This window comes from Neltuma alba, unplaced genomic scaffold (genome assembly GCF_004799145.2).
Source record: "Neltuma alba isolate B1F8T4 unplaced genomic scaffold, ASM479914v2 tig00012674_pilon, whole genome shotgun sequence".
NCBI classification, from domain to species: Eukaryota; Viridiplantae; Streptophyta; class Magnoliopsida; order Fabales; family Fabaceae; genus Neltuma; species Neltuma alba.
The window spans coordinates 118,020-188,693 of NW_021637106.1; the positions used below are offsets into that span (position 1 = coordinate 118,020).

General features: G+C 32.8%; 1 protein-coding gene and 1 pseudogene across 1 annotated transcript; both read left to right on the plus strand.

Annotated features, from left to right (window-relative positions):
• The first annotated feature begins 8,252 nt into the window (after window positions 1-8,252).
• LOC114729760 (adenosylhomocysteinase-like) lies at window positions 8,253-11,537 on the plus strand (annotated as a pseudogene).
• A 23,441-nt stretch (window positions 11,538-34,978) lies between these two features.
• On the plus strand, window positions 34,979-37,712 carry LOC114729767 (adenosylhomocysteinase). Its single transcript, XM_028916804.1, has 2 exons — window positions 34,979-35,745; window positions 36,356-37,712. The coding sequence occupies exons 1-2, from the start codon at window positions 35,035-35,037 to the stop codon at window positions 37,223-37,225; spliced, it is 1,581 nt and encodes a 526-aa protein (XP_028772637.1). The 5' UTR covers window positions 34,979-35,034; the 3' UTR covers window positions 37,226-37,712.
• The last annotated feature ends 32,962 nt before the right edge of the window (window positions 37,713-70,674 follow it).

Consider the following 70,674-nt stretch of genomic DNA (forward strand, 5'->3'; position numbering starts at 1 on the left):
TAGGGAATTTATTTCCAAAAGTTTTACCAATTAAGGGCCTATTCGGGGGAAATTCGAAATAACTAGTTAGAGGTGGAAAAAAATCCTAAAAATTTCCCATCATATTCTTATATTAAAAGAGGATTTTTTATAAAGAAAAATGTAATTTTGAAGGTCTAAAAAAATTATGAAAAGTTACAAGTGAGTAATAATCAATAAACTATATTTTTGTTTGGAATTAATATTTATGAGTGGGTCTCACTTTTTCTTCCTTTTTGGGTTAGAATTGGGCTTCATTTTGGGCCAAGAAAAGTCCAAAATTTTATGCAAAATGGTGGCCCAATAATTAAATGGATTTAAGCCCAATTAAGTCAAAATATCACTAGAATATTCTGGAGACTGGACACATGGCATAATCTGAAAATTGGAGGGCCTGATGGCAGCCACATGGCCATTTTCGCTAGCCAAATTTTGGCCATTCATGAGGGGAAGAGATCATATTTTTTGTCTATAAATACCCCCTCAATGTGAAATAATTCGGCAAAATAGAGAACCATAAGGGAGGTGTTATCACTCAATTCTTGACCTTGGAAGAGAGTCTCCAACCATGCAAGTTAAGGAGAAAACACCAAGCTTTGATCAAGGGTTGATTCAAGTATTGTGCAAAGGAACAAGAAGGAAACAAGGGAATCAAAGAGACCAAGAATCTTGGACTAAAAAGAGGGATTGGATCAAGCAAGGAGAAAGGAAAGGGATTCAATTTGGAGGATGATTGAGCTTGTTGTTATTGAAATTATGTTTGCAAATTATTATGAGTTATTATGTATTATTGTAAACAATGTTGGAATATTGTATCAAAGATTAAGAATGTTTTATATGTGAGTAATTGAGTAAGGGCTCATGCTTAAGCATGTATTATGCGATTGGAAAGGTTATGGTAAAAGAAAAGGGAAGAAGAAGGTAAGAATTGCAAAAAAAGGATAAAAGTTGACTTTTCAAGATTCAAGTTTCACCCACGTGATTTTAAGCAATTGGACGAATCTTGATTTGAAATTTGGCATACTTATAGATCTCATTTTTTGCTTAAAAACAAGTGGTAGTTTATTAAATTAGGAGTTTTGTACATAAAGTTATGTCCTCCTAGAGTTGGGCATAAATCCTGTGAAAATTGAGAAATGACCAAATGAACAGTACTACTTGGAATGAACTCTGGGATTGATTCATGAATTCTAGATACCAATGATATTTTCCTTTAAAGAGCATGTCAAGAGCTTTCCATGGGACTTGGAACCATCCCATTTCAATTTTCCTAGAATTAGTTATGATTTTTCAAAATTAGACTTGTGATCTGGAAAATGTTGAGTGAATAGTACCCGACAGCTTTCTGTGATCCCAAGTTGTGATCTGAGAATCCCAAGCCACGACCTGGTAGCAAAGGTTGCCTCTGTGATCTCAAGTCGTGACCTGGAGGTACCAAGTCATGACCTGAACTAAAATTTGGAAAAGTTTTAGTTTTTGGCCTTAAGTAAAGCTTCCACTTACCTAATTTGCTTTCGAACGCATACTCTAAGAGGTAAAGGTAAGGTGTTACATTATGCTTGCTCAAGCTCAATACAAAAGTGCTCAGCCTTGCCCAACAAAAAATGGCCTAAAGCAATACTGGGTATTTTTGGGTAGGGACACTTATTGGTTAGGGCTGGGCATCAGACACATTGTGCCGCCCTGCCCATTTGGCTTTACCTAAAAAAATATAAATAATTTTATTTGAAAAAAATATCATATGCATATATATTATCCCCTGAGGTTCAAAATATAAGATAAACTTTGTTAGAAAGGCTTCTTCTTTTTTTTTATGAAATAACATTCTCTTTTACTTAAACATTAAATGTGTTTTTTCTAATTTTGCCCCCATACATTATATTTCCTCTTTGATTCATTTATTGCATCTTTCACTTATTTTCTTTATTAGTTATGGCATATTTGAAAAAAAATACATTCGTTACATATTTATTGTTTTAAACTAATTTTAATTAATTTTTTGATATATGTAAATGAAGAAAGTTTATCTTATCTTTTAAACCAAAGGGAGTATTATGCTATTATAGTTGTTTAGTTGCCTTTTTTAAAACAAATTATGGATAATTGGATGTTATTTATTTCTTGTTTGAGAATGGATGTTATGTTAGGACCCACTGTGTTGTGTTTGAACATGTAAGTAATGTGAAATTATATGAACTACTAATATTTATATTTATTTTTTTGAAAATTACAATTTGTGGAGTTATGAAATATATTTAATATTTAAATTATTATTTATCAATTATTTATTTGAGTCTTTTTTTTCTATATGATATTATGAATATACATCTTTACTTGGGCAAGGAAGCCCACCCTAGTCAGCCCGCCTTTGCCTAACCCAAAATAACTCAAGCTTTTCATAGGCATGGGCAGGCAGCAGGCTATGAAATGCAGCCCATCTATTTTTCAAGTTGGACATCAGGCAAGGGCCATGCTCTAACTAGCCCTGCCCCTATGCAACCCTACGTAGATCATAGGTTTTATCCTATATCAAGTTTGACTATATAAATAAATTATTTTTCCTTTTATTTTTATCATTTTGTAAATAAAAAGTTTTTCTTTCATTATTTTTATTTCTTGGGTAATTATCATATAATTCAAGGCTATATAAATTTTGAGTAGTTGACTTAAGATTACCATTCTCAGCATGCAGATATCCCTAAGTGTAACATCCTAGATTGTTAATCATAATGTTTAGAGACTATTAAACTTGAATTTGAGTAAATAAGTTGGTTAATCTTTTGGTCTTGAGTTTAATTAAGGCATAAAAATATAAAGGATGATGAGTGAGAGCAATATCTCCATACCTTTTTTAGTATTCTTGGAAATTGGACATTTTCAAGGGTCAAATAATCTTGCTTTTAATTAATTCTTTTTGTATTAGAAACTAGACATCTCAAGCTTTCCAGAGAAGCCTAGTTTGTAATTTTGTTGGAGATTCATAGAGTTGATTATGAATTTTTGGATTCAAACCTTTTTATCTGTGTTTTTCTCTAGACATTTGCTAGACATTTGCTATAGCGAACAACACAGAGTGTTTGTTGTTGTTTACTAAACGTTTACTAGATGTTCGCTATAGCGAACAACACAAAGTGTTCACTATGTTGTTTGCTAGATATTTTCTAGATGTTCACTATAGCAAACGTGTCAAAATCTGGTTTTATAAATTAGTTTCAAAGACAATTTTCAATAGGTTGTGGGAGGAGAACTCATGAGCCTTTGCTAGGATTTGGTGTTTTTGGCCTAGGAGAATATATTCAAACTTTCAAAAATCAAAGTAAGTATTTATAACCTTATTTTTACCATTTCCTCTTAGATTTCTCAAATTTAATATAGTTGGAATCTAAGGTTTATGATGATTTTTGAATGGGCTAAGGTTTCCACTAAATCTTTTGGGTTTAAATGACTTATATGGATTAGATTAAGAGTTTAATCAGTTTAGAATTGTTGGATTTGAAGTTATATGAAGTTTTGAGCTTGAGTTTGATTTTTGAGTTAGGTTTTGTTATGATAATGTCATGATTTGAATTGGGGTTTATTAGTTAGATTATGCTATTACGAGTTTAAATTGATGTTTAATCTGTTTAAATTGCTGATAGATATTGAAATTCTCAAATGGGTACTTTGAGACTTGGAACCTAAGTGTAAAATTGGGGATTTTGTTCAAATTGAGTAATTTGTTGTGAATGAATGATTTAGATGAGTCAATTAAGTTATTAGGACCCTAAGTTTAGTGTTGGAATGGTTGTATTGTGATAGTGACAAGAGTTGTGTTCTAGAAGAATTTTGAGTCTTTATGTTTGTTGTGAACCACTCTATTAATATATGATTCCTTGAGATTATTGTAGATTGAGTATAAATAGTTGGTTTGAGCACAAGACTTGGTTTGATTGTGGTATTATATGCCTTTGGTGAAAGGTAATTACTTTCCACTTGTTATACATACTTTTATGATGTTGTGAGTAATTTTGAAATACATTAAATTTCTCAAAATGCCATTGAGCTATTATGTGAGCCATGAGATATATTATTGTTAAAATTGTCTTGAGATACTTTATGTTATTAAAATATAGCTATGAAACTATGATTTCATAAACTTGTCTTGTGGGACATGATTTTATTGAAAAATGATTTTGAGAATTAATGTTGGTAAATGAAATTAGAAATCTTGATTCCTAGCAAATACGAAAAGTTATTACCTTAATGGTAAATAATTATTGTATAAATCTTATAAGTATAAATATAAGAAGGGATGGTGAAAATGGACTGATGGGAGACATATACACAGGAAATAAGGGGGTGAATTTATAATATGATAGAGGTAATAAGGTGGTAGGACTCTAGATGTACAATGGTTAGTCCTCTAACCCTTTCATGTATTCTAGGGCATATGACACCCATAGTGGACTAGAGAGGGAACTATGGTCTAGTCTTGTGCTCTGTGAATTTTGGCTAGTTCATATCACTTGATCGGTGAGCTTGTTGTGTTGAACTATTAGTCATATGGGTGAGTACTAGCTCATAGGTTCAGTTTAAAGGAAATAAGGTGGAATCGAGATTAGAATATTGTGCTTTGATATATGTGCATCATGTGACAACTGTGAACGTCATTATTTTTGCAATTGTCCTACTTCACACCTTCTAAGCACTTACTTGTATGCCTGATGAGTAGAATTGTTAGTTATTGAGACTTTTGTCTTACCCTATAGTTTAACATTTTCAAGTGACAGCTTTAGGGCTAGTCCAGGCACTAGAAGTTTAGCTATCAAATTAATCTTATATAGCCTCCTTTGTATTATGTGATGGGTATTTGTATATTACAATATAGGGTTCATTTTGCATACTCTGATTTATTTGAGACCATTTGTATTAACTATATACTTTTTGTAAATTATTACTGGATTACATGCTGGTAGTGTTTGTAAATTGCAAATCCACAATGTCTTTCAAAAATATTGAAGTACTATTGGTTTGAAAAGTTATAAAAAAGATTATTCAGAAAATGTTTTATTATGGACTTGTAGTTGAATGTGACATGCTGGACTTCGTAATGCCTAAGGCCCAATTATTATGAAACATTGTTACTCTTGGTTTGCATGCGACTATTGTAATAAAACTCTAATATCCATGATAGCTTTTAAAGATTTTATTTTGATTTTTTTCAATCATAGATAAGTATTGAAAGATAAGCTTATATCTTTTGACCATGATAAGCATTTTCAAGAATTAGTTTAACTCTTTTCTATCATGGCTAACTTTTCTTGTGATTCAAGCTTCTTTTATAACCATGGTAACATTTTCAAATGTTATAGTAAGTTCTTTTCTCCCATGGTTAATGTCATTAAATTTTGATTTAAAAAGATTAGTAACCGATTTAGAAAAACTATTGTTACACTAAGCATGGGAGACTTAATTTTGTATTTGTATAAGAGACTTGCAGATGTCCCAAAAAATGGAATATGCATATGTCCCTAAGCTATTAGTTAGGGCAAGAAACGTGAAGAATCTTGTTTAAATAAACTAAGCATAAGAGACTTAATTTTGCATTTGCAAGCTACATTTTATAAGGTTGAGTATGACCAAGTAAAGGGCTTTGATCACAAAGAAAACTGAAACCTTCAGCTTGGTTTCCTTTGGTGACCAAGACGCACTCCCACTCATTCGTAATCAATCATGCGGAATATAACTTATCAAATCAGAATCAAGTCCATTTTGTAATTGTTTTTAAACAAGATTATATATATTCTTCCCTTTTGTTGCCTCGAACTATAGCATAGGAACATTTTCTATGTTCCATTTCGATGCTAATTAATGATCAAAATGCCTATTGAGCAATAGCACCCCACCCAAGAGTGGCTTTGACTTCAACAATCTTTGCAAAATGAATTGGCCTTCAACCCAAAGCAAATAGTGGGCTAATTTAAATCTATGAAATCCAATACTCAAAAATCATTTAATCCCTTTAGAGGTAACGAAATAAATCAATCAAACAAAATAAATAAATAAATAAATCTTGGAAAGACAAATGTCGTAAAAACAACTAGTTAGTATAACAAAAAATAATTAATTGCAAAAATATAGCCGGTCCAAAAAGTGCACCTGTTTTTATTAATTTCCAATATTTACAGCAGTGGGAACAACGACCGATCTCAAAAGTATTATTTTCCACACTGATTACAATTTTAACACCAACAATTTCTATATCAGTCAGTATTTTGGTGTCAAAAGCCCATTTTAACTAGTCTAAAATACATTTTTGTTTTAGTAGTACTAATTAGCTTAACAACGAATTGCCAATAGAATTAATTATGAAATTTTGTCTGTTACTATTATCGGTTGAATTAAAGTCACTAAATTAGGAGGGGAAAAGAAAGAAAAAAAATTGGAAGGAAAGAAACGTTGAAGAGAGAATAAGGTACAGGAAAAACCCTACTTTCTTCCCAACTTATCTCTCCACGTATGGAGAGAAAATAACGAGAAAACTTATTTTCAATTCATGTCCTTCATCTTTAATTTTTATATTTTAGTTTATTATCCACTTTTTATCTTTTAACTTAAAAATAACATTTTTTCTAAATTATTTGATTTTAAAATATAGTAACCTGAAAATATATCTTTATTAAATAATTTGATTTTAAATTATTTGATGATGATAATGTTAGGACAATTTTTCTATATATTATGGTGTTTAATTTGAATTTTAAATATAATATCTTTTTAAATAGAAAGGTATTGTAGTTATTTAAATATTTGCTCATTTCTATTTCTTTCTGTTTTCTCTCATTTATCTAAATAAAAAATAATAATAATATTTTCTCTCTAATTTTTTTTGGTCTCTATTTTTTTATTTATATTTCTTTCCTCTTAACTTTTATACCAATCCGAAAAAAACGGAGCATTTGCCTCACCTCACCCAACGGAAGAAAACTTAATGGCCAAGCATCCCCGGGACGGTAGGGAATCCCACTTGCCTTTATATAAAATTAGCTCAAGTCGGTCAACGGGCGGGGGGCTCATAAATACACATCAATAAATCCGAATTACAATTGCCGTTGGATTCATGCCTATTTAAATCACTTCATCTTGTTAATAATAGTACCTTTTATTTAATGCAATAAATGCCAAAACCATTCTACGCCGATATTCCATTACGTGGATAATCGGACGGCCATGCGCTACCGTTTATAATAAAAGACATTCGAAGTTTTGATTGAAGGAGAAATTGCCAGTACCTTCTAGAGGAAACTATGGGATTGAACAAGAAAACAAATTTTAAATTGAACAGTGGGTCCAAGAGCCTCCATGAAATAATTCCTCTACTTTGATGTACAAAACAGTTTTTTGGCGAAAAAAGATTTATAAACATTTTTTAGATGGTTGCATATTTTATCATATGAGATATTTTCAATCAGTAATGATATTGCTTTATAAAAATATAATTCATTAATTAAGATAAAGTCAATTGGAGATTAACATTAAATGAAGGGTATTTTTGAAAGTTTACAAAGAGTAGGATTTTAATTATTTAATGATATTCATTAATTTTTGTAATTTACCCAAATTATACCCTTCTGAACGTATTATAATTTTTCACATGAATGAATAATATTAATTTTCATGTATTATTTTTACATTGTTATTTGTTTTCTCAAGTGTATATATTAAAAAAAATTCAGTTTACAAAGAGTAGGATTTTAATTCTTTAATGATATTCATTAATTTTGTAATTTACTCAAATTATACCCTTCTAAACGTATTTATAATTTTTCACATGAATGAATAATATTGCCCTTCATTTATTATTGTTTATGTTGTTATTTTTTTTTCAAGTATTTATATTAAAAAAATAAAAATAAAATTATTAAACTTTAAAACAGAACCAACAAGGTTTAAGAATTTTTTTAATTTTCATAAAACATGTTTTTTCTTACCAGCATAAAACATCTTAAAAATGACTGGTGTATCTTATAAATTGAAATAGAGGTAATATTAGTGGGCTGAACGGTAACGGTCAGCTTTCTTTTATTTTCAAAAGAAAAAAAATGAATTTATTTATTTTTAGGTTGCACATAAAGTTGTCCAAAACTTGCCTTGCAGATTCCACAACACGGCCGTGCGTCACTGTTACTGGAGGAAGATTCTAGAGAAATGCCCGCCACACTTTCAATCTCCCTATAAATAACCCTTCCTGCTTGTTTTCTTGTCCCCTCAGGCTCTGCCAGCTCTATCCTTCTGACTCTCTTCACCGCGGAAATTCTTCTTCTCTCGTAGAAGCAGCAGCCGCAGCTTCCATGGCGTTCATCGGCAAGGTCAATGGCCTCTCTCATGCCGACATCGTCCGCCTCAGAGAAGAGCTTGCCGGGGTCGAGATGGCCGGTCTCGAAACTTGCCTTAAAGAGTTCGTCTCTTTACAGCCTCTCAACGGCGCCAGAATCACCGTTTCCTGCCACATGTCTGGTGAAACCGGCGGCCTCACCAAACTCCTACAAGCTCTCGGAGCCGAAGTTCGCTGGTTTTCCTGCGACATCTTGTCTACTCAGGATCACGCTGCCGCCGCCAACGCATCCGACACTTGGAGGGGAAGAAGGTTCATGAGGAGTATTGGGGGTTTATGGCGCGTGCACTTAACTGGGGTCTTTCTGGTGGTCCCGATCTAATTGTTGACTTCGGTGGGGACCTTACCTTCTTGATCCATGAAGGTGTGAAAGCTGAAGAGATATTTGCGAAGAGTGATCAGCTGCCAGACCCGTCTTCTGCTGATAATGTTCAGTTGCGGGCTGCCCTTGGTATCATCAGTGATGGCTTGAAAACTGACCCCCGTAGGTACCACAAGATGAGGGAGACCCTCGTTGGTGTCTCTGAAGACACCGCTGCTGGGGTGGAGAGGCTTTACCAGATGCAAGCTGATGGAACTCTCTCGTTCCCTGCCATCAATGTCAGCAGCTCTGACACCAAGAGGAAGGTAACTATCACCTACAACATATGGTTTAGTTTTAGAGCTCTGAGATTTGAAATTCTGTTAAATTTAGAGCAGCTACAAAGTTGACTTTTGCATGAGTCAATTATTTAGATCTAATGAGTCTGAACCTTCGTGGACCTGGGACTAAAATTCTTTTACTTGCCGGCAGAAGCCATTTTTTCTGGCAAATGCCGGTCGTTGTTCTTCAATTTTATTTTATTTTAATCATTTTCGCAATTGTTATCCCTTTCGTTTGTTACCCTAATTGTTTTGTTGAATTTTCAAAAGTAGGCGCGGTCTCATAATCTCTTATTTTTATGTTTCAAACCATTTTATTTAAAAGTTTAGCACAAACTTTAGCCTCTCTCCAAGTTGTTTTTATGTTGGTCTTAGTTTTTTATTATTTATAATGGTATTTATAATCAAATAAAAATTTAGATCATTTTATAGGGTTTAAAATTTGAAATTTGAGAAACTAAAAGTAAAATAAATTATATTAATCCTTATTTAAATATTTAAATTTGTACCTTTTTTAATAAAATGAGGTCAATATTAAATTTGTTTTGATGAGCTTTTCTTATTATGCAAAAAATAAAATCTTGAAATTCCAATAATGTGGTTACGTTGTTGGACATTAGATGATCTACTGTGTAATTTTATTAGAAATTTTTAGATTTGATTATCTTTGTTAGCTTAATTTATTTACTATCTTCGCATTTTAGTATGAGACTCATTTGAGAATATTAAAGAAGAAATTAGTTAAATGAGTTATTTATAACAAAATGTACGTAAGTTTTTCTAAATTATTTTTTTTAGTCATGTGCAGGAAACCTCAACCTTTTGCAATCATGATATTTTGGAGAAAAGTTATAAATTTAAGAGACACGGTAAATTGAGATTTTAAGTTTAAAGTTTATGATTGAATTCAATCACATGAAGTGGTATAAACTCGACCGAGTATGGGTAAGTGAAGTTAATTTAAATCATATTTCAATAAATTTGCTGCCCCTTATTTTGTTCTCAATCATTTATTATATACACACACATGTATTCACACGTGCACACGCACACATACTTCTTAATAACCATGTTTTAATATATATATAGAGGATAAGGTTTTGGAAAACTCAAAATTATATCTGGTATGTTGTATGTTTGTGTCAACAGTTCAGCAACTTCTTCATCCACTCTCTTTTTGTTATTACGGAAGCCACCAACGTGACGATTCCTGGCAAAAAAGCCATTGTGTTTGGATTTGAAAATGCCAGCAAGGGGTTTGCCAAAGCACTGAAGCAGGCTGGTGCTGACGTGGTTGTGTATGAGGTTGATTCCAACCTAACAGTTCAAGCTCACCTAGAAGGTTTTTCAGTCATTAAGATTCTTGGCGATGGTGTTTTCGAGGAAGACATATTTGTTATCAGCGGGGGCAATACCGATGTGTTTAAACACGTAAAGAAGATGAAGAACAACACCATCATTTACTACATGGATACTACATTGGACGATAATAGCGATATCTATGCTGGGCACGAGCAATGCTTCTCGGGCATGACACATATCGTCGTCAATCCCCAAACTGACAAATGGGTCTTTCCTGAGAGAGACAAATGCATCATCGTATACAAAGGTTACCCTAGGTTTGTGTTGTCTTGGTCTTGCACAAGCCATGTGGTTGCTCTGCTTGATTTGTGGAGCAAGAATGGGACTGACGACAAGTACCAGAATAAGGTTCATGTTTTGCCTGAGCATCTTGAAAACAAGGTGTCTGATCTTCACCTTGCCAAGCTTACGGCCGCCAAAGGAGGGGCCGGTCAAGTCGTTGATAAGAAGGGGATACTACTCATGGTTGTTCAAGCTTGTTCGCTTATTCTGGGCTTCATGAAAGCTACCAAAGTTAGCATAGATCTCTCAGTTCCCAAAGTTTCCATAGATATCCCATTTTCTGCTATCTTAGGTAATTAAATGGCGAGAAATAGGTGTTAAAGTGTCATTGATTGGTTATGATCTTAGCTTAGGTGAAATAGGTGTTAAAGTGTCATTGATTGGTTATGATCTTAGTTTGGGTGGTTAAGATCATAAATTAGTTTGGGGTCTACAAAAGAGTCCTAGGATAATGAGTTTTGGTACGTGCGATTGTTTAATCTTTACTTGAAGGGGGATTTAACAAGTCCCTGAAAATTTTGAGATTTTTTGGTTATCTTTCAGGAGGAAGGATTTGGTTACCTTAAAGAGGGTTTATTCAATCTTCATTTATTGAGTGTTAATGACATTTCATTATTTTGTTCTTCTCTCTTGGCAGTAGAGACTCTGAATTTCTGTTTTGTGGCAAAAATGTTATTGAGATGATGGGTGGGTGAGAAAAAAATAGAGAGAATTGATTCGCTTTGCATCAGAAAGGATACAAGTGATAAGGGAAGAGGAATGTTTCGATACCCTTTTTATTTACTTGGCTCTTGGTTCATCATTTGGAGAGAATCCATGTTTAGAGAATTATTTACTGATTTCGAATATTTCCAATTAATCTACATCTCATATAATTCATAGAAAAGTTAGATTTCAGGTTTCAAGATTCAAAATGCTGCGCTCTACTTTCTCATCATATTTTTTGTAGATAAAAAATTATTGACATAATGCTTATCAGTAAATATTGTCTACGTGTTATATCGTGCACTAAACCGTCTCTTCATCTCTATAGCAATAAGGGACGTGATTTTCCCAAACAAAATATTTAGTGTACATAATTAGTTCAATTGAAATTTAATTTATTGAAAAACCAGACTCCCAGTAATGTCACTTCCGACTTGAAGTGCTGGCGAAAGAAAAATGGGAACGAGCTGTAAGAACTGAAATGGAAGCCTTAAGCCTTAGGCAGGAGACACTTTTTGCATAGAAACTTGTAGACCCGCTTTTGGTTCATGAGGAGCAGGACTCCGCATCAAATACGCTTATTGGATGCAAATCATTTGCCCTATTAATTTGGTTTGTTATCTATAAGATGATTTTCTCAAAAACACCTTCAATTACTAGTAAATAAATAAAAAGCAAAAAGTAAAAGGGAACTTGCACATTAGACTTAGCCAACCTGGTCACGCTATGGTCCAGCTTGAACGTATTAGGTTGAACAAACGGAGAAATTAAAAAAAAACAAAAACAAAAACAAGAGGTTAAACAACCAGACCGTATATAATTTCTTTGACACAAAATGTTTCAGAAAAATAAATGAAAGCCATTTTTAAGTATCCTTATGAAAAAATATGTTTTCCTAGTAATATACATTTTTTAGATGGAAATCTAAATGTTTTTAAAGGGATACATTTACATGGGAAAAAAAAAAGATTTTTTTCCCAAGCACTGGTGTCCTTCTATTGGAAGTTCCTGACAGGGTTTCAAATATTAATTCATTATATTATAGAAATTTATTTTTTTGTTAAATTCAACTCCTCTTTTTGTTAAATTCAACTCCCACTAATAGAAGATTGTTTCTTTTTTTTTTTTTAGCTAAAGCATAGGTATCCTCCTATTAGAGGCAATCTTATTCGAGCTATTGTAGGGCACTAAATATGGACGCCTCTCTTAGTAAGAATTCAAATCTTGATTCACCACGTTGTGAGGGATTAGCTTCTTTCACTAGACCCAACTGCTTCTTTTGTTAAATTCAACTCCCACCAGTAGAAGATTGTTTTTTGTTTCTTAAAATTGGAACTTTTACTTGGTTCCACTGGCCCAAATGAGTTTAGGGCCCAAATGGTAGGTTCAATCCATCACGAAACTCGCCCCAACCTAGTTCGTGCCACCTTACAACATAGTTTTTTAATTTTTTTAGTAACACAATAAAGTAAAGTTTAAACAAACCCACTTCCTTGAGAAGAATGAAAATACATGACACAAAGGAGCAAAAGGAGTTAACTCTCACAACGTGACAATTTATAATCCCTGTTGAAATATGTTTTAATAGAGTGCAATAAAATGGCTGATGCTCTTACTAAATTAGGGATTTCCAGTCTTACTTGATGCGTGCCCAGATAATCAAAGGCCCCTCGCGGACAAAGACTGTGTGGGATCTAATCCTTATATTACTTGGTGTCGTTTATGTGGGTGTTTAGCCGTCGTTTGTACCGGGAAAAAAAGCTTAAAGGGATGCATACGAACATATCATTTGTGGCTTCCAAATATGATTGGTACTTCAAGAATAACCTGATATAGGATAAAAAAAAATTTTCCCAAAAATGCACATGTGAATCATGGGATTCTCAAACCATGGTTTTAGTTGCTACTTAAAGGGGTGTTTGGAAACACCCAGAAGTACTTTTAAAAAGTATTTTTTCACAAATTGAGATAAACTCCTCTGTATATTTGCTTCGTAGACTGTAAAATCACTTCTGAAAATATGGTTTGGTTGCAATCCAAATACTCCCTTAAAGGTAGACACATTTGAATAAGGGATTTAACTCAGACAGCCTCAATTTGCAGCCCCATAATAACTGGATTTGGACTGTTTTTTAAAAAATTAAAACCAAAAATTAGGGCTTACAAGCCCAAGCCTTGATCATTAGGGTCGAGCTTCGAAAATTGCTAGCCAGTAGACATGAGATATAATGGGCTTCACGGTCGGATGGCCCATTACCCACCTCTAGTTGCACGTCACCTTCAAACCAACGATTTATAATTGCACATTTGCCGTTACAGGAAAAGAAAAAGAATAATCCTGACCTAAAATGCGTTTTTAGGGAAGAAGATAAAGCAAACCTAATAGAAAAGGTTTTGTAACGATTATTTAAATATAAAATAAATTCGAGACTGTTATAAAAAAATGAGTTAATATAATATTTTGTACTCTCAAATTTGTTCTCATTTTGATTTTAGTCTTTTAAATTTTAAATTATAGGTTTTTAGTCCCTCAAAAAGTAAAAATGGTCCAAATTTTTATTAAATTAGAGAAACCAATATTTTAAATAAAAAGAAACTTTAAACACCGATTTGAAATTTAGAGAATCAAAATTACAATTAGGGTAAACTAAAAGAACTAAAAATTATATTAATCCAAAAATAAATAAATAAATAAGCGTGAGACTATATGAGCTTGCCTAAGCGATATAGGTTAGCCCATATGAGGTGAGATATTAAATGAGCTACGTTGGGCCAATCCATTTTCATATGGGTTGATATTTTCCCTAACCCACACTATTTGTCCATATAGAAATTTTCTCAAAATCCTTTTTCTCCTTCTTTTTCACAAAATCCCAATTATTAAATAGGAGAAAGATGGTGAACATTCATTTTTTAAAATACTAGATCTCAATTATTCATTTTTTGATCTACTAGTAAAGGTGAAATTTTGAGCACAAAATGAGAGGGAGGAATTGTAAGAGGATCTGAACCCAATTTTTCCCTTAACAAATTTAAAATTTTTGGATCTTGAATCTTATCAATAAGCGATAAACTCATTTAATCATATATATTACACCATCCACATTGCCTAATTTTTCTTGTTGCGTAAGAAACAAGTGTGTGGAGCGATGTGGGTGCCTTGCATGACTGCACTAGGTCTAGATCCTCCCCCCCCCCCAAACTTTCTCCTTTCCTTCTCATAATCTTATCTTTGCCCTAAGATTAGAAAAATGAATAACTCAGATTTTATGTTTTATAAATTTATTCTTATAAAAATAAATACATAAGTTTAATTTCTTCTCTTGATTTAGGCATGAGAACTATTTTATTAGTGAAAACCATGCACTTAGAAATTTTTTCTTAAATAAGCTCAGGTAGGAAGTCTAGAATAAGACTTAAACAAGTAAGGGTTGAAAAAAGATCATTGGCGTAACCCAATCTTGATAGGAAAGTCTTTTGTTTCACTTTCAGACATTTTTACATTAGCAGTTATTCTCTTATATATATCTTGTATAACTGTAATATATGAAATCTACACACATTTCTTTTTCAAAGCTTTATAAAGTATTTTTCTTGGTACACAATCATAAGCTTTTTCTAGGTTAATAAAAATCATATGTAAATTGCTTCTTTTACTCGTATACTTTTTTATTAATCCCCTTAGTAAATAAATTGATTCTATGGTGTATCTCCCCAACACAAATTCAAATTAGTTCTCATAAATGGAAGTCTCCAGCAACAAGCTATATTCAGCCATCTTTTCTTACAATTTTTTTGCCCAATACTTTTTCCTACAATTTAATTGTATGGCTTATAAGTTTTATTCATCTGTAACTTACACAATTTTGTCAAGAAAACTCAACCCTAAACCCATTAAGATGAATGAAGTTATAATGGAACAAAATTGTTAAACCTTAATTTTGTCAGAATTGATCCGACCACCCTTCATACATGTCAAAAACTTTGGTTATAAATTTATAAATTTATAACAATTAATTTTATAAATTTACTTTATCTAAAATTTATTTAGTTCAAGAATGATTTAAAGACTTTTTTCTTGCATAAAGATCCTGCTGAATAAATTCACATGGGAGTTCCACTCTTTTTATTTAATCGATATATGCAAAAAAAGCTTACGAAGAAAAGCAATATTTTATTTATGATGTTTTATTTATGATCAGATTGTAGCTAACAGAGTTTTTTGGTCTTTCAAGTTTCTTTTTATTTAAAATATTAGTCCCAATAATTTGATAAAAATGTAAAATATTTTGTCTTTTGAGGAGCCAAAACCTATGATTTGCAACTTCATAGATAAAAATCAAAATGAAAACAACTTTAAGGCATCAATTCAATGGGATATATGACTGGGTAAAATTATGACTATAATTTTGAATTCTCTTGTTCACTATTCTCTATTTAATTAGCTTAGCCACAAATATCTTTGGATTAGTTTTTTTCCCATATTTAATATTTTAACTTGATCCCATTATAAACAAACATAAAATTATAGCACACTTCATTCAAACTTGTAAATCCTTTTTCCCTGAAAAATCATCAGTTAATTTTTACTGATAATTAAAAGCCGTGTCTCCTTTTCTAATCGGCCACCACTACACCTACACACTCCAAAAATTCTTTTTAATTATTATTCCTTTTAGCTTCTAATTTATTTGAATTGAAAAAGGTTTCTATTGGAAAGTTTTGTGCATCGTGAGAAGATATATTATTTATAATTTTCTGTACCTTTGAATTTTTTTAAAAATAATGGGTATTAAAATATCTAAATAGTTCTTCTAATGCAAAGCACTCAATAGCCAATACAGCGTGTTTAATGTGACGCGGAATAGACTTCTAAGTTCTGACCATGATAAAGATGGGCTTGCTCATATAAATGCTATATTATTTTAATTATTTAGGTATTTTTATAGGAAAATAACACAAAAAGAAAATTAAAAATTAAAATATTCCAATTTAGGCATCCAAGAGGTCAAAATCTTAGGAAAAAGAAGTGGCGTTTGATATGGTATTTTATAAATATAGTCAAATTACTAAAATGCCCTTATATAAGTTTTTTTTTGAAAAAAAAAATATCAAATTGGTCATTGTCAGTATATTTCTTATCATTGGTTGTTCAATACTTGTTATTATCAATTTATAACTTATTAATAAATAACTTGTTATTGTCAGTATATTTCTTATCCTTTGTTGTTCAACACTTATTATTATCAGTTTAAAACTTGTTAATAAACTTTTTTATACAAAGCTATTTTTAATTATTTAACTATATTTGCAAAATACTAGATCAAACATTACTTCCTTTCCTGGTATTTTTACATCTCAGGTGCCTGAATTGAAATATTGCCATTTTCAACTTCTTTTTTATGTCATTTTCTCTATTTTTATTTATAAATACCTAAAATATGAAATAAAAAAAACTCTGACTTTTTTTGAAGTAGGTTTCAACCTGAAAATTTTAAAAGAAAACCTTTAAGCCTTGTTTGGTTCCGCAAAAAGGAAGGGAGGGAAGAAGAGGAGAGGGGAGGACCTTGTTTGGTTCAGATCTTATTTTATATGATAAAATATTTTTATATTGTTTTAAAACTTGATTTTATTAGTTTTAACAATATTTAATTATGTAAAAAAATATAAATATAAATATATGTATATATAATATAACTTTTTTTCGAACCAAAAACAAATTTTATTCAGATATAAAGATTACAACCAGCCGGTCACATCGGGCCCGTTTGGGCAAAGCTTAAAGATCCCAGTAGAAGAGGCCAGCCCAAGAGAATGGAAAACTGGAAAGAAAGCAATCAACAAAGTTCCCACCAAAACTAACAAAAACAGCAAAAACAGAAAAACATGCGGCAGCTCAACGTGACAGAAGCTACCGATCGTCCCTGCATTCAACGATAACTACTCCATCCTCTCACCCAAGGGGAAGGAGGTTGGACTTCCCATTGCGACACTTAGGGAGGCATTCTAGAATAGGGTTACCTAAATTAATGCCTGAGGGTATAATAGAGGTCCGTTCTGCCCAACATTAATATCATTTAGGGAGAGCTATTCAAACGTCATTTCTTGGCTTGGATTGCCAAACGCCCGTCTAAATTTTTTTTTTTAAAACCAAAAACAAAAAAACATGACACAGGCTCGAACCCGAGGATGCTCAGATTTGTCATGCAAGGTTGAGGGACTGATTTACTCTTCGCTCCGTGGGAACGATCTGGATACAACACCTCAGAGAAATGTGCCTTGGGAGTTGACAGTCGGACCTGGCGAAGAACAACTTCAAGATGAAGGTAGAAAGAGCAGCAAATGCACTTCAAAAGAGAACCTATTGAGCAATGAGAGCATAAAACAAGCCAAAGAGTAGCCTAAACCAAAAAACTCCAAGCATGGCACCACGTACCCATTCCATGCTTTTTTGGCTGAAAGTTCGATGAAACCCAGAGCCTCTAACGATAGTTCACCAACATCCATAACTTGATCCTCACGAGTGCAACGGGCTCCAACTCGGCGAGTTAGCCCATTGAAGTCCCAGGTCAAAAAGTTCATTTGACCAAAGCCTATTGGATGACCCCCATATCCGAAATACCACCTCAAAACCATCCTCTGCTCCAGGCAACACAAAGATGAGCCTACAAGTGTTCGAAGGTCAATTGCGCGGAAGCAGCGGCTGGTCAAGCTCAGGTGGGTAAGAGACTCCAAGGTCATTATAGTGCTCTCTAAGATGATCGATGAAGAAATCGTGGATCTCGATATATATACATGAACCTCTGAAACTTGTTGAATCATTTTTCCTGCTTTCCTCAACTGACATAAAAATGCAGCAGTGCGTGTTCGGAGAAGCTCTAGGAGTGGGAGGGAAAAACGGGTGTCATGCTGAACAACAAGTTTCGGTGCTCATCCATTTGACGAGCACCATAAACTCATCAGATCTGAACCGTCTATATCTCATTTAAACGGTCTAGATTTAAAATTTTTCATTAATTATTTTTAAATAGAATAAACTATTTTTTGAAAGAATGATAGTTAAGAGTCGTCACTATTTTAGATTCTATACATATTAAAATAATTATTTTAAATAAATAAAAATAAAAAAGAAATCAAATCTAAACCACCTAAATAAAATATAGACGGTTCAGATCTAATGAGCTTATGCTTCTTCGGATTCATCTTCGTGCACAGGTAAACACCTGATCAATAATCTCAGCAAGATGCTTCAGGAGGTGCCTATAAAGAGTAGGTTTGAAGGATCTTACTTGATAGTTGGGTTGCAAAGTGCTGCGACTTTGACTTCTCTAACTTGAAAAATTCATTGCCTTGATCTTTCAGAGACCTGCTTCTGGTAAAAGTCTAGGAGCTGCAGAAAGGCCGAGACGATGACATCCCCGTGATTGTGTTTTGGGGCAAATTGAGACTTGCTTTTTAATTGAGAAAATATCCAGTTTTTCTTGAATGGCTGCCTCATGAAAAGGAGAGTTGGTATCCAACCCAAAGCTGCCCTTAAACAATAGCGGAGGAGGTTTCTGTTGAAACATTCGAGTTTTCTCCAGGAGACTTTGATTAAAGACTGGCCTGGTATTTTTCTTCGAAGAAGAAGAGAAGCAAAAATTTGGCACTTGCGTATTATTAAACCGGGGGGGGGGGGAGAAGAACTCGCCTTCAATGGAGGGAACCTCCTTGACTTTATCTCAGTGAACGACGTCGCACAGCAATTCAACAGAGGGAACTCCTTCTTGACTTTGTTAAAACGGTGCGAATATGCGCTCTCAGTGCTTATCATCGTGCTTAGGCTTAGGCTTCTTGGCTATAAAATTAATCAGATCGTTGGATGGCTTCCTCTTAAACATGGATGGCTGTAAAATGATTTTTGAAGTTCATAATGAGGATATTTTAGAGGGGGGAAAAAACTTCCAATCACATTACCCTTCTCTGATTGGACTTAAGGAATTATTTGGGCTTGAACATTGCAAGGAGCCTTTAACAACTAAGCCCAAATGCCTCCTGAAAGAATAACGAGGCCCCTAAGAGATTTAAATGGGCTGATTTTGGCCCATGGAAAAAGTGAAAGCCATTGTCAGAGGCTTCACCGCCTTGGAGCATTTAATAGCAGTACCCACCTCAAAACAAGTAGCTCAAATATCAGACATACTCCATTCCGTTCTTATTACTACCTCCGGTCTTAATTATAAGACTCAGTTGATTTATTTGAGGAGATTAAAGAAGTAAGTTAAATTAGTTATTTGTAATAAATAAGTGTTGTCATTCCTAAAATATCCTTGCTAATTAAGTGTATTGGCTAGAACTATCATTATTAGAAGGACTATCTTGGAAAAAATACATAAATATGAGAGAAAAAATGGATTGGGGTCTTATAATTAGGACCAAACAAAAAGTCAAACGGGGTCTTATATTAAGGACCAGAGGTAGTATGAACTTCAAAATAACTAATTCATAAATAGTAAATAATTAATTAAAATTAGTTCAAATAGAAATAGATTAGAAATATTCTTTTGTTTTTAAATATAGTCTTATAATAAATGAGAAAAAATATTAGAGAGAGTATGGAGAAAAACATGATAAAAGAGAAATAAATAATGACAACATTGAAAAAAATATATTAAATGTTGAGACAAGTCTAAATTGAAGCTTATAAAATAAATTATATCCATTTTCAAATTTAAAACTTATAAATAAAACTGAAAGAGTATGCTCGAGATAGCCATAATATTTTTCTCCTCTCCAAATTTGATAGGGAGAGGAGAGGAAAAAAACAAAATTTTTATCCAGAAATGTTTGTTTGGTTCTAATATTGTTCTAGAAGTTTAAAATTACAGCAATTTTGATCCCACAATCAAATATCTAATGTTGATTGTTAAAATTTTTAACAGAAAAGGCAAAATTACTATAATTTTAAACTTCTAAAACAATATTGAGCTAACAAAAAATTTCAGATGCCCAGCATTCTTTAGTAAAATCTTTTAAAATAAATTTACATTTTGACCCTATTCTTTTCGAAGCCACAACTCTCTTTTTGTTTAACCCACCTGATTTTAGGCTCCACCCATCGACCAAGACCTTATCCTTCACTATTAAGAATATTAAAAGCTAAAAGATAGCGTTGCATTATCATATAATATTCTGAGTAATCATCGATTTTGAACTATATATATGCAATAAAAGAAAGTTATTTATGTTTTTATAGTAAATTCTCGAGTAAAAAAAAAATTATTGATTACATTATTTACATATAGCTTAGAATAAACAAATTCTCTAAAAACACGTTATGAAAGTTATTAAAATAATTAGATGAAAAAAATATGCTGTTGGAGATCTAGCTTGAGGTCGAGTAGAATATTCTTCTTTAATGGTCTAAAAAAGAAGCGGAAAAGCTGGCCGAAAAAATTATTAATGGTCAAAAGTAAGAAAAAGGAAGCTTCCTTTGCCGTCATGCGAGTGAGTCACGGAACAGAGACTCTTGAAACATCAGATGTAAATGAATGATGCATGCGGATGGGCGTCAGCTCACGATTTAAGTCAAAACTCAAGATTTTTTTCGGCGGGGTAAGGTCAACTCAGGACGGGCGAACCCGGGGCATTGATGGGTGTATTGGACAAAGAATAAAATTCGAAAACGATGCACGTCTGAGGTAAGCAAGCAGTGGCTCAGGCCCATGACTCTGATGCGAAGTTGGATTAGGAGCTCTATATTAGCGGATCAAAATCCAGTGTTCACAATGGTTTAGACCCCTTTTTTAGTCCACGGCCCCATACAAAGCTTATGTTACTAAAGTCACTTAATAACGAACGCCGAAAAGAAAAAAGCCACTTAATAACTAAGTGGAGGCTCGATAACCAATCTTAGCCCAAATTATATTCTTCCTCTCGCCATTATCCTTCTTCTTCTTCTTTTTCGGTGGACATTACGCCTTTTTTTAATACAGGGAAACAACGGGCAAATTAAAGAGAGGAGGAGAGCAATATTTAAGTTTAGTTGAAGCTCTGGTAAAAAAAAAAGTTTATTTGAAGAGAATCAAGGTTCAAAGATAATTATTTATTAATTTTGGATATTTCATCATGAATAATTTATAAAAAGTCAAATGAGATTCAAATACTTCATTTCACTTTCTCATCAAATTTTTGTACATAATTGTTAAAATATATATTTAGTTCTTTAATTTTATATAAAGTTTTAATTTGATTTCTTAACTTTAAAAAAATACATTTTCAGTCTTTTAATCATAAAATTGTTAATTTTAAATGATAATTTTTTGTAATAGTTATGGTTATTTTGAGAATTAAATTTAATATGATAGTACTTGTGAATGTTTTATTAACATTCAAAGTCTTAATATTGTTATTTTTTTATTAACGATTTTAGGGTTAAAAGACTAAAAATTGATTTTTTCTTTTTAAGTTAAAGAACTAAAAGTATACCTTAGTAATAGATTAAAATTAACTAACATAATGCTTCACTGTTAGTAAATATTTATGTGTTATACCATGAACTAAAATATCTATATTTCTAGCAACAAGAGACATCGTTTTCTCAAATAAAATATATATTATAAATAATTTTCTTTTTAAAGTTGTCCGCTTTATGAGCCTCGTTGCCCTGCAATATTACAGAACGCCAATGCTTTTCTCTCAATCCCTCTGCCACATGTTTTATAACCAACAATCGTTCTAGCTCAGAATGGTGGTAGTAATGTCCTCCACAGTACCCACTTTGTCTTATAGTCATTGCCTCTAATTCCTGAGATCTTCAAAGCTTCGGAAGGTTAAGGTGTTTGAACATAAAAGATGGATTTGAATCAGAAGGAGCTAAATTAAGGATTTAAAGATTGAGGGCATTAAAAGTCAAGGCAATAAAGATATGATATTTAGAACTGTTAAGATTGATCTTAAAAGTTTGGATGCTTAGTTAAAAAAGCACTTTTGAGAAAGTTAGTTCCGAAGAGGCCATATAAGAAGAGTAAGAGATTGATTTGGCCAAATTAAATATCCCATATGCTTTTGCTCATGGGGTTTATGTGCTATTTATAAGGGGCACCTTTAAATGTAATAACCAGGAAGCTATAATGAAAATATTAAATTGAAGTGAGGATTGTGCCACCACAATGGCTGGAACTACCACTCTACGTGCGTCCATTAACAAGAGGTTATTGTTTGGCATAAACTTAACTATTTGAATGTTACAAAATTTATTCGAGCATCGATGGGAACTTTGAATCTTAAGATTCCAACAAATTGCTCTTCAACTGGTGGGAAAAATCTTCTTTGATTTAGGGCATGTTATGTTGTTGTTAAGTATTTTCATGGTGAGAATATGTTGAAGAAATTAATTAGCTTGTAGGATCGTTTGGCCTTGGATCTCTCTAGAAGAATTATCTATTTATAATTGAAGAAGACTGTACATGTTGATGTAAAAATGGAACATATGTTGCTAAAAATATATGATTTTGGAGTTGCTTGTGCTAAAGCTAGGAATCTGAGTGACATAATAGACAAAACAAAAACCCTTAGTTACATGGCACTAGAGGTCATAGAGGGCAAATCTTGTAGCGTTAAACGTGATGTCTATAGCTTTGGCATTATTTGCTTGTGGGAAAGTTATTATTGTGATATGTCATGTCTAGATCTTAGCTTTGTCGTTGTTTCGGACATAGTTGTTCTTCATAATGTGAGAATCTATATTAACCTCTCTTTTTGGATAAGGACTCAACTATCCTTGGCAACTAAATCATATGTCCAACATTAATTCAATGCAAACGTAATTTATTCAAAAACCAAATCCCTCAATTATTTTAGTTCTAAATTGAAGTATTGGAGGGGATAAAATAGGAACGAGGTATAATAATGGAAATAGAAGCCTCATAGGCGAGAGACACTTGTTGCATAGAAATTTGTAGATTTGTTTATAAGAAGTAATACTAATTACATCAAACTTGTAATATTTGATGGTAATGAAAGACACTTGATGGATGCAAACAATTTTCCAAACAAATAAATAAAAATTGCACATCAGGTTAGAGACTGAGCCAACCTACTCAGGTTGGTCCAGCCTGAGAAAAACGAAGTGAACTTTGTAAGGCGCCCAGAGGCAATGGGTAGCGAGCTGTAAGGGTGGTTATGGAAAAAAACAAAGGAAGATGCTGAAAGAAAAAAGATCGATCGGAATCCTTCTGCGCAAAACAAATAAAATTGTAATGATTTTCCTTCCTGTTAATTTTTAAAAAAGTTATGCATGAAAAATAGAATGAATTGGGTCATACGTACTTTTTCGATACCATACTACCTTTCTTTCTTTCTCTCTTCTCCGGTGTGTTTTATGACTTGCCATTCTTATTAAACTTGCCAACATGAGTGGTAACCATTAATTATTAATATTTTAATGGGATTTGATAGTTACATGGTCAACTGCTCAAGTAGTGTCGTGCATAAACTAATCATAAATTTTTTTTGTTTTGTTTTGGAAGTTTGGCAAGCAAAAGCTTGAGATAAAAATACCTTTATACACACACGCCAATGCGTAACTTCGTTGAATTCAAAAAAGAAGCTTCCATTTACGTGACACTTCGTTAAAAAAGTTACTAGTCGGTTTCCTTTTTTTCAATTATTATTATTAATACCGCTCAATTTGGGTCATAAGCTAATCATAAAAATAATTTTATATACACACCAAAACACAAGTTTAGGTAAGCACATTCCAATATTCCATACTCAATTACTCATTATAAATATAAAGACGAAGGTAGTGAGTGAAAGAGTACCTAACAAAAGACGATAAAGAAAAAGCTCAGAGCGGGTGAGAGGGCCGAGCACCGGAGAGCGGTGAGAGAGCGGCGGCGACGGACACCGGCGCGCAGTTACTGGTGAGACACAGGGTGAGGGAGGCGACTGGTGAAAGAGATCTGCGAACAGCGAACCGGGAATCCGATACGGGCCGTCCCACTCTCCAATATGCTTGATAGAGTTGGGCTCATGAAATAAGAGGTAAAAAGGGTACAAGAGTTAACATGGGCCAGGTTTCGCCTGGTCCTTTGGGACAATTAATATGCAGCACTACAGGTTGAATTTTCAATCAAATCTTTATAATTTTTTGCTTTTTTTATCACGTTTTTATACTTTCACTTATTTTTATTTAAATTTTTATATTCTTCTGGTTCTAAATATAAGATTTTTTTTGTAGTCTAATTTACACTACAAAAAAGATTTTATATTTCGGATTGGAAAAGTAGCTTTTTTCCTTTCTATCAAGCATTTAAGTCTTTATAGTTCTAATCCAATGACACATATTCTGATTCTTCATTTATCTTTTTCGCTTGATCTCCTTAGCAGACTCGTGGTTACAAACCAGTTCAATTTCAGTACGAGTTCTTCAATTTCCAACTAAAACATATCACTCAAACTGTGACCATTTGCATGCCTAATCATTGAATTTGGTCATTATTTAAGAAAATTTTAAAAAAAAAAACAAAAACAAAATTTAGTGCTTACGAGCCCTCGATCATTTAGGCTGAGTTTTGGAAATTGCTGCTAGATATAAAAGAAACAGGGCTTTTGGGTTAAATCAGCCTTTCTTCAGGACCTTAAAACCTAATGCTCCCTTGGATTTTAAATATAAAACATATTTTATAGTATAATTTAAAAAAATTATAGTTAAATAATTAATATGTGGATATTAAAAAAATTAATTATTAGTAATTAATGAATTGTCTTTCCTAAAATATTATTATTATTTATATGCATTGAAACTATTCTTAACGGAACACCTTAATATATGTAATCATGATAATAATTATTTGAGACTAAAAAGGATAAATATTGAAAATAAAATAAATTGAGATATTATATTTGAGACCAGATTAAATTTTTAATTAGTTTCTATATTGAGAAACAAAAGTAATATTTGTTAATTACACATAAGTAATTTAATCAATCGTTCACATTTGAGTGCTGATCAATTATATGACCTCATTTTGTCACTCTATTCTCTCCTCCACCTTTTATTTTTCGCTCGTCACTCCATTCCAAGGAGAAAAAAACCGGACCAGACCGGCCGGTTTAACCGAAAAATCGGTGAACCGGTCTGAGGTCCGGTCTGGTTTAGTTTAAAAACCGGCCTTCAATCAACCCGGAATGACTTGGAACGAACCGGAAAAAACCGGTAAAAACCGGGCAAACCGCCGGTTTTATTGGGCCGGCCGGTTGTTTTCTTCTCCCTTCTTTCTTGCTCTCACCTTTCGCCAGACGCCTCACCATTTGCATTGACAATGAATACTGTAGAGAGACGTGGTAGAAACAGAGCAGATCACGAAGGTGGAGGAAGATAAAACTTTGTTTGCGCCACTTTGAAGCATACCCATAGAAAACCGGAAGACAAACAAAAATATAATAGAAAGAGTAGAATGAATGGATGAAGTGTACAGAAACAAAATGGGGATAGAGTTTGCTGTTTCTTCTTTTGAGAAAGAAAGAAGTGAAGAAGGCAGAAGCAATTTGAGAGGCAAAGGAAAATGATGATGCGTGCTCAGTGAGGCAATACTCATAGCTGATGGCCTATTCTACTGCTTGTTCACTGTCCAAGGCAAAAAGAAGAAAGAAAGCCTGCTCGTGATGCGCGAAATAGGGAAGAAAATGAAAAAGGGGTGTGCACGTGGGAGAGAGAAGAAAGAGGAAGAGAAAAGAAATGGTAAAAAAATTTAAAAACAAAAAGAAAAAAAAAAGATCCCATTCGGTTACAGGAAAGAACAAAGAAAAAAATAAAAAAGAGAAATAAAAATCATTTATATACATAAATATTTTGTAATATGATTACCCATTTAAAAATTAAATATTATTTTTTTATAATTAGAATATGAATATTTTTATCAATTTTAACTAAATTATATTATTTTAATTATCACCGGTTTGATTCCGGTCTGACCCCGATCTGACCCACTAACCCTTAAACCAGTGTCTCAACCGGTTTAGTATCCGGTCCGGTTTTTTGTTTCTCGCTCCATTCCATCCTCGCTCCTCTCTCTTTCGTGATTCGTCCGCTCTTTTTTTTCCCGAAAAGAAATCCGTGGCCCCGAAAAAACTTGAACTACCCATAACTATAATAGCAAAGCATTCCGTTGCGATAATAAAAAACTACAATAGCGAAAAAAAAATACTTATATATGACTGTAGTTGATGAAAAAAAAAATCATAACTATGGCTTATTCATTCTTTTAATTATTTTTTCTCAATTATGTGGACTATTTGTAGAAATTTTTTTTGAAAAGAATAATATGTATTTAACATCCTAAAATATTTTTCTCAGTAGCACTTCTCATTTTGAATTTTTTTTTTGCATAATCTTACCTTAAACTAAGTAATTTTGCCCTTAAAATTTTCAATAATCAATTTTTAATTTTTTCAACAGTCATCTTAGGCATTTTCTAAATTTATTTTTCATATATTCAACTCAAATCTTTAATCATTTTGAGTACTAAAATATGAAAGATAAGTGCTGAAAATATTTAATATGACCATTGAAAATTGAAAAGTTGAGTAATGAGAACATGGAAGATGAGCGATGGAAATAATTAATTTAGGATCATTTTAAATGGATGATTTCAATTCCTCAAAAAATTCTATATTTTCATGCATGAAAAGATATTTTAAGGATAAAATTGTACCAATAGTCGTTTTAGAAAATTGAGTGCTATATATTGAGAAGATATTTTATACTCCTCCGGTCCTAAATGTAAGACCCTTATACTAGTGTGTATAAGGGTCTTACATTTAGAACCGGAGGAGTACTATTGAATATATTTTAGTTTTTTTTAAAAATATATATATATCTACACATTTTCTACAAGTCCATATAATTTTTAGAGAATAATTAAAAGAATGAATAGATCATAGTTATCATTTTTTAACTTTCAGTCGTATATACATATTTTTTAAAAAAAATTAGAGAGAATTTTTTAAATTAAAATCCAATGAAAAAAATCTAAAATCAGTTGTAAATTAAAAATGTGATTATTTAGGAGGATCGAGTATCAAAATATAAATTTAAAAATACCAAAACACTCTTAACCAAATTTTACACATTTTTTCTGACCACCGCCTTAATTTACAACTGATTTTGGATTTTTTTTTCATTGGTTAAGGTATAAATTTGATTCTTTAACTTTATACAAAATTTTGGTTTCTTACTTTAAAAAGCATTCATTTGGTCTTTTAACTCTAAAATTATTAAGCTTAAATGATAATTTTCTATAACAATCATAGTTGTTTTAAAAATTAATGAACTCAATATGTTAGCATTTGACAATGTTTTATTAATATTTAAGATTTTAATGTCATATTTTTTATTAACAATTTTAGGATTAAATAAATAAAATTATACTTTTAAAAGTTAAGAGATCAAAAAGAAATTCTAGACTAAATATATATTTTACCTTTTTTCATTAAAGAAATATTTTTATGCTATCATTTTACTCTTGTATCCATATATATTTCTATGGATCTCAATTTTCAGGTCTAAAACAATAAATATTGCTCAAACCAAATAAATTTGGCGTTATATTTAATTCAATTCTGAAGCTACAATCTCAATTCGATCTATACTTAATTGATTGTAAACAAAAAAATTTATAAACCAAATAAATACATTCAAACTAAGGCTCTGTTTGGATAGCATGGTTTGGGGACCCAAACCATGGTTTGGGGAAAATGCTACCCAAACAGCCTCTCCAAAAACCAAAACCATGGTTTTGGGTCAAAACCATGGTTTTGGAAAAAGCAAAATTTTTTTGCTTTTGGAGAAAAAAGGGAGAGTGTGAGGGCCTATATGATATGTATCTTGTTATTTTTTTTATAAACATATTTTTTTATAAATATATTTAATCTTATATTTTATAAATATATATAGACATTAATTATTTATTAATTATATTATCTTATGTATTATTAATTATGTTGGTAAAAAACATATTATTAACAATTTTATTTCTTCAAATTAAAATATATCATAAAATCTATTTTTTCTGTAATTATCATATTAACTTATGTCTTTTTTTTAGTAATTTGTATATATAAAAAGTACTTCTGATAACAACTATCCAAACACTCTTACTTCTCAGAATCACTTTTTTACAAAATCTATTCTTCACAGAATCTATTTTTTCCAGAATCTATTCTCCAGAATCACTTTTCCAAACCACGGTTTGGTTTCATCCAAACACACCCTAAGTAAACCAAATAATTGTTTGTACAAAGTTTGAAATAGCAACATTTCACCAAAAAAAAAAAAGTTTGAAATAGCAACATACCTAGGTCAAAAACAAAAAGGGGCAACATACCGACCAAAAAAGGCATTAATAAATGGCATAGATCATCCAATGGAATAATTGAGGCGCTAACATAATCAATCACATCAACCTGAGCAGTTTCAAAACTGACATCCGAATATTATCACTAGCATTATTAATGATCTTATAAGGGCTCAAACCATTCATTAACCTGTTGAAGATTTAATAATTAAATTGAATTAAGAATTTAAATTGAAAATTGAAAATTGAAAATTAATGGTTAGAGAAAAGGTAGGAGATTTGGGTAGGAGTACTTCAGTATTTTTAAATTTATATTTTGCTATTTGGTTTTTAAAAAAATCACAGTTTTTAAGATCATCTCCAATAAACATTATTTCCTCTAAATCATTCTCACTAATTTTTCCTCTCTTTTTTTTTTTTGGCTATTAGAGTCATGCGTGGTTAAGGGTTATCATTTTTTTTTTTGGGGCCAAAAAGTTGCTTTTGGAAAAACAAAAAGTGGAAGAAAGAGAAGTGAGTGAGGAGGGACTGGAAGTGATGAGTGAAAATAAAATAAACATGGATGAAGGAATAAAGTGATAAAACCAAGTCGTAAATATGCCATGATTTATTGTTTGTTTCACAAACCGAATCTCATCATTATCATGTTACTCGTTATGACACTCTTTAGTTGTTAATTACTTATGTATGATTGCACAATATTTTTATTTATTTATTTTATCTCTACCCATAATAATGATTTCATACTCTAAACTCCTCCTTTATATAACATCATTAACATCATCATTATTTCCGCTTTCAAATTCAATTTTGATTTTGACTTCGTCGGCTCTTTCACGGTCGTTTCTTTCTTTAATTTGCTTCATCCATTTTATAACGACCAACACGGGTGGTCATTGGCGTCCTTCTTTTCTGCTCCACGTTCCCTCCCAATTTGGTTCCAAAATTCCCATAGCTAGTTTAAAACAACATGAAAAGTACCTTTGGATATAGACGGACATCAAATCATGCTAGGTAGAGCTCAAGAAATAACATGAAAAAACAACAACCATAAAAATGCCACAAACATGTGTGTTTAGATAGAGCTCAAGATATAACATGCGGGCTTTCCAAGCCTTTTTCGCGGTGTCTCATGCCAGAGCTATGGGTAAAGTTGCCACCTACTTTGCGGAAACGCTTGCTTGCCGTATATATCAGTTTTAATTATAAAAAAAACCCTCGATCATTCTCTTTTCGATGTGTTTTTAGAGTCCATACTTCAAATTTACCCATTTCACAACTAACCAAGCCATCCTCGAAACATTCAAAGGCAAAAGGCGAGTTCATGTCATCGATTTTAGTATGAACCAAACGATGCAATGGCTAGCTCTCATGCAAGCACTAGCTCTCCGACTTGGCGGTTACCAATGTTATCGATGGTGAAGGAGATGAAGTTGAAGATAGTCACTGTCTATCGTAGAGCAAGAACGGAACAGAGAGGGAGAGAGAGCATGAGACTCAAATGACAACTAGATAAAGTGGCACCCTTTGGAAATTTCTTTGGTCAATTTCACTCTGATTCAAGCATGTACTTTCCTTATGGAAACTATTGCACAGTAGTCTTCCTTCAGGTGACATTCTTAAGCGTCATCATCATCTGGATTCCAACAAACCATGTCCTTTTGTACGTGATGTTCAAGAGACCTTGGATCACAGTTTTACTGCATGTCTTTATGTCACAGCTAGATGGTTTGGTTGTTTGTCCATCAAGCTTGATATGTATGAAATTAGTTCTTTTCATTCTTGGCTTAAATCAATGTTAACGCAACCACACAAGGATGGACACGATGTCCTGTTAATGATGGGATAGTTTGTCCACCAAAAGCTGTAATTCAAGAAATTTTAAGCTCTTTAACTTTTCTAGCTATGGACTTTTCTCACACAAATAGTCCTCGAATCCTCAATCATACTTGTTGCTCCTCATATCTTTTTTGACAAGGGATGGACAGTTATCACGTCCAAAAAGAAGCAGAACAAAATTCCTTTTTGCCACATCATTATATGCTTGCATGGATTACCTTTGCAACAGTTTATTTGGAAACAGAATTATGCTCATCCTCTAATGTTTCTTGCATCTTGCTTTCATGGTGCCTTGTCATGGATTAGTCACTCAAATATTCATTCTCCTTCTAAGGAAGAAGTGCTGCAATTAATTTGTATTGGAATAAAATTCATCTCCCTGGATCGATCATGGAACGAGTTCGGATCTACTATTTGGCGTGATATTTTTTATTTGCTTGCATCCTTCGCAGGCGTAGATGTAAACATTGTAACTAGTTTGGCTGCTTATCACTTTGATGAGCACCTCAAATTCATCAAATCTGGACCATTCAGATTTAATGTGGATGGTCTATATTTAAAATATTTAATTAGTTATTTTTAAATAGACAAAATTATTTACACTGTGACCAATCTTATTTTTTATACTAAATTCGGTCCTCAATAGAAGAGCTAAATAATGAATTTGTGAACATTAAAAAAATTAGTTAAGTTAATTATTTGTAATAAAGGAGTATTGTCTTCTCTAAAATACCATTGTCGGTTTTTAATGGTTTGACTTGTGTTAGGTATTTGAAGGTCTATCATTAGATTGAATATGATGCAAAAAAGAATCAAGTTTGGTGATAAAGTGCATTCACAAGGAAGTTTATTACATTCCTAATTTTATTAGAATTTAAGCCTCTTTTTTTGTGACAAGAATTTAAGCCATTTGATAATAGAATGTTGGTTGATGATTTGATATGGGTTTAAATTTTGGCAACTTGGACTTCTTGTCACTTTCTTTCAAATGTAAGTTAGATTGGTTAATTATCTTTTAAATTGAATGAGTGATCAATGATAAAACATCTGCTTAGATAATATGTTTAATAGGAAACTGTGGTTCATATTTTTGAATGCTTGATTTTTAGTGGAAGACCTGTTTTCTAACAATCTTTTGCATATAAAATTGGGAGACAATTTGAATGCTTTTGTTGGGAAATTTTATAGCAATTTGGTATGTATGTTTTCTCCTCAGTTAATAGACTCTAGAACCTACCTTATAATCTCTTGGGGTGATTTAGTGATTTTGCACAATTTTAAAAATGATTTGTGCATTTTGTTAAGCCTTTCTATCCTACCTGTGACATTATTTCCACTTGAACCCCATTTGAGCCTAAAAAACTATGTGGTTCATTTTTGAAACACGGATTTGACGGTAATCTATGTAGCAAAACCATGAATTGCCTTAGTTTTGAGATAATTGATGAATCATTATTGGCAGTGAGAATTGGTATGGTTGTTGAAAGATGTTCTTGTAAAATTGAGTGTATGGATGAAAATAATGTACGGTATTGGGTAATTAATTAGTACTCCTTGATTAGTTCGATTTTATTTTTTAGTGAAGGAAAAAAAATCCAATTCCAATAAGACCTGGAGTACAAAGAATCTCTTTGAGATGAGTTTGGGGAAGATGTCTAGCTTCTTTTTAAAAAAAATTTATATAACAAATAGTGGAGAGTACGCATCATGAGTTATTTCATAATATTTGAATCCTCTTTTCCCATTCTTTCAATTACCTTAATGCTTTGACATTTAGCCACATTATAAGCTTATAAAGTCCCATTGATTTTGAAATTATGTACATGTGGAACGATCTTTTAATGGTGAGAGAGAAAATGCTTAGGCATTTCTGATGTATTAATATTGAGATTGCTTAATATATATTGGACTGCTACTTTTGATATTGACAACTCCATCTAACTCCTCACATACATGTACATTTTGGAAATTTTTACAAAACCTGTTTTTGCATTATGAATCTTTGAATTTTTTGTATTCCATTATTTTTCTGTTGAATATATCTTGCTGAGCAGCTATGAAGAAACTATCATGCATGCTTCGGAAGTGGATAATTGGTCAATATAATCTAACTATTTTACTAAAAATTCAAAATCTGATAACTATAATGGGAGCATATATGTTTGAGAGAGTCAGTTTTGGAGACACATATCAATAATTCCCATACAACTTCTTCCTCAATTGGCTTCTCCTCTCTCTCATCTGATGATATTTGTTGTATAACAATGTAATGCCCGTTTTGCGATTCTACATTGCCTGGACATACCGAGTTAATTGTCGGATTCCTGGTATGCTCCGAATTCCTTCACTTCAAAATTATCCAGGGCCTACTTGGCCATTCGAGATGGTTTGCAGGTGCTTTGGTATTTGCTTCACTTGTGGTCACCTTACCTTTAGCTCATGTTGGCCTCTTTTCTTGCAGCGTTATGATTCAACACGTGTGTCTACTTTTATTGCCCCAAGAATATTGACGTGTTTTCCATATAACTATTATAAATTATAAGTTGATATCCGATACTAATGTTATGAAAGGTGGATGTTGTATAACAGTCTGTGTGGCTAAATTATTATTGCTTGCCTTTGTTAAATATACATGATAAAATTCTAGGGTATTGAAATATTAGTGCTCCCCTCATTCAACATTTTTAAGGCGAAGAGGTAGGTAGGAAATCAAGGCAAGACACCGAAGAAGTAAGCATTGAGGGCTTTGTTTTTCTCCTCAAGCATGTAGTGATTATATTCAATGGCCATGGTTTTATGAACTTGTTGGTGTATTTTTTTAGTGAAAGTATTTCAAGAGCTTAATTTTACCCTCTTTTTTTTTTGGCCGGCGTTTGCCCTCTTATTTTGAATATGGTTTACCATTGAGTCGAGCAAATGTCTTTGGGACAGTCTCTAAACTCTTATGGGTATTGATTAGATGATAAGTGTGCAATTCCTTTAAATGAGACATCACATTTTTTTAAGGTGTTACAGAGAATTGAGAAAAGGAGTCAAGCTCATTCAAGGGGGGGTTATATTCTTTTCCTTCCTTTTCTCTAAAACAAGAAGACAAAAGAAGGATAATGCATTTAATTATCCAAATTCTCTTAAAAAGAATTTCGTAATTCAAAAAAAAATTTAAAATAAGTTGTAAATATAATTTTATATTGTTTATTATTTATATTTTAATAAATATAATATTCACTAACGAAAATTAGTTTTTCCTTTATAAATAAAATTATAAAATTTAATGATAAATATGTTAATATTATTTTTTATTTAATAAGTGTTTTAGTACTTTAAATTTTTCTCAACCATAAATTAACACTTTTTAGTTTTATAATTTTAATTGTAATATTTTTTTAAAATTATGACATTGTATACAACTTTTTTTTTTTAAAAGCCTGTACAAACATAAATAACATCATATTAACTTATTTTTATTTCAATTTCAATTCATAAAAATAATTTGAAATAAAAGTCATTTTTACCAATGATAATCCATGCAAGCTTGTATTCATCCAGGATAATTAATTTAAGTTTTTTTAGTTAATTAATTATTTTTTAAAAATATAAATTTAAAAGTAAATAAAATTAATAAGCAAATAATGACGATAACGAGCTGTGTTTTGTACTCATCCATGTATAATTAAGCAACATTGTTTTTTAGGCCAAAATGAGGAAACCTTTGACGGTCTTTTAATTAAAAGGATTTAAAAGAATGCTCAATAACAGAAGAAGATGTAATAACGAAGAAACTTTGGTGCATATAAAATTACTGGAAAAGTGCAATTTTTATAATTTTACATAATATTTATTTTAATTTTTTAATTTTATCAAGTATTTTTCCGTACATTAAACTTAACAATGTTAGTTTCGATAAAAAATAAAATATTTTAAATATTGAAAGAATTTTTTTAAATAATAATTTGTTGAGTTCAGTTTGGAAATAACAATAATTAATATAAACATATTAACTCTTTGAGGGCTTGTGGCTAATGATAGTAGTGTTAGACTTTTAGAAGACTCAATACTCCATAAAATTAGGAAACTAAACTAAAATTTATATAAAAGTTAGATAATTAAAAAATACTTTTACGGATAATTATTTTAATTAGAAAGAAACAGCTGTCAAGCTGTAGCGCTGCTACTGGCTACCGACGAATCTCAGAACATGAGAATAGAACCTCCTACTATCGCCATTAGCGAGCCATGGAACGTTCTAGAAACCCTGCCTTCCTTAACACAACCCCCCCTTCCTGCCCCCGCGATTCCCGCTCTCACTTCTTACACTCGCTCAATGTGACACCGTTTTGCATAAAAATCAGGAAAAAACATGGAGTCTGAGTTGAAGGCTATAAATACATACAGTATCCGATCATTTACCGTTGCCCTTGTTCCTAGCTTCTTGTTTTCGCTACTTACCCTTTGTTCGATTTCTCCGCCGCTGCCATGGCCTTGGTCGTCGAGAAAACCACCGGTGGCCGCGAGTACAAGGTGAAGGACCTCTCTCAGGCCGACTTAGGCCGCCTCAAGATGGAGCTCGCCAAAGCCGAAATGCCCGGCCTATTGGCTTGCCTTGACGAGTTCGGCCCTTCCCAGCCTCTCAAAGGCGGTAGAATTACCGTTTCCCTCCCCGTGAACTTTCAAACCGGTGTCTTCATCGAAACTCTAACTGCTCTGGGAGCCGAAGTTCGCTGGTGCTCCTGCAGCATCTTTTCCATTCAGGATCGCGCCGCGGCCGCCATCGCACGTGACAGCGCCTCCGTGTTCGCTTGGGAGGGGGAGACTCATGAGGAGTACTGGTGGTGTACCGATCGTGCGCTTGATTGGGGCCCTGACGGTGGTCCAGATCTGATTGTTGACTATGGTGGGGACGCTACCTTTTTTATCCACGAGGGTGTTAAAGCTGAAGAGAGTTATGCCAAGAGTGGTCAATTGCCAGACCCGTCTTCTGCTGATAATGCTGATTCCCAGATTGTTCTCGCTATTATCAGGGATGGGTTGGAGGCTGATCCCTTGAGGCACCACAAGATGAAGGAGAGACTCGTTGGTGTCTCTGAAGAGACAACTATTGGTGTTAAGAGGCTTTACCAGATGCAAGTTAATGGAAATCTGTTGTCGCCTGCGATCAATATCACTGACTCCGTCACTAAGAGCAAGGTAATCATCAGTTCCGTTAAAATATATAATGTAGTTTTTAGATCTGGGTCTATTTGAAATTTCGTTAACTTTAGCAGCTCCAAAGTCGACTTTTGAGTAGATTTGATGACTTTGAATCTTAGGATAGTGCCAATAAAATTCTCCTTCTTGCCGGTACAAGCCAAGCACAGAACTAGTTCTGTTCTTTTCCACGCCATTGACTTTATTTATCATTAATTTCATCTACGGCTAAAAACACCGCACTTACTCTAGTGACGTCGTTTTGCAGAACACTTTCTGTTTCATCTTTTTTTCCTGGCCCCCATCAGCCTGTGTTTAACTGTTTCGCACAGCCACTTTTGCTTCTGCCCGCCGGCCTCTCTGTTTAAGTGTTGCAGGTGAGAGCTCGACCACCGCACCAACTTCTGAATTATGTTTCGTAAATCTGAAACAAAGTTGTTAATCTCCTTTTGTCGCTTCGCATCATTGCATTGTTGCCCTGCTCCTTGCTCTTCTGTCGTTAATTGCAGATTTGAGATTTTGGGACTGAGGGCTTGTGGGGTTCGAATGAGAAGCGAACTCGTTTCAGGAAAATTCAACTTTCTGATATGTTCTATGTTTGTGTTAACAGTTCATTAACATGTGCGGTTGCCGCTATGCTCTTTTTGATGTGATAATGAGAGCGATGATTCCTGGGAAAACAGCTGTTGTGTGTGGGTATGGAGATGCTAACGAGGGATATGCTATTGCGCTGAAGCAGGCTGGTGCTAACGTGGTTGTGTATGACCTTGATCCCCACCGTGACCTTCAAGCTCGCCTGAGAGGTTTGTCAGTTATCAAGAGCTTTGACGATGTTGTTTCTGCGGCGGACATATTTGTTACTCCTAGTATCAACAAGGGCAATATCGTTGTGGCTAACCATGTAAAGAAGATGAAGAACAACGCCATTATTTACATCATGGATCCAATATTGGACCTTAATGGCAACATCTATGCTGGACTCGAGCAATCTGGCATGCAGCGCACCATCGTCAATCTTCAAACTCACAAATGGGTCTCTCCTGAGACTAATTCAAGCATTATCGTATTGAGCAACGCAGGATACCCTAGTTTTATGTTGTCTTGGTCTTATACATGCCTTGTGGTTGCTTTGCTTGAGTTGTGGAACGAGCGAGGGACAGGCAAGTACGAGAACAAGGTTTATGCTTTGTCTGAACATCTTGAAGAGAACGTGTCTGCTCTTCACCTTGCTAAACTTACAGCATCGAGTGTGGTGAAGACGACCAAAAAAGAGACCAAGGGACAGGGTGATCATGTCTCTGTGCCAATTGAAGAACATGGAAATGTCTTCACTACAAGCACTGTGCCAAAAAAAGGTGATAAGAAGAGGATATTATTCTTGGGTGTTCAAGCTTGTTCGCTTTTTGGCATTATCGCTTTGGGTCTTGCTACGGCTTCCAAAATTAAAATGGAGCTCTCATTTTGTGCTATTTGGGAGTAATTGAAGGGTGAGAGAAGTGGCTTCGTAAGTCTTTTCTTTCCTTCTTTGTTTTTTTTTTCTTGGGGTTTGTTGGAAATTCGGTCACATAGTAAGTAAAGTTGAATTAGTTGTATTTCATTCCGTCCATGTAAGGTTCTAGTCCATAGAGCCGTTCAGTTGATGTATAGGTATGGTGGGATGTGGTGTTCCTACCATATATAGAGGATAACTTGGGTCTCTTTTTTCAAGGTCCTCATAGGTCATGACGTTTAATCATCACTCTTAAAAGCAGGGATGGTTAATTGTTGTATAGGTATGGTGGGACGTGGAGTGTCCACCATTTATAGGGAAAGAATGATTTGGGTCTTTGTTTATCACCCTCAAATAGAGGGATGCTTCATTGTTGTATGAGCATGTTGCTCTTTGAATTATGAATTTGTTTTATCCATCACTTCTTGTTATTTTCTATCGAATTAATATTGTCAATAGAGATGATTAAGTATCTTCATCTTCTTACTAGTGAAGTTTTGATTGGGGCCTATGTGGGGTTGTGTGAATTCCCGCTTAACACCTGTATGAATAAATCCTCTTTCAGCAGAATCAATCTCCTATTGGAAAATTGCATGCCTATTTTGCTTCCCTTGTTCTGCAATAACTATAGGAAAGGAATCAACTCAAGAATCAATCTAACGTCCCTGTTTCTAGGAGACGTCAGTGCTGACCCTTGTTCGCGACGTGTTTTCTTACTCTTCTTGCATATGAAAATTTGCATGAAAGGGAAAAGATCAGCATTTGTAGTAGCAGGTAGATGAATAAGTTGACTTATAAGTAGTGTCCGTTATGGATTTCAACCTTTATTTGAATTGGAACCGGTCCTATATCTGGTTTGGTCAGATTGTGTTTTAAGGTTGCAAAAGTGGGTTAGAGCCAATGACTCTGTTGGGAAGCTGGATTTGGAGCTCTATATTGTGGGATCAAAATTCAATGTTCACAATGTTTTAGACCCTTTTTATATGCCCATCATACACAGTACATAAATCACTTGATGTTAGATTTTGAGAGTTAGGAAAGAAAGAAAGGGGAAGAGAAGAGAAAGAAAAGGCAGGGGGTAGAGAGAGAGAGAGAGCCTAGAACCAGAATATGTAGGAGAAGAGGAAGGCAAACTGAATTATGCTTTTTCATTCATCCCCTTTTAGCAGAATATAAGTATGATATTTATAGAATGGTACATGGACTGAAAACAACTACCTTGTTCTATCCGTATATAACTGATAATGATGTAACCAACACAGGACACTTGTAACAGTTAACACAAGACACCGAATAAAACATTCAACGCATAATAATTCACTGAACAATGAACTAGTAAAGGCGACTGGTGCCTATTGCTTAACTACGTGGAGGCCCAGTAACCACTTGGCCCAAATTATTTCGTCTCCCCAATACAGTTACAAATCGTCCCCCATTAGCTTTTTGGGTTTTTTTTTTTTTTTTTAACTGAAACAGTGGGGAAATTTCTCTCTCTTTACGTGCGGAAGGATATGAGTGAAGGGAGGGGGAGAGATATGTTTCGGTCTCTTTACTTGGGTCTAAGTTTACCTGAAGAGATAGTTCCTTTCCTTTCCGAATATGTGTAGTGCCGTTGAATCAGAGGAGTGGGCTGTCTCCAAAGGAATTGAGCTAGCTTGGGACATGGGTTTTAAAGAGGTGGCCAATGAATCAGACGTGAAAAATCTGGTGGACATGATCAACGCCAATAACAATACCACAAGCAGCATTAACAAGTTGTTAGTTGAGATAGTAAGCAGTTTTATCCTGTAAAAAAGAGAATATAAGTTCAAATATTGAGAAGTGTATTTGTTAGGATGGTTTTGATCTTAAAGTTTTTAACCTGACGGAAATTAGTCTTAAAAATATTGTGACTTATATCCAAAAAAAGAAAGCACCACAAGCAGCCTTGTTATCATTCAAATTCCGGAAACGCTGGAACTACATTGGTAGGTGAGGATATTGCATATTTCTACAGACCAATGTCGCCTAGCTGATCATCTTGCGAAGGATGGTTTATCCAAGTCTGATTTATTTGCTTCTTGTCTGTCTCATCCACGGGCTACGGTTGAGGAGGGATTTGAATTTGTTGCTTAGTTTTACTTGTTGGGCTTTATCCTTTTTTTGGGGGAAAAAAATCTATGCTTAAAGATAATTATTTGTTGATTCTGGATATTGTTAATACATTAATCTGCATCTTGAATAATTCATAAAAAGTCTGATTTCTAGGTTTCAAGATTGAAATACTTCATTCCACTTTCTCACCAAACTTTTGTGAATAAAAATTAATTAACAAAGTGCTTCTTAGTAACTATTTATCTCTAACAATAAAAGATTTCGTTTTCTCAAATAAAATATTTAACACCCCTTTCAATTTCATGAGCCTTTCTATTCAACAATAGTTTGGAAGGCCAATGCTTTTTCTCTCCCTCTACCTCATTATTTATAATTACCAACGGTTCTTGCTTAGAATGGTGATAGTAATGCCCTCTGCAATACCCACTTTGTCTTATAATCCTTCTGTCTAATTCCTGAAATCTTCAAAGATTCAGATGATTAATGCCTTTGGACATAATAGATGGATTTGGAACATGAAGGAGTTAAGACTTTAAAGATCAAAGGAATTGAAAGTTAGAGCAACAAAGATATAATATTAGAAAATCAGAGCAGAAGAGACCTAAAGAAGAGTGGGAGATTGATTTGGACAAATTGGAGACCTGATATGCTTTTGTTTATGGGTTTTATGCAGTGTCTTACAGGAGCACATGTGATAACCAAAAAGTTGAGGTGCAAATATTATTGGGGTGGGGTTTGTGTCACCATAACGGTTGAAATTGAAACTGTTGCTTTTCGTTTATATTTTTGGTGGGAGGTTATTTTTGGGATGAACTTTACCATGTGCATGTCACAAAATTTTTTGGAGCATCTATGAACTTTAAATCTTAAGATTCCAACAGATAGCTCTTCAACTAATGGGGGAAAATCCTTTTTATCTTAGGGCATGTTGTGTTGTTGTTGAGTATCTTGATTGTGAGACATGAAAAAAAGGAATATAAAGAAGAAATTAACTTACTTCTAAGATTGTGGTCTTGAATCTCTCTAAAGGACTTGGCTATTTACAATTGAAGAAAATTATATATCATAATGTCAAAATGAAGCATATACTGCTAAAAAAATATTTTATTTTGGGTTGCTTGTGCTGCTATGAATCTGAGGGACATGGCAGGCGAAACTAGAACCCATGGTTACGTAGCACCAAAAGTTATAGAGGGCAAGCCTTATAGCCATAAATGTGAAGTCTACAGCTTTGGTATTTGCTCATAGGAAAATTATTGTTGTGATATGCCCCATCCAAATCTTTGTTTTGCTGTTATTTTGGCCATAGTTGCTCCTCAAAATGCGAGGATTGATGTTACCTAAATCAGATGCTAAGTCTTTTATTTATAGAGTCCAAAAGTGATTAACTAACTAATGACACTTTAATATATCCAACATTAATTCAACCCAAATTTAATTTATTCAAAAACCAAACCACTCAATAGTTTTACTTCCAACTTGAACTACTGGAGAAAGAAAAATAGAACGAGGCATAAGAATTGAAATAGAAGCCTTGGGCAAGAGACACTTGTTTCATACAAACTTGTAGACTTGTTTATAAGGGCCAACACTTATGGCATCAAACTTGTAATCTTTGACGGTAATGATGAAAGACAGTTGTTGGATGCAAACCATTTGCCAAATAAATAAATAAAAATTGCACATTATGTTAGACTGGGTCAATCTACTCTAATTGGTCCAGCTTGAGCATGTCAGGTGGAACAAACGCAAAAAGAAGAGAAGAATAAGAGGCTAGAAAACTAAACCATGTATATAGTTTCTTCAACAAAATGCAAATATTATAGAAAAATTAATGTGCAAACTTCTATAATTTCACACTATTTTTAATTAATTTTTTTATAATTTTTTTAATTGGGCCTTTACACACTAGTGCAAAACACTAATTTGACTACATGATTTCGCAGAAGTTATTTGAAGAACAGAAGTGGTAATATATATAGCATATTTTCACTTCTGTTTTAAGTACAATTGATGCCATTATGTAATGTCGCGTTAGCTGTAAAGGTGCCCGATGTCACAATTAAGATTATAGCTTTATCACATCAGGTATAATTTAAACAGATCACATAATTAATATTATCGAGTCAGTTTACTGAGAAACAGATGCCATAATTGAGTTTAAAAGAAAAACTATAAACTTTTAAACTTTGATAGAAAAATAAAAAGTATTTTAAATATAACATGAAAATGTAATTAAATAATAAAAATAAAGTTAACAAGATATAGTTACATTATAAATAACTTTTTAAAAGTAGGCCATTAGTGAATTATTTTAAGGATTAAGGTACATCTGGCATCTCGAAATATTTTCTCAGGTGTATTTAGAATCTTAAAGTATTTTGTAATACATCTAATATCCTAAAATATTTTTTTGGGTGAGTTTGGCACCATGAAATATTTTTTTATGCATCCAATACCTCAAAATATTTTTTTAAATGTGCCCGACATTCAAAAATATTTTCTAATGCATCTAGCACTAAGGCAAAAAAAAAATTCAAGGTGTTGGATGCATCCAAAAAAACTTCGAGATGTTAGATGCACTATAAGATACTTCAGGGTATTAGATCCACCTGAGAAAATATTTGAGAGTGTTAGGTGCATGTTAACCCTTCTTGTAAAGACTAAAGTATACATCATACTTCTAACTCTACACAAGATTTCAATTTAGTTCTTTAACTTTAAAGACTATATTTTTTTTCTCTTTAACCCTAAAATCATTAGTAAGAATTGATGATACTAAGATCTTAAATGTGGATAAAACAAACCCAAATACCAACATATTAAGTTTAATTTTTAAAACAACCATGATCATTAAAAAAAAATTTTATTTAAAACCAATAATTTTATAGTTAAAAGACTAAAAGTGTACCTTTTAAAGTTAAGAAACTAAATTGAAAACTTAAATACATTATAAAAAAAAAAGAATCACCTAATTCATAGTTAGGGCACAGCCCTTGTGGCAAGCCAACGTCATAAATTGGTTTGCACAACCAGACACCACATATTCCCTCCCCATTTCGCTGCTCATCTTCGTGCTTTCCCTGTTTCCCTCCCTCTCCTCACTCGTTGTTCATTGCTTCAACTTCAGGGTAATTTGTCAAAACCCAAAATCATTTCTTTCCTTGCTTGTTCAGAGTCATATTCGCTCTGGGTGCTCTCACTCTCTCACCCTCCTCTCTGCATTCTTCATACAGCATTATATTTTCTTGTTAGCTGGTTTAAGATCACATATTAATTATTGTTTTCTTTCTTTTGTTACGGCATAAGAACATCATATTGGGTTACTTTATTGGGTGCTGCTATTAACCAAGTATGATTTATGGTTGGAAATAATTTATCAAGAAAAAAGGTGATTACTTATATGTATCTTTTAATGACAGTTACAGGATCAGGGTAACGTGGTTCCAGTGAGTTTCTAAGCGTATCAAAAGCCTACATTTGTGTAGGTTTTAATAAGCTTAAAACTTATTTGCTGGTTAAAAAAAACAAAAGCTTAAAACTTATTTATTGAAATATGATATTTTTTTTTTAAAGGCCTATATTGCAATTACATCTTTAAAAAGGGTTTCAGGCCTGCTAGGCCTTTTAAATGCTTAGGCCAAGCTCAAAAAAAATAAAAGAAAGGCTTGTATACAGGTTTGGGTTCGAACTCAGATTTTAAATTCTCATTACAAGCTCAGGCCTATTTGATCAGAATTTCATGATTCCACCTTGACAAAGTATTCCAAAAAAAAAAAATCTCAGCAGTTTACTGGCATTGGAACTCCGGTGGTCACTAGCTGGTTGGGGTGATGTTTTCTGTTTTTTGTTTTCCTAAAAAACGAGGGCAATATTATAAAATCACAAACATGTTATAATTCCATTTTGGTATCCTGGATAATTTGAGATTACTGAAATTTGACCCCTCGATTTGTCATTTTTAAATTTCTAAAATATTTTTCTGAAATTTTCCATATCCTTTTGGGTGGTTGCATGTTTCATAATGTAAGATATGTGGGAGGAAACCGTGATACATTAATGACCTCATTTCAAAAACCACTACAAAAAAAATATGTCAATTGTAGCGGTTAGAGTGACACATTTCTAGCGGTTTTAACCGCAACAAATAACATTTGTAGCGGTTAACAAAACTGCTAGAAAACCAGGCGCAAGAAAAAATTTCTAACGGTTATGGCAACCGCTACACATGATGGTCAAAACGCTAGAAACTTTCTAGCGGTTTTTAACCGCTAGAAAATGTCTAAAGGAAAAACATTTCTAGCGGTTATAAAACCACTAGAAAATGTTCAACGGAATAAAATTTATAGCGGTTTTATAACCGCTAGAAACATGCTAAACCAAATCTATTTTGCCGGGAATTAAATAATTTCAGTAGCGCGCCGAAATTTCTAGCGGTTATAGAACTGCTAGAAATGTTTGGGAAATTAAATTTTCCCGCCAATTAAATTTTTGGAATGGCGGCAAAAAAATTTTCTAGCGGTTTGAACCGCTAGAAATTTTGGCGCAAAATTTAAATTTGATGAAATATTTCTAGCGGTTTGAAACTGCTAGAAATGTTTACCGTGCCAGAAAAAAAATTTATGGTTTTTCATATTATAATTTTAAAAACCATTAAATAAATTATGTTGAAGAATTTTTGTTAATTTGTATAATTAGTTATATGTTACATTTTATATATTTAAATTTTGTAATAAACAATATGTAATTAAATTATGAGTGTGTCAAAAGAAGTGAATTTAATTTAATAAGATAATTGAATTGAATATTTAATAAGATAGTTGAATTGAAGATGATATATTTTGTAATATTGAACCTATAGTGTTAGGTTGAGGAGCATTTGAATCAGTTGAGGAGGGCATGACAAGTGTGAAGAAGAAAAATCTGAAAGAAAAGGAGAAATAAATATGTTAGTAAATTTTAAATAAAAACAAATAAAAGATACAATGAATTATAAAATAAAATTCACTTACCATACAGTAAAAAGAAAGAAACCACCATATGAGATAGTAAGAAAAAAAGAGAGAATTATGAAGAAGAATAGGAGAGGAAAGAAAAGAGATGGAGTAAATAAATGTAAAGAAGATATGGTATTTATAGAGATCAGGGACACATTTGTAGCGGTGTTTTTGTAGCGTTTTATTGCATTTTGTAGCTGTTATTCATTTTCTAGCGTATACCTAACTGCTAGTATTTTGTAGCGGTTATATTTGTAGCGGTTAATAACCACTACGAATTATAATTTTTATATATAAAATTGTAGCGGTTATGTAACCGCTACAAATTTAATTTTTTTATTTTTTAAAAATCTGAACGAATTTTAATTTATAGATATGTATTTGTAGCGGTTAATAACCGCTACAAATTATAATTTTGTATAATAAATTTGTAGCGGTTATGTAACCGCTACAAATTTAATTTTTTTATTTTTAAAAAAACTATACGAATTTTAATTTATACATATGTATTTATGGACGGAAAATTTTTTTAATAATTTATTTGGATGCTGCTATTCTCCATCATCATCCGGCCTGAAAGGACACATTTTAAAAAAATTTGTTAAATTTATAATGTATTTGGAAAAAATTAGTAATTAGTAGTTAATTATTTAAATAATTTAAGAAAAGACGTGTACCTGATAATTGGCAAATTATCATCTCCTTGAGGAAAGAAGTCTTCAAAATTCGAGGGTTGGAAGGGTTCACTGTCGTAAATAATGTCACCATCACCCATATCATAAAGATCCCGTGGCTTGAGGTGAACGACCATATTCCAGTCTTTATATTCTCGTCCTCGACATAGTAAATTTGGTGTGCCTCAGAAGCAAGGATATATGGCTCATCATCTTCAGATGCCCCCGTATGAATAAGTCTAGAGAAATTAACTGAGGTGATGCCCAAATGGTCAGTAGCGAGTCCCCGTGAAGTTGTCGTATTTGCCCAGGAGCACTTGAACAGTGTCACGGTGAAAAGCTGGTAACTCAACTCAATAATGTCAATTAGCTTTCCATAGTAAGTGACGCCTCCAAAGCGCATAGCGCCATCACTACTGCTAGCATAACATCTCGTTCCGAATGTCCCACAAACTCTAGAGTTTTGTGTGAGCAATCCCTGATCACGTCCAACCGTACAGAACTTGAAGCCGTTGACATTGTACGCGGTAAACCTTCGTGCATGGTCTAACGGACCGAGAGAAAGAGCTTTGAATTCATCTGTGTATGGGCTGTTGTCATTATATATTCGACGTGTAAACCAACTGGGAAACTCTTTGTGGACTCTTTTATCAATGTCAGCAGAACGCGCACGGCCCTGTAGCTGACGCCTGAGATAACTCCTAAACTCACTATAGTAAAGTGTAATTTGTTAGAAGAGTCAGTAAGAAACAAATATAAAGTGTAAAAGCTAGTGAGCTTATATGATATATATACTTACTGCATGAAGGGTTCAACTTGGCTGCAATTTATCAAAACGTGTCTGTGTGCCTGGAGTTTCTCTGTAGGAGTGAGTCTGAAGAATTCATATCCTCCAACTGGTTTCCCAACAGGAGGAAATAAAGTTGACGTGGAAGGACCAGGACGAGAATCATCTACGCGACGCGGGCGGTTAAAAGATGTCTCCATGTCATCAAAGTACCTCAAACAGAAAGTTAGGACCTCATCTCCGGAATAACCTTCTGCTATTGACCCCTCAGGCCATGCCTTATTCCTAACATTATTTTAATTTTCCCAAGTACCAGTAAGTTAAAATTGCATTAATAATTACGAGTAAATGAAAAAACAATGTGAAATTTAAAAAGGCGGGAATAAAAGATAATCTAGTACCTCTCTATAGGGTACATCCATCGATAGTAAACTGGGCCAGCAACCTTTGCTTCTCGAACAAGGTGGACAGTCAAGTGAACCATAACAGTAAAGAATGATGGAGGAAATATCATCTCCAAGTGACAAAGTGTAAGAATAATTTTATTTTGCAGCTGATCAAGCTCTTCCGCTATCAAGACCTTCGCGCACAACTTCTTGAAAAATGAACATAATTCTATCAAAATCATTGATACATCAGAAGGAAGTGTGTTTTTCAAGGCCAATGGAAGTAACTGTTGCATAAGAACATGAGAGTCATGACTTTTCAACCCAGTAACCTTTCGAGCCTGCAGATCGATACACCTTGAGACGTTGCTAGAATATCCATCTGGTACTTTTATGTTCTTCAACGTCGAGAGGAAGATATCCTTGTTCTGCTTTGTCAAGGTGAATTTAGCTGGCTGAAACTTGTCGTTTTCATCAGGCCAAGCCTCTTCACGAATTCCCCAGGCCCGTAAATCTTTTCTAGCTGCGAGATGGTCTTTGGACTTTCCAGCTTCATTGAGCAACGTATATAGCACATTATCGCACACATTTTTTTCAATGTGCATAACATCCAAACTGTGTCGTAGCAAATTAGATTCCCAATAAGGAAGAGTGAAAAATATGCTTCTCTTCCGCCATTGCATAGGTTGCGTATCAGATGTCCCACGAGATCGTCGTCCCAATCGTTCGGGATCCACACTCTTACCAAACTCGACATTAACATCTTCTAACTGCCGCAAAATATCCATACCAGACAAAGTAACAGGAGGATCTCTCTTCTCCTGTTTCCCATCAAAGCGAATCCGTTGCAATCTAAGTCTGTGCTTGGAATCAAGGAACCGTCGATGTCCTATGAAGCACCACTTGCGACTGTGTGGAAGGCGACATGGCACAGAATCAAAATTGCACTCAGGACAGGCCAACCCAGTATGCACATTCCAGCCAGACAAAGTTCCCAAACCGGGAAAATCACTTATTGTCCACATCAAGGCTGCACGGAGATTGAATAGTTGCTTGTCATGTGAGTCATATGCCTCAACACCATTCGTCCATAGGTCGATCAATTCGTGTATCAACGGTTGCAGGTATACGTCAATATCATTTCCTGGTGCTTTCTTGCCAGGAATGATCATGGAAAGCAAAAAGGAGCTCTGCTTCATGCACATCCAAGGTGGTAGATTGTATGGAATTAACACCACCGGCCAGATACTGTAACTTGTGCTCATGTTTCCGAAGGGATTGAAACCATCGGTTGCCAATGCAAGACGTACATTTCTAGGATCATTGGCAAAGTCTGGAAATTTCGCATCAAATGCTTTCCACGCCTCCGAGTCTCGTGGGTGCCTTAACCTACCATCTAGATTTTCCTCAGTCGCGTGCCACCTCATGTGCTGAGCCATTTTTGATGACATATACATTCTTTGCAACCGTGGTTTCAAAGGAAAGTATCTAAGAAATAATATATTAAAAATTTAAAATACCGAATATTTAAATACTAAATATCGACTCAATTTAAAAAAATTGATGACATAATCAATTGTTTTAAGAATTTCAAATATCGAATATTTAGAGACGGAACAAGTAACACACTGTAATAATTTGTACCTGAGAATTTTGGCCGGTTTCTTCTTTTGCTTCTTGCCCTTCCGTACCGACTTATAGCGTGACGTCTTGCATCTCGTACAAATCTCTTTGTTGGCATCATCTCCCCAGTATAGCATACAGTCGTTTGGGCATGCATCTATCTTCTTATAGTTCAAGCCAAGCTTGTTAATAATCTTTTTTGCTTCGTAAAAAGATGGAGGGAATTCAGCTTGGGGGAAAGCATCTCCCAGTAATTCCAGCAACATGGACATCGCCTTGTCAGTCATACCGCACAAGCATTTGATGTGATACAGCCTCACCAAGAATGACAACTTCGAATACTTTGTGCACCCAGAATAAAGAGGCTTGTCAGCTTCGGTCATGAGGTCAAAAAATTCCCGAGCAGTTTCGTTTCTTAGAAACTCCGGTTGAGGTCCCTCTACTTCATCTTCATTGGGATTCGAGCTTTCGTGAACACCAAAAGCATCACGCACAGCATCATTCACGGCATCGGCTTCATCCACTCGAACTCCCATCCGTGAAACTACTGGAACTGACTCAGCACCCATATCTAGCCGTTCCCCATGTAGTTGCCAAAATACGTACTCTCGCGGAAAAGGCTTAAAGATTAAATGTTCCCTAACAATATCTTTGGGATGCCACTTTTGAAATTACATTTAGGACAGGGACACTGAATCTTACCATTTACGGCAGCATTGGCGAAAGCAAAATCCAAGAAATAGTTTAGACCAGCCAAGTATTGCGGAGTCGACCGGTGCAAGTTGATCCACGACTATCCATCACTAATAATGCTCAAATTTCGTGAAAATATGACACAGGAAGCTCAAAGAGAAGTTAAAATGGAATTCAGTTGGAGTGCTTCAGCTTATAAAGGAGGCTGTCAACGAAGTGGAACGGTCATTTTTTTGTAGCGGTTACAAAACCGCTACAAATTTGTAGCGGTTTTTAACGAAAATTTTCATTTTCCAGCGGTTATTAACCGCTAGAAATTCAAAATATCGGTTACAAACCGATAGAAATTTCTAATGGTTTTAACGGGAATTTTGTCTCCAACGGTTTTGAAATTTCTAGCGGTTACAAAACCGCTAGAAAATTGTGTAATTTTCTAGCAGTGTCTAAAAAACCGCTAGAAATACATAATTTTCTAGCGGTTTTGTAACCGCTAGAAAAGTTCGCGTTGTAATGAAATTCGGTTGAATTTTCTAACGGTTTAGAACCACTACAAATATTTCGCCGTGATTTTCTTGCGGTTTATAAACCGCTAGAAATGATATTATTTTTAAATATTAAATATAAATACTGCGCAATAAATTAATAACATTACAAAAATAAATATTTATTAAATTAATAAATGATTATAGAATTATTTTGATTAATTAACATGTTTAACGTGTTTAATAAATTGTAATGTTGATGTTGTAATAAATAAATAAATATTTCAATATTAATTAATACTTGACATAAATAAAATTATAGAAATAAATAAATAAAGTAAACAAATAAATATAAAATTTAAATAAATATCTAAATAGTATATAAAATCATAAAATCAAAATTCTAATAAAATCCTATACAATGAAAGCAAGATAAATCATGGGTGAGGGGTAGAAGCAGCATCATCGTGATCATCCTCTGCTGGATCCTCCGGCGGGGGTGGGCAGGCCGCTCAACCTGCTGGGACTGGACTGGCGGATGGGGGGTAGGGGCGGGACTGGTGGTAGGTGTAGGTCGGGGATCTCAGGAATCGAGATGTTTGGAGCTATACTGACCACCACATGACGCAAGCCGTAGCAGCTGCCAAGAGCTGGTCAAGCTGCGCCTGGAGCTGACGATCACGCTCCTGCAGCTGACGATCACGCTCCTGCAGCTGACGATCACGCTCCACGATCCTGGCCTCCATCCTGGCCTCGAACTCTTGTCTGAGCTCCTCTCGCAATTCCTCTGAGGATGAGGAACCTGGCCGCTTCGCTCTCGCACTCGCCTGAGAGCTCCCGGCAGTATATGAAGGGCCAGCGTCACTTGAGCGGGCCAACCTAGTCGGTGTAGGTCCAAGTCCAAGCCCGCTAACTCGACCAGGGTGCTGCGGCCGGCCACGACCCGCTAAAAGTGAGGCGGTGGGATCCAAGGCAGACCCCTGAGACTCACGCAACTCGGTATCGACCTGAGTCATCCGTACCTACCAAAATTAATATAAAGAAGTTAATTATAATATAATGATATTTACACTGTGATATTATATTAATATTTAATTTATTACTTACCGCTATCTCCTCAACCTCATCCGACGCACGCCCGTCTCGAGGTCTATACACCATCGGCCACATCTCGCCATAAGTGGCCGTGTATCCCCGCTCCTGCCGTATCTTTTCCCTCTGTAAATGAAATCAAAGAAATAATTAGTTACAAATTAAATACATATACATATTTAATAAATTTATTTCAAGTACTCACAATCTCGTCATAAGTGATCGCAAAGCTCCTGGATCCAGCCCTATGACGTATCGTCTGATGCCTGACGCTCCCAGCATTTCTCCTAGAAAGAGCCTGAAGCAAAATGTAAAAAAATTAAATTAAATTAGTCAAGTCGGATAAAAAATAAAGAAATTATAATTAATACAATATTATCATACCATCTGGTCAGCCGTCATCCTAAAATAGACGTAACTGGACCAGTCTTGCTCCGGGACTCCACCAGGTACATCTGCCAGTATCTCCTGGAGGGGCCTCGTCCCGTCACCTTTCTTCTCCCTCCACAGGTCGGCCCTCCTGTTCTTCCATGCCATCCCAAGCCTCTTGATCGTGTCAGCCCTCAACTCCTCCCCCAGAATAAATTTACTCTATGATTAAAATAATAAATTAACTAAATAACAAATTATAAACAAACAATTAAGCAATTTCAATAAAAATATTTAGTTTTTAACTAATTAAAGAATATTATAAATAAAATATAAATTATATCAAAAACAAATAATAATTAAACAATTAAGTAATTTAAATGAAAAAATATTTTTACTCAACTAAATTTAAAATTATTATAAGTAATAAATTAATGAAATCAATAACAAATTATTTTCATTTAACTACTTTTAAATAATTTAAATAAAAAAAATATATTCATTTAACTACTTTTAAAAATATTATAAATAACAAACAAATTAAATAAACAAAAAATTATAATCAAACAATTAAATTATTTGAAAACAAAATATATAATCATTTATTTAAATTAAAAAAAATTATAAATAACAATTTTATATTACCTTCATCATTTCCCAACCTTGCTACTTCTTCTCTGAGGTGATCTTCTTCCAGTCCTGCACGTAGATAGGGAACAGCGTCCACTGCTGACCAAGGAGGCGCACGTACTTGTTGTACAACTGGCCACCTTTCTTCGTCGGTTGGCCCAACTCATTGAGCGGCACAACCACTCGTCCGCTCGTCATCATAGACAGCTCTCTGGCTGTCAGCCTCCTAGAGGACCTGTTCCCCTCAGTGTCTGCAAAATTTAATTAAGAAATAAATTATATATCAATGAATTAATACAATTTCTATATAAATTAAATACTTATCAAAATTTTAAAAAGTTAAATAAATACTAACCGACAAATTCCACCTCAAAACCAGCCTGACGTCTCGGAGCAGGACGCTGCGCAGCCTGGGGATTCTCATTCCCCTGATCCTGCTCCTCCTCCTCCTCGTCAGCAGCATCAGCATCAGCATGGGGTTGCTCATCCCCAGTAAAATGAGCCTCCTCAGTCCGCTCAATATCATCCTGCTCTATAAAACTGAGGATATCCTCCTCGCTGAGATCGTAGTCATGAATGCTGAGGAATGGCTCACCAGCATCATGATGAACCTCACTGGGTCCAGCTCTCTCAGGATCAACTGGCTCCTTCCCTGGCCGACGACTCATCCTAATAACAACAAATAGTAATTATTTATAAATAAAATAAAAAGAAAAATTATTTATAAGCCACAACATAATAAATTAAATAAAATAAAACATAAAAATAAAAATTATCTATCAATAAATTACTACTTTTATCTGAAAATAAGGATCTGCAACTGAACTAGAACTCGAATATATTTTGTGGAGAAAATTCAGCAGAGCTTCGCTTCCTGAACGATTGAAGAAGTGAAAGTGAGGGGGTATATATAGGCCGAGAATTTCTAGCGGTTTTTGTCAAAACCGCTAGAAATTTCTAGCGGTTCTGGAAAAACCGCTAGAAAGCCTAACGATCACCAAGCGCCTCGGGAATTTACAGAAATTTCTAGGGGTTCATGTAAAAACCGCTAGTAATTTCTAGCGGTTTTTACATGAACAGCTAGCAATTTCTAGCGGTTTCTAGATGAACCGCTAGAAATTTCTAAACTCCTCGGGAAAAAAACCTTTCTAGCGGTTCATGTATCAACCGCTAGTAATTTTCAGTATCTAGCGGTTTATTGGCCTGAACCACTAGAAAATAAACGCTACAATTTTAGCGCCAAGTTCCTGTCAAAACCCGGGAAATTTTCTAGCTCTGAATTTCTAGCAGTTAGGTGATAACCGCTAGAAATATGCGGGCAATGGTCAAACCGTCTGTAATTTGCAGCGGTTTTTCTAAAAACCGCTAGAAATGTTCCGCTGCTAATTCAACATTTTCTTGTAGTGAACATCCCTCATTAATTAGAGATTCATATTAAATAAAAGTTTTTTTTTAAAGTTTATAGTTTTTTTTTTGCCAACAAAGTTATATATAGTACTTCTTTTAAAATAATTTGATTTAACTATATTTAATGTGTAGGCAAAGAAAATCTGTATTTATTGTGATTCATTAGTTTCTGTAAGTTATTCAAAAAAAATCTTATAAATTGAAATGGAGGAAATATTGGCAAGGTGATGATCCAAACAAGCGCTAAGCGTGGCGCTTGCGTTCATAACATTTGGCACCTCGAGGTTCTTCACTATGTAAATTAAGGGGTTTCTCTTTTTTTCTTTGTTTTTATATCTGGATTTTCTTATTTTTATTTTTTAAAATAATTATTTTGAGTATAGAATTTCAAATAAAGATAATCTCTTAATTTTTATTTTTTTTTTTAAAATAAGTTTTTGTTTAAAAGTAAAAATAAAAGAATTAAATTTTAACTATGCAAATCAGATTTGAATTGTTCAAATATGATGAGTTTGGGCGTTTATCCTCTTTCTTGCTTATCAAACAAAAACAAAAACAGGAAGTAGGCCAAATAAAAAGGTCGTCTAAATGCAATGTCGGTAACAGGGGAAAGGAATATATATATATATATATATATATATATATCGTTTGGACAATGTAGATCCTCCAAGCTTCCTATTTTAGTTAGAGGATACTCGTACTAATTTGTATCAGTATAATCTCCACTATCTAGTGAAAGTTGTTATAACTCTTATCAATATTATTTGGAGGAAAAGAAACGCAGCTTTGCATAAAAAATTTGTCTCAAATCCTCTTGTAGTTGCACAAGAGATCAATAATGCAATCTCCATTTTTGATCTTGTATTCTTTTATCAGTTAATTAACTCGCCTTCAATCTCTATCGGGCTTCTTTGGGATTCAGTAATCCCTTTTAACAATACTGGTTGGGCTATTCTCGTGCAGAGAGCAAGGAACAAATCTTTAATATGTAAATCTATGATTTGTTTTCGGGTTCAACTTTTGGAGCATTTTCAATGATTGGAAACTTAAGGGGTTGTTTGTGGTCCTCCCTTTATTAGTCATCAATTATCCTTTCTTCTGTTTGCATAGTCATTCGCTTTGGCTTCGGTCAAACAATTTGTTCAGCTTAATAACTATAAAGACAGAACTAATAAAATAATCTTGAAGTAAAATCTCTTTTGGTCAATTGCTCTCTAGTTTAGACGTAGTGCTTCATGTTTCTCATCTTGTGTTATTTAGGGCCTGTTTGCTTTTGTTCTTTGTTTTCTTGTTCTCAAAACAATTTTATAAAATTGTTTCTTAAAACAAGTTTTAAAAACAAAAAACAAAAGAATTTGTTTAGATAATAATTTTCAATATCATGTTTAAAAAAAATCATAGAAAATCACACTTGGTAAGTGATAATTGTTGTTAGTAATGATAAGTGGTGGATAGTAAGTACGAAGAGAAGAAGATTTCTCAAAATTTTCAAAACAAAAAATAAAAAACACAAAAACAAAAACAAGAAAACATGTGAAAGTTGTTTTAGTTTTTTAGTTTTTAAAAACATGTTACTATTTTTTAAAAAAAACAAGTAACTAAAAGCAAATTACCAAACAATTTTTTTTATTTTTATGTTTTTAAAAACAAAAAATTGTTTTCAAAAAAAAAAACCAAACAGGCCCTTAAATTTTCTTATTTTATTTGACTTCAGCTTTGTACTTAAATATTTTTTCATATTATTTGATTCTTTTTCCACAAAAAAATAAAAATAAAAATATCATATAATTATTTATTTTTAGTTTAATTTATTTTCCTATAAATAAAATTAAACTAAAAATAAATAACCCTGGCTTGCCACTGTTTTTAGCAGAGGCATTCTCCCCAGTTTCCCCTTGGTTACACGCGCGTCAAACACCACAAATATAAACAAACTAGAAATAACCGACTCTGAACTGTGACCACAGACATTCGCCACCTTTAACTTAATGGGTCCCACTTGTTGACTGGAAATACTAAAGTGAAAGTATGCGGCCTTGACGATATCTTTTTTTTGTTTTTTACCAGAGGGCCTTGACGACATCGAAGCTGGCAGGTGAAGGGAAAAAATAAAATATAAAAAAAATTCACATGTGCCTATTAATATTATTTTAAAATTTAGGATTAATGTGCATCTGTCAAAATATTTTATCAAGTACATCCAGTAGTTTAAAATATTATTTTAGGTGCATCTAACATTTCAAAATATTTTTTGGTATATCCAGCATCTTAATATTTTTAGATACGTCTAGTATTCAAAAATATTTTTGGTGCATCCAGCACCAAGACAAAAAAAAAAAATTCAAAGTCTGAACACACCTAGAAAATACATCGAGGTACTGGATGTACCACAAATATTTTGAAGTGTTGGATGCACTTAAGAAAATATTTCGAAATACTAGATACACTTTAATCCTAAAAGCTAAATTGAAAAAAACCAACCTGCCATTTGAAAAAAACCGCATAGCATGGCTGGCAAATTGAGATAGGTTTATGGATAAATTTGCATATTAACTCTAAATCATAAGGATTTAATTTAAAAAATGTGTAAACTATAGGGATGTCCAGAGTCAAAAGATAGAGAGAAACAGAAGCAGTTTTCTAAATGTGCATCAAAGGGGAATGTCACCAGTTCTGGTTCACAGAGAAACTATGTTTTAAAGCAATTTTTTATTGATTTTTTATATTTCCAATACATGGCCTATGTTTTGGATAATTCATAGAGAAGTCAAATGTTTAGGTTTTGACATTCAAAGTCTTCGCTCTGCCTTCTCGTCAAATTCTTGTAAATAAAAGTTATTCACATAATGCTTATTAGTAAATATTTATATGTTATATCATGAATTAAACCATCTTTTTATCTCTAGCAATAAGAGACATGGTTTTCTCAAATAAAATATTTAGCATAAATAATTAATTCAATCCAATTTAATTTGGTCAAAGACCAAATGCCCCAATAATTTCACTTCCAACTTGAAGTACTGCACGAAGAAAAATGGAAATGAAACTTACATCAACGCCAATTTTCCTTAAAAAAAAGTATACACATTATTAGAAAATAATGTCCTGTATGTAATATAGAATTTTAAATAGATTTGCATGAAATTTAGTAAATATTTTCGATGTCTACTTTTTCATTTCTTAAGTGCTTTCACTTATTTTGGGCTCTGTGAAAAAAATAAAAAGCAAAAAAGAAAAATGACTTTGACTTGGTTCCACCAACCAAATCAAAAAAATTTTTGGGTTGTATCCTCACCCAAACAGTAAAAGACTAGTATCTCAAAGTACTGTTAGGCATATAGTAGAGACCCCTCCTAAGAATGTTTTTTTTCTTCTATATATACTGTCCCAAAAATCAAAACTTGAAACATGATGCTAAGGTGCCTCAATTCCTTTCATTTGGATCAACACTTATAATACCAAACCAAAATTTTGTCAACCTTACAACAAAGCGTTTTCTAACCCAACACAACAAAGGTCCCATTTGACAAAGCGGTAGAAATCTCCTATAAGCACGTTTCACGTAAGTTGAAACAAAACTCCTCTCACATTACTTCCTCATATTCTGTAAATTACTATTAAAAAATAGCTTATAAGCTATTTATAAACTGTTCCAAACGGATACAAAGCATAGTTGAATCAAATCCTGAGAAGAATGAAGATATAGAACAAATAGCAGCTAAGGAATGCGGACAAACTTATTATTTGTGGCTTCTCAATGTGATTGGTCCTTCAAAAATATAATACTCCCTCCTCTGCTAACTATAAATCTACATGCAATACACATTTATATTACAAAATAAATCTTATATTTAGAAACCAAAATAACATAAAAAAATTTTCCTACATAACATATATTTTGTAATTAAAAAAATATATAAATTAAAAAAACTAATTTTTCAGTCCTTATAGTTTCATCATATTTTGAACTGGATCCCTAAAGATTTTTCTTTTTGTTGAACCAAATTTAACTGGATTTTTGAAAATGGCAACCCCGAGCAAGCTAGGAGCACCTTTCTATCAAAGAGTGCGGGCTTGGTCAAAGGCCACATCATCCTGCCCCAACCAATGGAATTGATCTTGAAATCTTCTGTGCTGAAAAACTATGCAAATTCAATAAAAAGAAAAAAAAAAATTTAAGGACTAATTCAAAATCCAGTTAAATTACAAGGACTAGCAAATTAGTTTTTCCTAAAATAAATCTTATTATTATATCATTATACTGAAACTCTAAAATTTTCTTTTTTGACAGTTTAATATTTACTAGTTATTTGTTAAATATTTTCAGTATATTTTGATGATTAAAGTTATTTTTTACTCTTTTATTCAAAAAGTAATTTTTACTTTTTTTGCCCAAAAAAGTAATTTTACTTAAAAAAAATCAACAATTAGTTGAAAATTTGAGTAATTTTTTTTAACAAATGTATATAAAAATACATTTAAAAATTTTGAATTGTAAATTTGACATATTAATATAATATTCTTAAAATTATATCATTTTATAATCTCATAACTTAATCGAAAATATATGTGCATGTGTGTATTTGCAAGAAATCTAACATCTTCAACAAACGTATATATTAAAAACATTAAATATTTCAAATTAAAAAAATTAGAGAAAATTACCGAAATTCTAAAGAGAATAAATTTTCCAAAAAAGATAATAAGAATTGTAAATATTAGAAGCATCAAATATAAAAATATAAATTTAAAATACTAAATTGTTCCTAATTAAACTTCTTACGTTCTCTCTTAGTTACAAGAGGGTTTTTTTTGGTGACTTTCATTTTTCATCAACATCCATATAATCATATCACAATCATTTAATTATTAATATGGCTATTTATCAAATTTAACCGTAGTTTGATTTTAAAAAAAATAAAAAAACATAAAATCACACTGTTATTTGTCATTTTATGTACAAACTAATGATAAAAATCATGGGTTGATGAAATTTTTGGTCTCTGAAATTTGATTTCATTTTGGTTATAATCCCTGAAATTGAAACTAATAGTTTTGATCCATGAAATTTGACCTCATCTTAGTTTTTGTTCCTAAATTTGAAATCACAAGTTTTAATCCCTTAAATTGATTTCATTTGGATCTAGCTAAACACTTTTAGTCTCCGGAACATTATTTTTTAAGAGCTAAAATCAAAATGGGGTTAAAATTTCAAGAACCAAAACTACTAATTTTAAATTTCAGCTGCTAAATCCAAAATAAGATTAAATTTCAATGATTAAATCTATTAGTTTTCAAATTCTAGGAATTAAAATTAAAATAAGGTTAAATTTTAAGGAAGGTTGGGTTAATCCACAAAAGCATTTACAAAATAACAGCTATCAAGCAAATAAATAAGAGATGGGCAAGATGACAAGGAAATTTAGATCCAATGTGCACTGCAAAACCAGCTACAACTACAGTAGCGACTGGCAAGACTGTAGGAAAGGAAATAGGAAGGGTATTTTTGTACTTTAGGATATTTACTTATTTATCTTGCCTATATTACTTATACGGGCCTTCTTTTCCTTTTGTTCATAGTTTTCGGTTATGTTGTTTTGGACTCTATAAAAGGAGCCTAGTTTGGACTATTGTAAGTCAGTTTGTTTTCAGATGTATTTGGACTCAGTTTTTCGGTTAATGAATATGTACAGCATTTTCCAGTAAAGCGATTGTGTTTAAGGGTTGTTGGTGAGGTAGGTGTAGAGTTAGTCAACATGGTATCAGAGCCTAAGGTTTGCCTTCATCGGAGTAGCTAGCCTTAAACTAAACCCAGATCATCATCCTTCATCGAGAAGAAGAGAAAAAACGGCAGAAGAAGAAAAATTGGCTATGGAGAATCTGCCATTTTCCCATCCCCTGTTTTTACACCCATCAAAACATGCAAGGATCTTCAATCGTTCAACACGCCTTGACGGGCACTGAAAAATTAGGGTTGATAGGAAAGAACAAATTAGGGTTCGTCGATGGATCCAGTAAGAAAGAGTGATCAAGATTCCGAATTGAAAAAGCAGTGAGGGACCATTGCAATGCAGTTGTTCTTTATTGGATTTTTAGTTCAATCTCAAAAGAATTGGCAAACGGAGTTATCTTCTTCCAGAATGCACATCTTGTCTGAATGGATTTTAAAGGAGCATTTTGATAAAAAAAGAATGGCGCACAAATTTTCACCTTGCATCGCGAAATCACATCTTTAAGGTAAGGCTCATTGTCGGCATCTGTGTACTATTCAAGATTGAAGGAAACTATGGGATGAGCAATCGGCCTTGGTAACTTTCATGTACTTGTGCAACATCAAAAACCTATCTGGATGTCATTCAAGAACAAAAATTATTACAATTTTTGCTCGAGTTGAATGATTCATACTCTCAAGCCCGTAGCCAGCTTCTCCTAATGAATCCTCTACCATCAGTTAATGAAGCTTACTCAATGATCATACAAGATGAGACTCAAGGCTATTATCAATGGAGAACGAAACTCACCCACAGAGGGTATAGCAATGACGACTAGAGGTTGTGGGACGGGTAGGGGTAGAGGACGTGGTAGTAGAACTTGCCAGAATGCTCACATTGCCACAAGAGAGGACATACAAAGGACAACTATTATCAATCATAGGCTACCAGTGAACTTTAAAGGAAACAGAAAGAAACAAGACAACTAAATAAATGAATCAAGGAGTCACTGATTCGTTTTCTGCTCAAGAAGCATACCTGAATGAGGCAACTTTTGTGGTGCCTAGCTTTACTCAAGAGCAGTACCAAAGGATTTTGGAGCTACTTCAAAAGGACTCAGAACCTAAAGTGCATGCCCTCACTAGTACAGGTTTGGCTATTCCTATGACTTACAATGTTTCTTATTCAACATGGATTCTGGATTCTGGGGCCACTACTCACATGGTGGGTAGTTTAAGTCTTTTAGAAGATTATAGAATTTATGATGGACCAATCAAATCCATAAAGATACCTCATGGTAATCATGTGCCTGTTACTCATATAAGAAAGGCAAAAATTTCTGATAAAATAGCTCTAATTGATGTTGTGTTGCTCCTAAACTCAAGTTCAATTTAATTTCCATTTCAAGGCTTACAAAAGAGCATAAATGCATAGCTTCTTTCTTCCTTGACCTATGTTTAATGCAGGGCGTTTGGGATGGGGAAGATGAAGCTGATCGGTAAAGAATTTGCACGGTTATATGTTTTGAAAATAGAAAGAAATCATCATGTTGTGAACATTGTTCAAAATAGTTATGGTATTTAAAATTGTTCTGAAATATCTCTATGACATAAAAGATTAGGACATGCGCCCCTTTCTGTAATGCAACACCTTGATTTTGTAATAAACTCTGATGTTTCATTGAATAAAGGTTGTGATGTTTGTGTTCAATCCAAGCAAACAAAATTTCCTTTCACTGCTAGCTGTATAAAGACTAAATGTTGTTTTGAGCTCCTGCATATAGATGTGTGGGGTCCATATAGGACACCAACATATCATGGTTATCAATACTTTCTCACTGTGGTTGATGATTTCTCTAGAGGGACTTGGATTTTTTTGATGAGGAATAAATCTGAATCTGTCATGCATGTAAGAATTTTATTGCATATGTTTTGAATCAGTTTGATAAGCATGTTAGAGAGTGAGAAGAGTGAGAAGTGATAATGGAACTGAATTTAAAAATCATGAGATGAGATCTTACTTTTAGCAAAATGGCATAATGCATGAAACATCCTGCCCCTATACCCCTGAACAAAATGGGATGGTTAGAACGAAAGTATAGGACCATAATACAGCTAACTAGAAGTCTACTAATAGAGTCTAATGTTCCAACATGCTATTGGGGGGAACGTGTGTGTGAAAATGGCTGTTCATTTGATTAACAGAATTCCTTCCAAAATAATAGGTTATAAAACTCCTTATGAGAAGGTTTATGGAAGTAAACTTGATTTAAGTCATTTAAGAGTTTTTGGATGTTAGCTTATTCCACTAATATGAAACTTATAGACAAATTACAATCTAGAGCAATTCCTTGTGTTTTTCTGGGCTATCCAGAGAATCAAAAGGGATTCCTCCTTTTAAATCTAGAAAACAAAAGGTTTTGGTTAGTTGTCATGTTAGTTTTGCTGAAGAAAGATTCCCTTTCAAAGATGTCATAAAGAGCAAGGGGGAGTACACCAAGATTTTTAAAGGACATGTTTTGGTATGAATCAGTAAGAATGTCAACAAAAAGTAATCAAGAACCAATCATTAATAAAGGAATAATCAAGTTCAATCCAATGATGTTGGAGAATCGATGAACATCCCTAATGGCATTGATAATCTGAATGGTACTCCTCCTGCTGGAAGTCAGACTAGACCGAACAGAGAGAGACATCTACCTATATGGTCTAGTGACTATGTCCCTCTCAGATGTGGTCTCCCATGTGAATATAAAGTATGATGGTAAATGCAAGTATCCTCTTCATGACCACATTTCTTATGATAATATTTCTTCTAATCATTTGTGCTTCCTTCATCTATTGATTCTGAATCTAAACCAACCTGTTATGAACATGCTGCTTTAAATAAAAGATGGGTCGATGCCATGAGATGTGAAATGACAGCTTTAGAGAATAAGAAAACTTGGGATATTGTAACTTTACCTAAGGGTAAGAACCCATAGGATGTAGATGGGTATACAAAATCAGTATACTTCTAATAGGAGCATAGATAATATAAGGCTAGATTAGTAGCTAAAGGTTATAGTCAAAGAGAGGGAATAGATTATCATGAGACTTTCTCACCAGTTGTGAAAATGTTTACTGTTTGTCTGGTCCTTAAGCTGGCTGCCATAAATAGATGGAGTCTTCACCAAATGGATGTTCATAGTGCATTCTTACAGGGAGATTTAAATGAGGAAGTTTACATAAGAATTCCTTAAGGTTTTGAAAGTAAGGAGGAGAACTTAGTTTGTAAATTAAAAAAATCTCTATATGGTTTGAAACAAGCTTCTAGACGATGGAACCGGAAATTATCTAGTGCTTTGATAAGGGGAGGCTTTAAACAGAATTTGAATGATTATTCCTTGTTTGTTAAAAAAATATAATGAAGGTATTGTGCTGATTTTAGTTTACATTGATGATCTTTTACTCACTGGAAGTGCTGAGATTGCAATTCAAGACACAATAGATTTTTTACACAACAATTTTAGAATTAAAGATCTTGGTTTAATGAAATATTTTCTTAGAATAGAGGTAGCTAAGTCAGAATCTGGTATAATATTATCAAAAAGAAAATATGTGCTTGATATGTTGACAGAAACTGGAATGACTGGTTGTAAACTTCTTGCTATTCCAATGCCACAGAATCTTAAACTGTTGCCCATACATGGAAGGTAAAACCAAGAAGGAAGATTTGTAAATGAACCAGAAAGATATAGAAGGTTAATAGGTAAGCTTATTTATTTAACAATGGCTCGCCCGGACATTTCTTTCTCTGTATATCCTTTGAGCCAATTCATGCAGAGCCAACCAGATCGCATATGGCAGCAGCAAAGGGCATTGTGAGATATCTCAAGGGATCTGTTGGTTGGGGATATTCCTTAGTTCTGAAGGAGAGCCAGAATTCACATGTTTTGTGATTCTGATTGGGCATCATGTGGAATTACTAGAAGATCTGTCATAGGATACTTATTGAAGTTTGGAGGCTCATTGGTGATGTGGAAAATGAAAAAGTAGGGGACTATGACTAAGTCATCTGCAGAGGCTGAATACAGGGCATTAAGCATGGCAACTTCTAAAATCAAGTGGGCATAAGACTACTGCAAGACTTGAATTTTTTCACAGAGGATCGGTTAATATTTTTGTGATAGTCAAGCTGCTATCCACATTGCTGCCAACCTGATTTACCATGAGCGGACCAAACATATTGAAGTGGATTGTCACTTTGTAAGAGAGAAATGGGAATCCAAACAAATTGATCTGAAGTATGTAAGATCAAGGGAACAAGAGGCAGACATACTCACTAAAGCAGTCACTAGAGAAGTACAAAGAAGATTATTGAGCAAGTTACAGACTATTAATTTGTTTAGTCCCAAACTTGAGTGGGAGCGTAGGAAATAGGAAGGGTATTTTGTACTTCAGGATATTTACTTATTTATCTTGCCTGTATTACTTATACAGGCCTTCTTTTCCTTTCTTGTTTATAGTTTTCGGTTATGTTGTTTTGGGCTCTATAAAAGGAGTCCAGTTTTAGACTATTGTAAGTCAGTCCGTTTTTCAGATGTATTTGGACTCAGTTTTTCGGTTAATGAATATGCAGAGCATTTCTAGTAAAGCGGTGTGTTTGAGGGTTGTTGGTGAGGTGTAGACTCAGTCAACAAAGACTTGGGAAAGCAATTAGTTGCAAATCCTAGATTCCATGAGATTAACTTATCTTTAAAAGTGGGCCCATTTATCAAGTGGCTCCTAATTTTACGCGTCTAGATTAGTTATCTCAGTTCCAAGTCATACTGCATAGAGGAAAACTTAACAAGGAAGCAAATGGGACGGCCGCAAGGTGGGTTGCGGCAACAAATTCGAAAGGGAATCTTTGGTGTTGTAATTAAAAAAATTCAAAGTTTCAATATTTCTTCTTCTTGTTTTTGTTTGGGTCTTGGCCAGGAAATCTCTAGAAAACTTATAGAAGAAAACTATGAGTTTTAAATTAGGAAAATAACAAATAGAATCCCAATATGTGAAATTGCGATTTGGGACCCTTAATTTGGAAAATGGCTAATAAAAATCAGATCCCATATTACAAATATAATCTTGGTGAAATGTCTGAAATGCCCTTAGTCAAGTTGTGATTTGATCTGTTGAAGTTGTCATTTCCTAAAGTGACTTTGTCATTTCTTGTAGTCAATTTGTCATTTGGTATATTCTTAGCCAAGTTGTGATTTGGTCTATTGAAGTTGTCATTCGCTAAAGTGAACTTGTCATTTCCCATAGTCAACTTGTCACTTGGCCGATGGGCATTTCAGATATTTCACCAAGATTTTATATTTGCAATATGGGACCGGGTTTTTATTTGCCATTTTCTAAATTGAGAGTCTCAAATCATGATTTCGCATATTAGGGGATCTTTATTTGTCATTTTTCCATTTAAATTAAAACAAAGAATTTTAAATAGAATTATGGAATAATGAAATACTGCCTCCGCTCCTTAATATAAGAGCTTGTTTAATTTTTATTTTGGTTATAAATATAAAGTTCCAATCTATTTTGTCTCTCATATTTATTTATTTTTTCAAGGTAGTCCTTCTAATAATGGTAGTTCTAACTAATACACTTGATTAACAAAGACATTTTAGGAAAGATAATACATATTTATTACAAATAATAACTTAATTAATTTTCTTAATCTATTTAAATTAGTCAACTAGTTTTTATATTAAAAACTGGAGATAGTAAGACATTTGTGAGTGGCTTTATGTTTTATGATGTAAAATGTTTAGGGAAAAAGTAATGATGATTACTGGATTTATTCCAATAATATCCTTCATCATTTAATTGTAAATTAATTAGATAGAAACGAAATAAAAGGTCAGTTGTTACAAGCAGTTATAATCGCAACAAGAAGGTACTTTGGAAATAAAAACTCTTTATTGGGGTTTTTTTAATACTAATCACAATTCTTATCTCTTAGTTTTAATGTTTCATACTAAACATGATCTAAGGATTTAAAGATCAAGGACATATCGGGTTAATTGTCGAAATCCAGGTTTGCGGGTGGTCTTGCTACTTACTAGGCAAGCGGTGGCCTCACACACGACGGGAGCGGCTTTCCTCCTCTACCTTACCATTCAGTCCCCCTCCTCCGCCCAAAACTATGCCGATTTGGGTGTTAAAATTCAAGGCTCTCCACTTTTTTTCTTTTTTGGGGGGAAATCAACATCTTTTACTTTGAAGATTTTTTAGTAGTATTTAATATCTTAAAATAATTTTTAGTGTACTTGACATTTTAAAATATTTTTCAGTAGTACTTAGTACTTCGTAAGTTACATTCTGAATTATTTTTTCAGTAGCACCCAACATTATTAATTTTCTGTACATCCAATACTCCATATTATTTTCTTGTAATAATACCCAATATCCTAAAATTAGTTTAGAACATCATGTGCTACTGAAAAAAATACTACATGTCCAACTTGCTAGATACTGGGTGCTGCTGTAAAGATATTTTCAAGTGTTAAATGCACTAGCAATTATTTTAGGCTTCAGAGTAATAGATATTAGTTTGACCAAAAAAAAAAAGTGGTGGTGGCCTTCATTTTTAAAATACTGGATGTTACTAGAAAAGTAATTCAGAGTGCAATTAGCTAAATACTAGCTACTATTGAAAAATATTTTTAACTATCAAGTGTACTCAAGATTATTTTAGGATACTGGATTGATTTTGGGGGGAAAAAAAGGGGAGAGCCTCCAATGTTAACGCCCAAACCGGCATATAGTTTGGGTAGAGGAAGAGAAATAGATGGTAAGAGTAGAGGAGAAAAGTCACTTCCCTCACTTTTAGCTCATGTTGGCCTCTTGTCTTGCAGCATTATGATTCAAAACGTGCATCTACTTTCATTGCCCTGAAAATATTGATGTGTTTTGCATATAACTGTTATAAAGTTTAAGTTGATATCCAATACTAATCTTATCAACGGTCGATGTTATATATATAACAGTCTGCGTGGCTAATTTATTATTGTTTGCATTTGTTAAATGTACATGGTAAAATTCTAGGTTATTAAAATATTAGTACTCGCCTCATTCAACATTTTTAAGGTGAAGGATTAGCTGATTAGGTAGAAAATCAAGGTAAGGCACCAAAATTAGAATTGAGGGCTTCGTTTTTCTTCTCAAGCATTTAGTGATTATGTTTAGTTGTCATGGCTTTATGAAATTATTGCCGTATTTCTTAATAAAGTAATTCAATAGCTTAGCTTCACGCTCTTATTTTGAATTTGGTTTACCATCAAATCAAGCCTATATTTTTGAGACAGTTTTTAAATTCTTATGAGTATTGATTGGATGTTAAGTATACAAATTTTTTAAATGAGACATTACATTTTTTTAAGGTATTACAGAAAACAGGCAAAATAAGCCAAGCTTATCTAGCGCATCATTTGAGAAGGGTTACATTCTTTTTAAGGTGTTACAGAAGAAGCCAAGCTTATCCATCGCATCATTGAAAAAGGGTTGAATTCTTTTTCTTCTTTTTCTTTTTAAAAACAAAAGGTCAAAAGGAGGATAATGTATTGAATTATCCAAATTCTGGCCAAAAAGAATTAATAATTTAAAACATTAAAATATTTTGAATATAATTTTATATTTATATTATTTAGATTTTAATAAATATAATATTCTCTAATGAAAATTAGTTTTTCCTTTATAAATAAAATTCTAAAATTTAATGATAAATATGGTAATATTATTTTTATGTGATAAGCTTTTAATATTTTAAATTTTTCTCAACCATAAATTAATAATTTCTATTTTTATAATTATAATTATATTTTTTAAATTATCACATTTTATACCCATAGTGCGTGGGTGGGTGTCTTTAATAAAAAAATATGTTCTTTTCTATTTACATATAAACATGTTTTAATTAATTATTTAAAAAAATTTTTAATTTATCAAAAAGACTTTTTATTTTGTTGTTAAAGCCTATACAAACATAAATAACATCATATTGACTTATTAATTTTTTTTTCAATGTCAATTTCAATTTATAAAAGTTATTTGAAATAAAAGTCACTTTTACCGATGATAAGTTTGTAGTCATCCATGTGTAATTAATAATAAATAAATAGTTACAGTAATGAGCTGTGTTTTGGAATCATCCGTGTAAATTATTCAGCAACACCTTTTAGGCCGAAAGCGGAAACCTGTGACGGTGTTTCATGATTAAAAGGATTCAAAAGAAGTGAAAATCTTAAAAAAAAAAAAAAACTTTTAAAATTTTAAATCAATTTTGTTTATTTTAATAGTTGTTTGATTTTAAAATTTTAGAGATTTTTTTTTTAAATTTTTTCTTAAAAGAATACTCAATAACTCGCAAGATGTGAGTTAATTAAAACCTCAAGAAACAGACGAAATGGAATAACGGAGAAACTTTGGGGATATAAAAATTAATGAATAAGTGCGATTTTTATAATTATACATAATGTTTTTTAATTTTTTTAATTTTATCAAGTATTTTTCAGTACTTTAAACTTAACAACTGTTAGTTCTCAAAAAAATAACAAGATTAATATTTTAGATATTGAAAGAATATTTTTAAATAATAATTTATTAAGATTAATGTTAAAATACCAATATTAATATAAAAATATTAACTCTTTTGGGCCAATGATAGTAGAGAAACTGTTAGATGACTAAATACTGCATAAGATTAGGAAACTCAACTAAATTTATATAAAAGTTACATAATAAAAGCATACCTTTACGTACAATTATTTTTAAATCAGCCGACAATAATAATGGGGTAAAAAAAAGAAATATATCTAAATTATAGTTCCGTAAAACAGTGGAAGGATTGGGAGAAAAACCAAAAATGATAACATAAATAAACCTGCTGGTCAGATATTTTCCCTTCCTGTCTCAAAAAAAAAATAAGAAGAAGAAGAAGAAGCAGGATGTCTGTTTTGTGACAGGTTTGTCATATTTAATCTAAATATTTTGACATTTTAAAAAAAATCATTAGTTTCATAATCATAAAATACTAAAATATCTCTTATTCCATATGGATGCACATAATAAAAAAAATGTGTTAATATAATTTTCAATTTTTTAAATTATCATCTTTAAGTTTTAAATTATAGGTTTAATCCTTCAAGTTTCTTTTCACTAAAATATTAGTTCTTATAATTTAAAAAAATTTAAACTATATACTTCTTAAGAGACTAAACTTTATAGTTTAAAAATTTGAAAACTAAAATCAAAATAAAAAAAATCTGGGAGTATCAAAATTTATATTAAAAGGAAAAAAATTACTCTGCTTACAAAGAAATAGCTATCGAAGCCATAGAACTGCTGGCCGGGGCCCCCCCGGGGGGGGGGGACCGAAGCCGTATATAACTGCCACTGGCAAATCTCAGAACATTAGCACCTCCTAGGGTATGCGCGAAACAGGCCACGAATTTTGGAATCTTACTATCCAAACATTAATTTTTTTCTTTATAAATCACTTTTGATTAAAACTTTGGGATGGAAAATCATGGTTTTTCCAAAAGTGAATTATTTGTGCTTTTGAGGTGAAAAACCATGATTGTTTTTGAAAACGGATTATCATTTTTTAAAAGTATATTTAATTTTATATTATAAATATATGAACACATATTAATTATAGTTCATATGCATTCAGTATTTTAAAATACTTTTTCAAGTGTATTTGATGTATCCAACAGGTTAAAAAAACTTTTATGTGTGCCCAGGGTGTTGATTACATTTTCACCTTATTAGTTATTAATTAATTATATTTTTATATACTATTATTATTTAGACAAAAAATATTATTTATTTAATTATTATTTAAAAATTTAAACTTAAATTTGTTCTTTATGTAATTAATATCATGTTAATTTATGTTCTTTAAGTGATTTATAGTGCTTGATAAAAGTGTTTTGACAATGATTATTCAAGTATTTTATTTTATTAGAATCATTTTTATTCATAAAATCTATTCATGCAAAATTTATTCTCAAAATAATTTTTTGTTACTTTTCTTCAGAAATTATCTCAAAATCATATTTTGAATCCTATCTAGAAAAAACAAAATACTTCTCCGATCCTAAATATAAAATTATTTTGTAGTGTAAATATTTTATAGTGTAATTTACACTATAAAATATGTCTTATATTTAGAACTGGAATAGTATTTCTGGGCGAAGGAAAGGACCTCTTACCCAATAGGCCAATACAAGCACATTGTATCTGGACGCGAGTGTTGAGATAGGGAGAAACCCCGCCTGGTTTCTTTCCTTTGCGTTTGCGGTTCGGAGGTTCGCTACCTTAAGCGACATCGTTCGATTCGTTCTCTCGGAAATATTCGGTTCATGGAATAGGAAATAAAATGAAATAAAAAAAACAAAAGATGGTTATTATAACTGATAATAACGTATTTATAATATAATTTTCTAATCCTTCATATAAAAGCTACCTAATAATTTGTCTAGATTAAAAAATTAAATAAATTAGTGAATCATACCTGTACGATATAATCAACTTAAAAGTCCTATATCTAACATTACATTATGTAATAAATAATAAATATAGACACAAGGCCAAAGGTTTTCAGTATGTCCAGAAATGAATAATATTCTAGTGCTTTAATATTAAGCTCATCATTATGGATGAGATCTATATAAAATAGAAGGGTAAATAAAGCAATGAAAAAATGCGTATCCCTTGGACAAAAGTGCTAGGGATCATCAAATCACAGTCCCACATATTTGAATGCTATATATATGCATATGCATATATAGATATGTGATTATGATATGAAGCGATGGAATTCAAGATTTAATTTTTAAACGGTTTTTTTTTTTGCCAACAATAATTTTAACTATGTTATTATCTACTATATATTTTTCAATTTTAAAAGCTTACAATACACTTTTTTAATTAAAAATCAAATAATCTCAAGATTACGGACAGCTTTCTTTTAACGCAAACAAAACCGTGTCGTTGAGGGGATAGCTGGCACGCGCAATAAACGCGGGATGTTCAAGACCAGAAACAGCTCATTGGACATGGTAACGTGTAGATCACTGATAGGCTGGGTGATGGAGTGATGAAACGTGGAGTTTAATTGGAGCCTAGTCAGCAGCACTTTTGTCATACAGAACTATTGGGTAATAACTCAAAGGTGAGTTAACTATGTAATGATTGATTTATTAAATAGAAAAAAATTAAGAACAGAATTATAACTAAATAAAAAATTGAAAGATTAATTACACTGAGTCATATTTGAGAGATTAAGTTATAATTGACTTAAAAATCAAAGGATTAAAAAAATAATTTTTTTTAAAAATTATTTGTTTTTGTTTTGAACAAAGATTGTATTTCAAATTTATATTAAAATTTTAATTTTATTCTTTTAATTTATAAAATATTTTTCCATTCATTTAATGTTGCATAAAAATTATTTTCATTTCTTAATTTATATAAAGATTTTATTTTGAATGTGTTTTTCCTCATGATATTAAATTTAACTGATTTAAAATTCTGTGATTTCTTTCACTAATTTTTCATGTGTACTCCAGACAAAATGAACCGATTCAAGTATTTAAATGTACGGATGGATAGCCTCCAGTCATGATGTGCAAGCTGGATACATGCGCTCGGTGTCTAAGCCTTTCATCCCTACCTCACATTTTGCAAAATTCTCCTAGCCGTTTTGATCAGCAGCTTGTCCAAAGATTTGCCCGCGCCAGACCCACTCAGTTTGGTGATTGGAATCAAATGAGGATGAAGAGAGGGAGAAAAGAAAAGAAAAAGAGGAGGAGAGTATGAGATGAAAAAATAAAAAAAAGGGATATTTTGGTCTTTTTCATAATATTTTTAATATTCTGTGAGATTGCTACTTCTAGAACTTTCCTGGGCCATCCAATCCGTGACGCGTGTGATTGATTTGGAATAAATGGGCATGAACGCCAAGCAATTTGATAGGCCCAAAACTGAGGACTCTAATCTTAAAATTTAGAGAGCATAGAGAGAATAACCATAGAAAATGATATTTATGAAAAAAAAAACCATAAAAATTAAAATTATTTAAAAATATCAAGTATTAAAATAAATTTAAAAAACCCCATTATTACCATCCAAACCTCCTACATTTTATTTTTAAACTAACACAAATTAATAAATTTACTAAGTTAAACCTGATTTCCTTAAAGTTTATAACCCATGTAAAAATCAAGTAAAAAAATGCATAAACATTGTTCAATGATAAAAAATTAAATTTTATTTTTATAAGAATTTAAAATTTATTTTTGAGACTATCACAGATTTTAATTGATACATGTTATAAGAAAGTGTTTTAATTGATAAAAAAGGTTATATATAATTTTATTAAATTTAGATTATTATATGATTTATTATATACTCAATTTTAAAAAAATTCAAAAAAAAAATTTCTAATTTTTTGTATAATTTATGTTTT

What these genes read in the sequence shown, in the direction of transcription:
- LOC114729767 (XM_028916804.1), top strand. Translation starts at nt 35,035, where the DNA reads ATGGCCTTGGTCGTCGAGAAAACCACCGGTGGCCGCGAGTACAAGGTG. An exon ending in ACTCCGTCACTAAGAGCAAG is followed by an intron (nt 35,746 to 36,355) that starts GTAATCATCAGT and finishes TTGTGTTAACAG; the next exon opens with TTCATTAACATGTGCGGTTG.